This window comes from Oryctolagus cuniculus, chromosome 16, assembly GCF_051225735.1.
Source record: "Oryctolagus cuniculus isolate XC-2025 breed Fujian yellow rabbit chromosome 16, ASM5122573v1, whole genome shotgun sequence".
NCBI lineage: Eukaryota > Metazoa > Chordata > Mammalia > Lagomorpha > Leporidae > Oryctolagus > Oryctolagus cuniculus.
Window position 1 is genome coordinate 67,750,872 of NC_142882.1, and position 72,089 is coordinate 67,822,960.

The following is a 72,089-nucleotide window of genomic DNA, read 5'->3' on the forward strand; positions in this document are numbered from 1 at the left end:
TGTTTGCAGGTATTAAAATCTCTTGCATAAACCCAATTAACCAATTTTGAACAGGAAAGAGTCAATAAAAAAGAATGACACAGAATTTAGAATTCTCTAATGAGCTCTCAGAAGAAATACAAGTGCAATATGTACTAAAGGGCACATCAAAGTTTAATAGGAATACATTGAAAAATCTGAAAGAAGAAAAAAAACAAGCTATATCCCCCATAATATCATATATAAAAACAAATTACTAAAGATTTAATGTTTAAAAGTTAAACATTAGAATATAAATTTTGAACAAATCATAAGATAATATTTGAATGACTTCACAATGAGCAAGAGATTTCTGAAGTGAAAAATGAAGGAAGAATTTAAAAAGATCATGTTTCACAAAAAATTAAATATTTTGTGTCTATATTATATAAAATTATTATGAAGAATTATAACTCAGAAAATATGACAAAGACCATGAAAAATGTCAGAATATCTTAACAAAAGCTTTTTAAATGTGTGGTAAACTCCCCAGTAGATAAAGAAATAAATGTAAATCTTTGGTCTGCAAAATTATTGATTATTTTAAAAGTAGTTTCAGTCAATATTTATCAGAGTTCTATTTAATTTAAACTCTAAAATATTTTTGTATATTTAACATAATTATATCTGTGTAGTGGGATTATTTTAAATTTATTCCTGATACTTTTTGGTATTTTAATTTTATATTGTGTGCAAATATGTATATGAGGAGGAATTCGTATCATTTGGTGGATACATGCATGCATACACACATGGGGATCTCTTGTCATTTGGTAGATACCCAGAAACATTCATAAATAAAGATAATAGACTCATTCATAGATAGATGCATACATATGCATTTTATAAATCTATACATACAAGTTGTACAAATTCAGCTTGGTTTCCATGTGGTCCTGGAGCTCAGTTTGGTTTTGATACCTGTAAAATGATATTTGACATGATTACAGATATCTTCTTTGTTTAAACGAAAATCAAATCAACACATGTATATGTGTATATATATATATATAAAGTAATATTATTCATCCATAAACTGAAAGAAATTCTGCCATTTATAGCAATATAGATGACTTTTGAAGCCATTATGCTAAGTTAGGAAAAGACAAACACTACATTATCTTATTTATTTGTGGAATATGAGAAGGTAAGACTCAGAATCAGAGAATTAGAGTAGTGGTTGCAGAGGCTGGAGGGAGGGGAAAAGAGGGAGATATTAGTCAAAGGCTAAAAACTTTCAGTTATAAGATGTATAAGTTCTAGAGATCTAATGTATAATTGGTGAGTATTATAAATGAATGAATGAATCATGAGTTTACACCCAGATGTGTGTGTCCCTGGTAGGAAATTGATTCTGCCTGAGCAGATTGACAATGGTACTCAGACAAATTCTAGAATTACAATGTTCACACAGTGAATGGATGGCAAGAGATGAATTAAACTTTAGAAGTTAATGAACAAACCGCAAAATCCCTATTGTGATCATTAAAGAAAATAATCCAAGTGTTTTTCCCTAGGTTGATTCTCGGTCCCCATGACTGACACCTATGAAGTCTCAGAATACAAGGAGAGAGTGTTTTGGTGCCTCCTGTTTCGGTTAAATTAACTTTACCAAACTGAGTGAGAACATACAACATATAAATTACACACATCTGCCTTTACGAAATGGAGGATGTGTGTCTCCTGATTACAGTGCCCTTTCTTTCTTGGCCTTTGGTAAAGTATCTACATTGCTCAGGAAAATTTGTCACCATCCTGTTAGTTTAGTTCAGACCATGTTCTACCACCTGGACAGTTGTCAATGGCAGTGGTTACACATCGTGAACAAAAACATTCCATATTGAGTCATCTGCATGAAAAAAGCCTGGATTTCTGCCGATATGTGCCTCTTGCAATGATCAAGTGCCAACTGTACTTGGTTTTTGAGCATTCTCACTGCTGGGCTCTGCATAATGTTGCAATGCACATTCTATATTCTGTGTTCCAAATTGTTCATTCTGATTTGGAATTCCAAGTTGTGAATTCTGGATATGTTGCATGCACAATAAATGTTGTGAATTTTATTAACTTTGCTTTTTTGGGGTGAGCGTCAGCTAAAAGAGCTAGCTAATTTATATGAAAACAGATCAATTAGCATAGTACAATTAACTAAAGTTATTACATAAAAAGTCAGCTTCTTTCTCTCTCTTTCTCACTTGCTTTTGTTCGCAGCTCCTGGAGTGAATTTTCCAATGAGGTTCAAGCAAATTCTTTTTTTCTCCCCACTTTGGAACACTCAACTAATTAACAACTGAAAATAACTATGTCTTATTTCTTCTCAGTTGAAGAAGATTCTGACTTGATAAAAAATATTCTCTTTTTTTTTTTTTTTGTACCTCACTTACTAAGCTTCCTTACTGCACAGGATTTAAGTACTGGTTCTACTGGGACCAAACTCTCACCCACTTTATACACCCTCAAAATGTGATTATGCTGATAAGTCAAAGTTACTAGGTGGCAACACCAATAATTAGCCAGCAAAGTACTGACATTTATGGTTCAAGTGCCTGGATTAGGTCCCATATAATGAGGAAATCTGCCTCTAGAGGGTTGGCCCCTGCCTTGTTAGCAGAAATGGGCGTGAGCTGCCTGGTACTCTGTGAAGCACAGTATAGTTTCCTCCTTCTCTCCTCATCCCTATCTCATTGTCCAGCATCCTTTCCTCTTGGGAAAAAGGGATAGCTCCTCTAAGGTTCTTGATTATCCACATGGCAAACTGCTCTGGGATGAACTAGGAAGCTATTGAAGCCCTTGGCTGGTGCCGTGGCTCAATAGGCTAATCCTCCGCCTGTGGCGCAGGCACACAGGGTTCTAGTCCCAGTCAGAGCGCCAGATTCTGTCCCAGTTGCTCCTCTTCCAGGCCAGCTCTCTGCTGTGGCCCGAGAGTGCAGTGGAGGATGGCCCAAGTCCTTGGGCCCTGCACCCCATGGGAGACCAGGAGAAACACCTGGCTCCTGGCTTTGGATCAGCTCAGTGCACCGGCCGCAGCGGCCATTGGAGGGTGAACCAACGGAAAAGGAAGACCTTTCTCTCTGTCTCTCTCACTGTCTACTCTGCCTGTCAAAAAAATAAATAAATAAATAAATAAAAAGAAAGAAAGAAAAAAAGAAGCTATTGAATCCCCATTCTCAACCCATGAATGAATGCAATCACCCCTAGTGATCAGTCATAACCACTACTGGATGGCTGCCATGTCAAACTAGTTTCATTTCCAGCTCAAATGGGGGCTTATTTGAATCATCTTAGAAGGCCTGAAGCGTGTCAGCTCTCTAAACGGCAGAGTAGCCCTTTGTTTACCTACATTTTACAAAGGTGAGAAAAATATAGTGTACAATGAGAGGAATAGTTAATCATTTGAAAACTTCAGAGAACTTTCACATAGCAACTACGCAGACCTCCACCCATTTTGCTTTTGTATAGAATTAGCTTGTCTTTACAGACACACAATTGATGAACCCTTCTCATAACCTCTTTCCTCTTAGGGATAAATCCAGACTTGTCATGATGGCAAGTGCTTAGAAAGGAAGTACTCTAACTTGGAACTTCAGTGTGAAATAGAGTGAGCTTTGCAGTAAGGCACAGGAAAATGCTTTTTTTCACCAACAACTAAGCTAAAGTGGAAATCTAATTATTGTGACTTCCAGATCATTCTATATCTACTAAAATCTGCTTTTCTTACACGCTTCTTTTCTTACTTTATGATACGGCTAATGTTTTCAAGTCTCTTCTTGGATGTGTGAGATCTTTTTTAGAAGGAAGAGATTAAATTCAAGATATGCGCTAGGGATCAGAATAATATAATAAGGTGAAAGTACTGATTCCTCTTTAGACTGTCATTAATCCATGCGGCGTTTGTGGTAAGCACATTGAAAAAGCATATTCCTTCTATAATGTTTAAACTAATACAAATAAAGTAAAATAGTTAAAAGTTTTTGAGAAACATTGATTTATAATCAATTTTTCTTCCTTCCTTCCTTTCAAAGACAGAGTGACAGGGAGAAGAAAAAAAGAGAGAGATTGAAAGAGAGAGAAATATTCTATCTACTGGTTCACACTCCAAATGGTTGCAACAGGTAAGACTGTTCCAGGCCAAAGACCAGGAGCCAGGTCATCCTTCTGGGTCTCCCACATGGGTGGCAGGGCCCCAAGTACTTGAGTCAGAATCCACTGTCTTTTCAGACATGTTAGCAAGAAACTGGATTGGAAGTAGAGCATCTAGGACTCAAAATGGCACTCCTATATAGGATGTGGCATCGCAAGTGGAGGCTTAAACTGCTGCTCCCTGATATCACTTTTTAAAATACAACGAATTCCCTAGAAAATGGGTGAAATGATAGTTAATCAATATCCAAGCATGATGTACTTGCCTGTTTACTTAGCTGGACTATTTGGTAATCAACTGCAAGATACAAATGGGTTAAAGGTTCATTATATTGTATAGGCCAACCAGAGATTTAAAGTTACAGTTACACAAAATATATGATTTTCATTCAATTATTGAATTCCATATGTTTTTCCCTTCCCCAAAGGCTGTCTGCACATCATTAACAGAAAGGTGTTAACATTAACTTTCTGTAAAGAGTTAGAGATGAGCCAAAAGGCATCTGCACTCATGGGTTCCTGTCAATGCACATGCAGTCAGCCGAGTAGCATGACATGGGGAAAAGTCTTTTCACCAAGATGGCACTTAAGGTGAAAAAGGAAGCGCACGTGTTTTCCAAAGCTAAAGCCAAAGCAAGGGCTTTGAAGGCCAAGAAGGTAGTGCTGAAAGGCATCCACAGCCACGTAGAAACACAACATCTACTCTTCGTCCACTTTCTGGAAACCAAGGCACTGTGGCTCTGGAGTTATCCCACATATCCTGGAATGAGCACATCCAGAAGAAGTAAGTTTAACCACTATATATCATCAAGTTCCTCCTGACGACAAAGACAACACACTCGTGTTCATTGTAGGTGTCAAGATCAACAAGAACCAAATCAAACAGGCTGTGAAGGAATTCTATGATATTGGGACAGGCGCTTAGCCTCATTGTTAAGATTCCAGTTTGTACACCATGTAGACAGTACCTGCATTCGCTACTTGGCTCTGGATCCTGACTCCAACTGCCTCATAGTGCAGACTCTGGTGGTAACTGAAATAATCTGATTTGAGTTCCTGGCTTGCAGCCTCAACTGAGTCCAGTAATGGGTATTTTACATTTAGGGAGTGAGCCAACAGGTAAATGTGATTCTCTCTCTCTCTTTCTCTCTCTCACTCTCTCTCTCTCTCAAATGAACATATTTTTTAATTTAAAAAAGTGTTAATAGAAGAGTATATTTAAAAAAAAAATAACTCTAGCGTTGATGTGACCAAGGTGAGGTCAGAGCATCATGAGAAGAGGCTGGGTGTCATACGACAGGTAGACTTCCCTTTTGATAAAATAGTCTCTGGATGAACTTTTATCTTAGATCACTGGCTTTCCTGTTTCTACAACGTGAATTTGTCAGCATATAGTGAGTAGATGTGTGTTTTAAAACCAGTACGCATGTAATGACCAAATTCACAAACTGGTTTCCAACCCCAGCTGCCAATACGTTAACATACAATGACAATTATACCAGCACTGGGACCTACATACTCAGGCTGACATGACTAGCCCATTTTCTCCCTGCTGGTAGATAAATATTCAGGGGGTGCTGTAGCACCCTTGGGAGGCTGAAGAATGTTTGGTGAGCCTGGAACCAGAGAAAGGGTATTGGTATTATATTTCCATTACTGAATCATTCTGGGGTGTGATTTCTTTGTGTGTTCATCTCACAGAGACGTAGCCCCTATAGAAATTGAAGGCCATGAGGCGTGTCTCTCTGCTCTTAACTGTTGGGCAGAACTTGATAATTCATGCTTCTCTAAGTCGTTTTCTTGGAACTCTCACACTTAGACTTTTTTGATTTCCTTTCAAAATAAATTTCATTTGTCAAGTACAGGTCTGATCTGAAACCATTGTTTCCATCAAAATGCACATTTCTGCTCTAATTCAATCTGTGTTGATTTTAGAGTTGGAGCAGAAAATAAGCCAATTCCCCTTAATTATGTTTCCTTCATGGTGACTTAAAAGTTATTCAGATAAACCACCTCCAAACTTAGCAGCTTTGCCCGGCAAACCCTATTCTCACTTGTAGATGGCTGGGCTGGACATCTGTCTCTGTTTCAAGCTTCAGATCCATCTTGGATTGTCCCCTTGCTACAGGCTGGGCTCTGGTTATCTTCACACATTCTGGGGATCAAGCTACAAGGATGCCACTGCCAAGGAAGTTCTTCTTGTGGCAACAGTGGAAGCACGGGAGGACACGCCCAACCACAGAAGCACATTTTAGTTCTGTGCTGCTAACACATCTGCTGAGGTCTTGGTAGCTAAGCCAAGCCATGTGGCTAGACCCAAAGTCAAGGTTCAGTGAAGGACTCTGCACACACCCTAAGACCAAAGCACATCAAGTGGCTGGACATCGCTGGGAAGGAGAGTATACACCCATCGCACTAAAAATAATCATCTAATCTGCAAAAGTAACTTACTTCCACCTTCTGCAATTTGAGCAGTTTTAGCTACAATTGTAAATATTCACCTGTTTCATTTGTCTGACTAGAGTATAACATTTCTGAAAGTTCAGGTTTCCTAGAAGAAAGCAAAAAATAAAAGATAAAATATCTATCCCCAACACAGAGGCATTTGAACACATATCAGTTGATTATTAGACAGATTTTCAAGATCTGTTCTGATGATTATCCTGGTGCCAGTCAGGTGCAGGTTTACTTTAATATGGAACTCGACTGTTTGTAGCTGCCTCTTAAGTTTCTTTCTTAGTTGAGATGTGAGGTCTGCCATTCTAGTCATTTCCTTTTGGTTGAGTCCTGAAATTCTTAGGCAAATATTATTATTCACAAGACCAGTAGAATCTCACAAGATTAGTCACAAGATAAGTCACAAGACTAGCCCCAAGATGAATAGTTTTCAGTAGTTAAAAATGTGGAAAGAAGGGAAGGGAAGAAACATTTGTTGCAGTTACATGGGTTGCCATAAAGTTTACGAGAGACATTATCTGTAAGCCAAAGAAGGACTTGACTAACGTTACTTGCCTAACTAAAACATTAAGTATGCTTTGTACAACAGTAGATTCTCCCACATTTATCTTACCCCAGTTGAATATTTAATAGTGTCTTGAGTGAAGGAAAATATTCCACAAAATTGTATTGATTAAATTAATGAAAAACAAACAGGCATAGACAAAAAATTCACACACCAGAATCAACTGAACTATGTATGTGACATTTGAAAAATTAGTGACTATTAGTGAAGTTACATAAATGTATTGTTTTGAATGTCTGCTTGACACATATCAGGGCCTAATTAATGTTCTTTCATATTGCGCCATGTATATAACCCTAAGAAAATGTCTTGTTCCTAGTAACTGTCCAATGACTATCCACTCATTAGCTGTCCCTTCTCTCTTATGTATTGTCACTTCCTAGTCTGGAAGTTTCACGGCCATAGAACCTACTAGCTTTTAACTACACAAACCAAATGTTTTTCCTAATTTTAAATATCATATCATCGTCCCATCCATTTTTAATTATACAGAGCAATTGTTCTCAATTCTACTGTCTGCAGAAGACTTTGGTCTTGCAACATATCATGTGGATCACCTACTCTGTCTGCTTCTATTCACCACGGCAACAAAATCCAACCAGAATTAATGGGCAGCCAGGCCTATTCTCATTGCGAGCAGCTGTTTCTTATTAAAAATCATAAGCAATGTATTAATTCTTGCCAGAAACAAAAGTAAAGGCATTGTCATGCTAAAAGCATTACCAGTACTGAAGCCTCCTCAGCAGAGCACCTGGAGGACTCACTCAGACGGCCCCCAGGGTGTCATTAATCGGGACACAAGATGTCAGCCTTCTTCTTGCTTACGGAGGGAAGCAGAGTCAGAGTCTGCCTGATCTACAGAACCCACTCCTTGATTTGTGTGGTTGGGCTTTAACAATGATGGATGGATTAGTAGCTGGTGGGGTGACCACACAAACCCCATGGCAGACCATGCAGGGGGATGCTTAGAGGATATGTCAGAGGATTGGGGCCAACTCAACCATTTGCAGGCATAGACTGAGGTCTCATAAGGTGAGGTGATTACTTCAAGATTACCCAGCCAACTGGTGACCAAACCAGATCAATCCAGATCCCCTAGGGGAAGAGCAGTGTTCTGTGCATAATGTCACATGGAAGTGGGTCCTTTTCTTTGATAGCCAGTCTAGTATGACTGAACAATCAGTGATTAACATGTACCCTTGTAGAGACTTGGAGTTTTTTGCAAAATGTGTACTTTTTTGGAAGGATATTGCATGTCTTTCATATAATTATAATGATAAAATAATCATGGCTAGTGTCTTTTTGTCCTTGGTATGGGCAAGGAGTTCATGGGTGTGCATACATTTTCTCACCAACTCTCAACAACCACATTAAGAAAGCACTTTTAAAATCTGAATTTACCAATGAAGAAACTGATGCTTAGAGCAATTAAGTAATTTGACCAGATTGCATAGTAAGTGTTGGAGCTGGAGATATATCTATATATATATACACACACACACATATATACATACACACACACACATATTTGTAATGACATGAATGTCTGTGATTTGTTCTTAGAAATATTGAACTCTGTTTTTAACTTTTCTGTTAGTTCATTTGTCATTTTGTATCAGTGTACTTTGCCTTCTTTGCTGTAGGTGAAATCTTTTCATGTAGATAAATTACTTACATATGTTGATTTGTTTCCTAAGTCATACCCCAAACTGTTGTAATTGCTTTTTTTGTGCTTACTACTCACTTATTTATTCAAACTTGGGCATGATTAAAATCTAGGAGGAATCACAAAATTAATTCTGCTTTATGGATGGTTTGGATAACAATCACCAAGACACTTCCCTCTCTGATGCCCTCATTTGTCTATTGTCATTTTGAAAGCACATTGCTTTGACACTAGACCATCACATTTGTATCCATGGCAGAAGTTAAAACACTTAGGCCTTATGTACAAAGAAATCAGCTATAGTCTGCATCTGATGGAACAGCCTGAATTCAGGTATCCATATGTTAACTAACATGTAAAATATGGTGAGGTTTATTTTATGAGTGGTTTCCAAATTGCTGCTCATTTTCAGTAAGCACCACTACCACATCCAGTTGGATCCAAATGAATGAAGACTCCATGATATATCTGTTGCTATCCTTGGTGAAATGTCTGTTCAAATATTTTACCCATTTTTTAACCAAAAATATGATTCTCTTTTATCTTTTTTAAAAAACAAAATAACAGATGTAGAGAGACAGACAGAGATCTTCCATTTGCTGGTTTACTCCTTCAATGACCACAGTAGCCAGTGGTAGGCTAGGCCAAAACAGGAGCCTGGAACTCAATCCAGGTCTCCCATATGAGTGGCAGGGATCCAAATACATGAGTCATCACTTACTGCCTCAGAGGGTGCATGTTAGGAAGCTAGAGTCAGAAGTGGGACTGGGACTGAAATCCAGGCACTCTGTATAGGACAGGGGCACCCCAAGCACTGTCTTAACCACTGGGCAAAATTCCCACCCTTGTCCATTTTTTAATTACCTTCTTACCATTAAGTTTTGAAAGTTTTTAAATAGGTGTTAGATAAAAGTCTGTAAATATTATATTTACAAATGTTTTCTCCCAGTCTAACATTTCTGTCCTCTTATCAATGTCTTTCATAGAGCAAAAGTATTTAATGTCTTAAAATTTCAGTAATTTTTTTTTACTGGAACATGTTTTGGAGTTAACCTCAAGAATTCCTTGCCTAACTTTAAGTTCCAAAGATTTTCTACCTTACATTTGTTGAGTTAAAAATATATTTCAATTGCCCTTGAGACTTCTATCAGCAAGAGTCTTAAACTTTTTCTAGAAATAATTATGGGTTTGCCTACATCTTTTTAAAATTCTGTCAATTACTATATATACTTGTTTTGAAGCTCTCTTGGTGAGTGCAAACACATTTATGATTGATTTTTCTACTTCGTGTTTGAGCTTTTTTTATTTATTAATGTGTGACATTCTCTCTCTCCTTGACAATTTTCTTTCCACTGAATTAAACTCTGCCTGATGTAATATAGCTGATATGACTCCATTTAATTGGTGTTTGGTATAGTACATAGTATCCCTTTTCATTCTTTTTTTTTTTTCTTAAAAAAGTACTTACTTTATTTATTTGAATGGTGGAGTTGCATAGAGAGATAGAGAGAGGGAGAGACAGAGAGAAAGATAGGGAGAGAAAGATACAGACAGAGACCTTCTACCCATGGTTTCACTCTCAGTATCCACAATGGCTGGTATGGGGCCAGGCTGAAGCTAGGAACCATGAGCTTCATCCAGGTCTCCCATGTAGGTGTATGTGCTTGGGACATCCTCTGCTGCTTTCCTGGGGAACATTAGTAGGGAGCTGTATTGGAAATGGAGCAGCTGGGGTTTGAACCAGCACTCATATGGGATGCAGGTATTCCAGGTGGTGGTTTAACCCACTGTGCCACAACTCTGGCTCCTCATTTTTTTACTTTTAATCTATCAGTATCACTGTTTTTGAAATGTGTTTATTGTTTTTTTTTCCCAGAAACTTTTTGTTTAAGGTATACAAACCTCATGCATTTCATAAATACAACTTTAGGAACATAGTGATTCTTCCTACTCTATCCATGTTCCCACCCACACTCCCATCCTTCTTCCTCCTCTCTCTTCTATTCCTACTTTATTTTTTACCAAGATCTATTTTCAATTAACTTTATACACATAAGATTAACTCTATACTAAAGAGTTCAAGAAATAGTATTTAAAAAAAAAAAAAAAAAACCTGTTCCTCAACAGTTGAGACAAGGGTTGTTCAAAGTCATTGCATCTCAAAGTGTCAATTTTATATCTTTAGATAACCTTTTAGGTGTTCTATTGCTTACCACAGATCAGGGGGAACATATAGTATGTGTATTTTGGGACGGGCTCATTTCACCAAGTATAATGCTTTCCAATTGCTTCCATTTTGTTGCAAATGACAGGATTTCATTTTTTTTTTACCAATATATAGCATTCCATGGTGTATATATACCATAATTTCATTATGCAGTCTTCAGCTGATGGACATTAGGAGATTTTCTGCCTTCACCTTCTTTCATAGTGATGACCATGTTTCTGTATTTCTGGGTGTAGCACATCCTTAAGCATCTTTTGTGAGGCTGGAAGAGTGATGACAAATTCTTTGAATTTCTGTTTGTTATGGAAGGTCTTTATTTCACTTTCATTCATAAATGAGAGCTTTGCAGGGTACAGTATTCTGAGTTGACAGGTTTTTTTTTTCTCTTAAGAGTTGGAATATATCTCATCATTCTCTCCTAGCCTGTAGGATTTCTGAGAAGTCAGCTGAGTCTAATTGGAGATCCTCTGAAAGTAATCTGGCATTTCTCTTGTGCACATTTTACAATCTTTTCTTTATGTTTTACTGCGGAGAGTTTGACTACAAGGTGGAGATCTTTTCTTGTCATGTCTATTAGGAGTTCTATGTGCTTCCTGTGCTTGGATGTCCCTTTCTTTCTTCAAATTAGGGATGTTTTCTATAATTATTTCCCTAAACAGGTCTTCTAATCCATTCTCTCCTTTAACACCTTCAGGAACTCCTAAGACCTGTAAGTTGGGTCATTTGATAGTATACCATAAGTCTCCAACACTGTTTTGTTTTATTTTTCTAATTCTTCCAATCTTTTTTTGGCCTGATTGACTGTAAAATTTCCAGAGATTTGTCTTGTAACTTGGATATTCTTTCTTCTGCCTCACCGAGTCTGTTGTTAAGGCTTTCCACCACATTTTTTATTTGATCTATTGAATTCTTCATTTCCAGTGTTTTGTTTTTATTCCTCTTTAAAAATCTCTATTTCATGGGAAAATTTTTCATTCAGATCATGTATGGATTTCTATAATTTGTGGATTTGTTCTGATTCCCTCAAAGTAGTCCTACTATCAGTTTTTTGAATTCCATTTCTAGCCTCTTCATCTTCACACTTTTGTGTTGAAGTGTTGCTATGTCCCTTGGTGGTGTCCTGTTGTATTCCTATTTCTTTTTCCTTGAGTTTTTGCATTTATTTTTAGGCATTTATAGAAATACTTATTGGATTTTTTCCCCCGTGATGGTTTTCACCTCTGGACTATACCTCTGTGGTTTTAGTGGAGTGTCTGCTCTTTAAATGAATACCCAGAGCCTTGTGCTGGGTGTGGCCCCGGAGCTCTGTTCAGTGCTCCAGGGCAAGGGGAGTGTCCAAGGTGACACCCAAGTTGGGAGTGGTAAATCTCTCTTCTTTTATTTTAATCAGAGAGGAGGTTTAATCTGCTCTGCTGGCATAGTCTCATGCTCACCTCCTCTCCTCCAAGGAGACCAGTGCCCCAGTGGATACAGTATTCATCTGTGGTTTGACCACAGAACCAGACTGAGGATCCGTGCAGTCCTCAGTGTGCGCAGAGCTCCCACAACAATGACCCTCTCCAGGCAATCAGGGAGCCCTGAGCGTGTGGAGCCTCCCACAGGGACTGCTCAGAGTCCTAGCCAACACCCTGCACCCTCCCGTGGAGCCATGCTGTTTCCACAGTCCCCTCAAGCACACAAGACGTCCACTGTCGTGAACACCCAGCCCCCTGTCAATTCTCCCAGCCAGACTCAGGTGTTGGTTGCTGGTTTTTGTTGCTGGACGTGTAGCCACCAGCTGGCACAGATGTTACAAATGTCCAAAATGGTGCCTGCTCTTTCTCAGCTAGTCACAGAATGCAGTGTCGGGTGTTCAGACAAAGAAACGTGTCCCCACACCCCCTTATTTCCCTCTAGGTTGGCTCCCAATAGGCTCTAAGCTGGACTCACCCAGGCTCTTCTCGAGCTTTATCACCGGTGGCTTGGGCTGCAGTCTGGTCTCACCTCTCTCTCCAAAGCTGGTACTGAGGCTCTCGGCTGCTGGAGTCCTCCGTGTGGATCCAGTGTCCCTAATTGGCATGGAGTCTCCTCTGCAGTTTTCTCCCTAAGTCTTCCCTGATATCGTATTCTCTGCACTTTTTTGTAAATGATCTTCCCCTAGACTAGAGCAGTAAGTGTCGTCCCTATTCTGCCATCTTGGATTCCCCCATTGAAAACTTCTGTTCTTAAAAGATACAGTCCTGTAATCTCTAATCTATGCACTGGACATTTGCATTTAATGTAATTATTGCTTTATTTTATTAAGTTCTATCATTTTATTTTTTTCCACTTTCTGCCTCTTTTTTATTTCTGTGTTTCCCATTCCCTGCCTGTTTTGGGTTATTAGAATATTTTAAAGTATTTCTGTTTAACTTATCAATTGTAATTTTTTCCCTGATACTTTATGTGTTCATGCAAATGTAATATTAACACAAAGAGAACAGATTCAATGTAGCTCACAGAAACAATTCTATCATATTGTTTTTAATTATACTTAAATATTGTTACTTAAATTGTTACTTGAATAACAATATACATATTTAACATTCCACAACTTACTTAGAAACAATATTTTACCACTTCAACTGAAATGTAGAAAACTTGCCATGATAATGATCACTTTACTCTTCTTCCTTATGTTATTGTTGTCACATATCTGCATACATTGAAAGCCCCATCAGGCAGTATTATAATTTTTGGATGTTTTTGACAAACATTTTAAAAGGACTGAGGATGGGAAGAATAATCTGCTACAATTACCCAATATTTACCGTGTTTAGTGTGTTTATCCACTCTGGGATTCTAAGATTGCTTCTCACATTATTTCCTTCTGTCTAAAGAATTTTCTTTAGAAATTTTTAAGCAAATCTGTCAACAAAGAATTCTTTTAGTTTTCCTTCATCAGAAAATGGATTTATGTCAACCTTTATCTCTGAAGGATACTTTTACTGAATCCAGATCTGCAGTGACAAACCTGTTCTTGCAACAGTTGAAAATCACGCCACTTCTCTCTGCCATCCACGTGTTCCAAGGAGAAAGTGTGGTCAGAGTGCTGCTCTAGGTATTGTGCCCTTTGTTTCCCAGGGAGCTTTCAGAATTTCCATTTCGTTTTTTGTGTTTTTTTGTCTTTGATGTGCAGCAGCTTGATTGTAATGTGTCTCTAACCATAGAATTCACTGGTTTTCTCCTTTTTGGAATTCACACAGCTTCTGTGTCTAAAACATTATGAGTTTGCTAAATGTGGGATGTTTCCAGCTGTAATTTCTTCAAATTTTGTTCATCTTCTATGTTCCTTCTCCTTTCCTTGTGGAAGGAACAGATGTTAGATGCTTTGTTACTGACCAGTGTGGGTCCTGCAGGATCTGATATTTTTTGTTTCTTTTTTTCCACTTTGTGGTTCAGATTGAATAATTTATTTTAATGTATCTTCAAATTTATGGATTTTTTCTTTTTACACCTCCTCTCTGGTTGAGTCTGTCTAGTTATCTTTTTTTAAAGATTTATTTGTTTATTTGAAAGGTAGAGTTACAGAGAGGCAGAGGCAGAGAGAGAGAAGGAGGGAGGGGGAGAGAAAGAGGTCTCCCATCTGCTGGTTCATTCCCCAAAATGGCCACAACAGCAGGAGCTGGGCAGATCCGTTGTCAGGAGCCAGGAGCTTCTTCCAGGTCTCCCACACAGGTGCAGGGGCCCAAGGACTTGAGTCATCTACTGCTTTTCCAGGCCATAGCAGAGAGCAGAATCAGAAGTGGAACAGCCAGGACTCGAATAGGCACCCATATGGGATGCCGGCACTGCAGGTGGCGGCTTTTTCTGGTATGCCACAGCGCTGACCCCTCTAGTGGTTTTTTTAAGTTTCAGTTCTTGTGTTTTTCACCTCCAACATTTTCCAGTTTATTCTTTGTATCTCTTTGCTATTATTTTCATTTCCCCAGTGATTTTAAAAGGCTTGCAACTGCTTTATATTTGTGTGTCTGTATTTGTATAACAGCTTCTTTAAAGTGTACAATAGATAATTCCAATATCTGCCATTGTGACATTGCTATCTCTTTCCCATGAGAGTGGAGATTCCGCTGGTTCTCTGTATGCTGAGATATTTGCATTGTGTCTTGACACTTTGAATATTATGAACTTTGGCTATTCATTTCCTATAGAAAATGTTTTAAGCTCAGGCAGCAGCATCCAACTTACATTCTGTTATCTGTAGTTCCAATGTCAGTTCAGTTGTCAAAGCCTTTGCTATCTCATATCTGTCTTGTGTGTGTTCGCCCCACAGCCAGTTTGGGAAGCAGTCAATGGCATATCTGTCAGCTGAGTTCTCAAAGTCTTTGGTAATTGCTTCATATCAGATCTGTGTATGTGTAACTGCTGTTAGTCCACAGATGAATTTTTGCATAGTGTTGCTTTCCTGAGTTATTCCCTCTCTGCAAGCTTCCTATTCTTTCAGTTCTCTGGGATCTGCTTTTTTTGTGCTGTAACCAGAAAGTTAATGTTTAGTTACCATGTTCTGTCATGCATTTTGGCAATGATGCCCACATTTGGGGTCAAGTGGCAAGAGGACTCAAAGAGGAAAAAAGCTGTGAGAGTTTGCCCTCTTCTCTTGGAACCCCAGTGTCACTGAAAGAACAGGAAAGTGTCCTCCTTCAGAGTTTTGTCTCTTACAGGTTCACATTAGTAGATGCTGCTTTGGGCATAAGAAAAGAGACAAAAGAAAGGGGAAGAGAGAAAAAGAGACAGCGAAAGAGTGCAGACAGAGAACTGGGTAGATGGCTGAATGCTACAATTTCTCTTTTCCTCTCCTTTGGCCAAAGTTATAGGGTTCATCTGAACCCTGGTGCCCACTTCTGCTGTATTGAATGCAACCCAGGGGATACTGGCAGAAATAAAAATTGTCAGTGCATTATTGATGTAGTCCCCAATCTGCATGCTGCTATTTGCTTTTGAGTGTTTCAAACAGTTGCTTCATGCATTCTATCCATGGAGTGGACATGGTGGAAGATGGTAATTCCATCTTACCCCAAACCAGAAATCCCCTGGTTCTATTTTAATACATTTACCAATCATGCAAGTGTATTAAAATATTCCCTGCTCTTTCATGGTCTCTAATTTATGAATGACTCTTTAGTGGTTTAATGTGGACTTTAAAAAACACATTGCATGCCAGTCTATCCTAGACTCTTAGGATACAAAGATGAGCCACAGTCCTTGCCCCCAAAGACACCCACGGCATTCAGTTCACTTTCCCTGTCTCCCCCTGGAGAGCTAACATGTCCTCATTATGCAAATTTGGACTGAGATGGAAACTTTCATTCTCTGCCCCATCTAGTACAGCAGTGTGAACATGAAACACGTTTCATGTTCACAAATCAAGTCAATTAACCTGTGTTGTTTGTATCTTGAGGTTAAACATAAAAGAATGGGCAAGAACAATTGGAGACACTCATTTCCTATGGCAGTGTCTAGATGCCTACAGTAGCTCAAGTTCTAGTTCTGGTCTTGTCTTCCATCCATTCTAATGTTACTTGATATATCCCCAATAAATTCCCTATCTTTGCTGCCAGAGAACTTGAAAATAGTTTAGGAGAGAAGTACATACATTAAACCACCGCAATCAAATATTTAATCAGTGCTATAGCAGACAGATACCAGAAGTTGTAAGAATATGTATGTAATACTGATTTACTGGAAGAAGCTTTTGAAAAATCTTGCAGAAAAGATATCCTTTAACTGACAGTAGCATAACTGTTTCAAGGAAAGCCGTCTTATTTGGCTGGTTATAGTCTCTTTGACAAGCCATGCATGTTAATGTAGCAGCAAGAGAAAACATTTGAGAAAGTTGAAAGCCATTTGACTTTGGTGGGACCATAGTTGCAAATGAAGATTAAGTCTTCTGTGGTTGAAGTTCTATTCACTGCTGGCAAAATGCTACTCCATGGTTTGAAAACAGGAGAATAAAAACATACAAAATGCTCATACAGCATCTTAGACATCAAATAATTCTTACAAAATGGAATTTTGATGAGTTAAGTGTAAATGAATCAGAAACATACGGATTAAATTTCCCTTGAAATACACAGGGGCTTAAAAATTAAGGGAAAAAGTGCCTGGTGAAACATGTTTTGAGTTTTGCCAAGTCCTAAAGGTTTAAGAAGCAGTTCAAGATGTTTTGCCAGGCAAGCTACTCAAAACATGGCTGGGTTCTCCCATCCTTTCAAGAGCAGATCTAGGTATTTTGTTTCTTCTAGTTGCATGTTCGCCAATCCCAGGGGCAGGGCAACAGAGCATGGAGTTGCAGGACAAGTTCAGTCTGCCTTTGTTTTCTGAACCTGGGTCGAGAGCCATTTTCCTTTCCACACATTCTCTTACCCCTCTGCACACACGGTTTCTTTTGAGATCAAGGATAACCATTTGTTCCTTAAAGCTATTTAATACAACCCTGTGAAAAAGTATTCCTTCCATGTCCACTAACACTGTTAATCTTTCAAAATGTCTGCTAATAAGTGAGGGAACCCTGCTGGTGCTAAATAAGTAATCTGAGTTCAATTTCACTCAGAAATCCTATGACTGATTCTGTGGCAACATTAGAAATATTCAGCATATGGGGATAATTAATTGTTCAAAAATTAGGATGCATCAGAAATAATCTTTAGTGATCTTTTTCTTAAACATTTTATGAAGCAAATTTTCAAATATACACAAAAATATAGAGAACCCCAAGTGCCCATTATACAACTTCCAAAATCATCATCATTTTGACATAAAGATTTTTAACATTACTCTAAACATTTATTTATTTGAAAGACAAAGATAGAAACAGATAGATAAACAGAGACAGAGAGACAGAGGTTGATCTTCCATTTACTGGCTCACTCCTCAAATACTTGCAAATAGATAGAGTTGGGTCAGGACAAAACCAGGAGCTGGGAACTCAATCCAAGACTCCTACACAGATGCCAAGGACCTAACTACCTGCACCATCACTGCTGCCTCTGAAGGTGTTTGTTAACAGGAAGCTGGAGTTAGGAGTGGAGCTGGAACTTGAACCCAAACACTAAGCCAGGGCATGCTAGTGTCCCAAGAAGTGTTTTAACTGATATGCAAATGCATGCCCCAAGAATGTTTCTTTTTAAATTTTTAAATTTATTTTATTTATTTGGAAAGAAGAGAGAGTGAGAGAGAAATGGGAGGGGGGGAGAGCTCCTATTCTTTGATTAAACACCCCCAGCCCACCCCACCCTACAAATGCCTGCAACCTACAAAACACCCAGATCTGGATCAGGCAGAAGCCAGGAGCCAGGAACCAGGAACTCAGTCTGGTTGGTCTCCCATGTAGATGACAAGGACCAAGTTCTTGAGCCATGACCTACTACCTCACAGGGTACACATTAATAGGAAGCTGAGATAAAGGACAGAGCTGGCACTCAAATCCAAGTACTCCAATGTGGAAGGCAGGCATCACACGCAGTGGTTTTACCCACCGTACAAAATGCTTGCTACAGATTTTTAACACTTGGAATTTTCAACATGAATTTTTGGAGTCTGTGAGCAATATAAATTAATAACAGAATCCGCTGATGTTTCCAGACCCTGGATGAGGTGACAGGAAAACAGGGTCCATGTTTTTAATGCCTATATTCTATGTAAAGTGTATATAAAAAAGACAAGTTTTGGACCAGGCGTTGTGGAGTAGCAGGTAGAGCTGCTGTCTGCAGTGCGGCATTCCATATGGGCACCGGTTCAAGTCCTGGCTGCTCCACTTCTGATCCAGTTCTCTGCTGTGGCCTGGGAAAGCAATAGAAGATGGCTCAAATCCTTGGGCCCCTGCACCCACATGGGAATACCTGGAGGAATCTCCTGGCTCCTGGCTTCAGATTGGCATAGCTCTGGCTGTTGCGACCAATTGGGGAGTGAATCAGCGGATGGAAGACCTCTCTCTCTCTCTGCCTCTCCTTCTCTCTCTGTGCAACTCTGACTTTCAAATAAATATATCTTTAAGAAAAAAAAGACAAGTATTAGCAAAAGGAATGAGCTTGTTTGTTATGTGGGCATAGATCATAGGTCTAAGAAAAAGAAAACACTATTGAGGGTGAATTCAGTGGTAACATTAAAGAGGGTGAACTTGTATTTACTGAACTACAGACACTAAAGTGAGGCTAGAGAAAAAAAAAAAAAACACAATCTTCACCTCTCAGGAACTTGATATAGTGGGGAAAGCAGTTGGATAATTTGTTTTAGTGATGTTAGTGCCCTACAGACAAATTTCAGACTGACTTAGAAGTAGCCCCACTCTTCCTACTAGAGCTGAGTTTTGTTAATCATTATCCCTGTTGCTTGGCATTCATTTCTCATTTTAGCACCAAGACATCTTCCTAAAGACATTATAAGAAGCACAGGTTTGGCAAGAGACGGTCACCCTAAGATATCATTCCCATCAGCGGCACTGCTGGCCAAGTGGCCACCCTGTGGAGAGGGAAAGCCAGGTTTCTATTGACTGCTTCAAGAGCTTCTTCCCACTTGCCATAGGCACACAGGCAAATAAGCGACGCTAAACTCTTCCCTCGGAAAGACAACACTTTGGGAGATGTTGTGACTGGGCACAAAACCCCATACTTTAGTTCATAAGACACCAAATAGCCAATGTCAATATTAGATTTTACATCTCCTCAAACAAAATTGAATATAATTGGTGTCCTTTGGAGACAGTAATTAATAATCTGGGTGTTTAAAGATTGTGCAAACAATCTTGAATAAAAACCCTTCTCTGTGCACTTAAAGTACATTGTTATGGAATGAACTATGTTCTCAACAATTCATATGTTGAAGTCCTAACCCCTGGTACCTCAGAATGTGACAGGAGTTGAAAACAGAGTCTTTATAGAGTCCTTATTTTCCTCTATTAAAATGAGGTCATTAGCGTGGGCCCCAGTCCAACTGGACTAGCATGCTTTTAAGGAGAGAAAATATGGACACAGAGAGATACAGAAGAAAGAGCCAGAGTGAACTCCAAGCCCCACCAAGGAGAGAGGCTTCAGAAGGCACCCACCCTACCGGCATCTGGGCCTCAGGTTTCCTGTCCCAAGAAGTGTCACCGGCCGAGGTCACCCCATCTGTGACGCTTTGTTATGGCAGCCCCATCAGACTAACATGTCTGTGATTTTTAATATGTCATCTTTTTAATATGAAAATGTGCGACACACATTTGAGTATTAGTGAAGTGTGCAATTTAGCCAAACGAGAGACATCCGTGAGCTCCAGCTTGCTGTGCACAGACGGAAAGCAGTCAGGGGTAACAAGAGTAGTCCCAGATTCACAGTGTTATCTGGTTTCATCAACTCTGATAACATTCTGGACAAATAAACAGATGCAGTCAAAACCAATTAAGAATATTCAATATTTGGATTATAATATTTGGATTAAAAATTAATGTATAAAAAAACCTATCAGCCTATGAGACACTGTTGACATAAAAAATACCTTTTTGACAAACATGGCTGGTCTGCCAAAGCTCTGTAGTATATTTTAAAACATGAGCCTAAAACTGTCTTATATACAGTGAATTAATCCCAAGAAAGCTTTCATCACAAGCCTTTCCTGGAAAACAAATTTTTATTTTTACATCTCAACTAATATGTGTTGTAGTGACTCTACTTCCTTTATCACAAAAAGAGGACACGTTTAATCTTATAGAACTGATCGCAAGAAGTATATTATCACAACGTACGTGCCTGTGTGTACATAACTACTGTGTACAAAGAGCACTAACAGTTGTTTACCATAGTTAAAGTAAAATACTTGATGCATTTGGATAATTTCAAACCAACAGCGGAGTATTTGGATGGCACGAATCACTTGAGATGAAGTTGCCAGGTGGAAACCAAAACCAAAACGGCTTAGTAGCATTTCCGAAAACAACTTCTTGAAACCAGTCTTCATGATGGTTTCTAACATTATGAAAACATGCAATGATAGTCCGAGTGAAACATACAGGTTCATCATTTATATCTCTAGCTTTCACTCAATGCGGAGATCTCCCAGTTGCACAAAGGTATGTAAAACAAAAGCATACTGTGTAAAGTATAAGGTGCGATATAAGTATCTGATTATCGCTGCTTTAAATGTTGGGGATATACTAAGGGAAATTCCAAGGTCAAGTCCCCGAATGGAGAGTCAGATTATAAATTTCCATTAGTATTTAATAAGGAAAAAACTAGGGCATTTTTTCTGAGGCCTCAGAGTTGAGATCTGCGTCCATGTCCCTTTACTGCTGCTCTGAATCAGGAAACCACAAAACCTATAAAAGATTCAGAATTTGGGAGCCAGTCAAAATCCAAGTTGACAGAAAGCAGTGTCTTCTGAGCCTTGCTGTCAGTTTTGAGTCAGGAAAAGTGGACTCACCCCAGAACGACCACATCTTGCTCCGGCTGGTGAAAAGCTTCCAACAGGCACCCCTTGGGGTTGAACAGCCAGCCTCTGGGATTTGCTGGATTTCATGGGATGGCTCTGTGAACCCCAAGTCTTATTCCACTTTATGTATTTCTGTGTAGTTCTGTGGATAGGACATTGCCTCTAGAACAGGGAGAATTTTCCAGCCTCTTTAAACCCATTGCATGAATAAAGATATTTGCCTTCACTCTCTACTCTCTGAAGATCAAAAGGAAAAAAAAAACTGCTGGTATCCCCAGAATCCCAGGGATATCCTTTTCCCTGCCCCCACAAAGTGGCCTAGATTGGCAGGTGAAGAGGGAGCGCGTGATAGTCCCATTCTGTCACACATCAGCCTCCTCCTGCCTTTCCAGCTCTGGGGATCAGTGTGTGCAGCAGGCAAGGCGGGGGGCAGGAGCCCTAAAGCAAAGTCAGCAGCCAAATCTTCAGGGTGAATAGAATGACAGGAAAATTAACTATTCTCATGTGCAGAGCCCTTGTCCTGTATTTTGGTTAAAAGTAGAAAAACAAAATGCTATGGATCCATTGGTGAAGATGTAAAATTGAGCTTTGGAGATAGGTTCTTTTATAAAGAAGAAATGGAATAAAGCCAAGAATAATTTGACAGCTTTAACCCTGCTGGTAATCAACCCCCTAGAGTCATTAAGAAAGACAGGAGTGGGAGGTGAAACATCTGGAGAAATGTGAGCAGATAACGAATTGGGTGGGTTTTATGAAAGCTAAATGCTATCTGTAGGAAGTGAAGTTATAAAAAATGGTGAGGCAATAACCCTGAGGTCATATGGGGGTGAAGCGGGGGTCTCTGCCTCCCTCCTGGGCAATCCTTCCAAGGAGATCGGTGACTGCAGGTGCTGGTTCCTATGCCGTTACTCCTGGTCAGACAGAGACCCTGTCCAAGAAGGGTCTTCTTTTGTCCAGGTCATCCTGCAACATGGCCTTCCCCAGGCAGTCCTGGCACTCTCAATGTGGAGCCATTGGGGTGATCTGATACCCTGAAGGCAACAGTGGCTTTGTTTGAAACTACGTTGCTGTCACTTCCTAATTACAGGACCTAAAGAAAGGTGTTTCTTCTCCGTCAGCCTCGTTTTTCTCATCTGACAAGTTTGGATAGTTATGCCCGCTTTGCATGTTTTTGTGCCGCTAACACGCCATAATACTCCCAACTTGGTATCTTGCACGAGGCTGCATGTTAGTTCCTAAGCCCCCTTTTCCTCCTACCTCTGCAAGCGTTCATTCCATGCTACCTATATGCAAGGTCTCAAGAGACAAGAAATGTTGATGACAACCCCTTTCCTAAATGAAGTCATACTTTTGGAAAAGATAGGCATAAACTGGTAACCATAAAATAATAGGATAATTCAAGTTGATAGGTGTTACACTATCTAGGCACAAAGATGAAGAGTGTAATTCAGTGTAAAATGGGAGGGACGATCAGGAGAGCTTCCTGGAAGAGGCAGGAATGGTGTTTGTCTTACAGGATTAGGCAAAGAGGAGGCATGCTGAGCATTCCACGCAGGAAGCATGAACAAATGCAGTGTGTAGCTCATGTGGCTCCTCCCACTTTGGAATGTGGGAACCAGAGAGCAGTTAGAGAAGAGGGAGTGACGGTAGACCGTCCGATCTTGCAGCACATGGCATCGCATGGAGTGGACCTCACCCCTACCTACCTGCGGGGCCCTGAAACCTTGCTCCTTCCTTCCTTCAGTCTTGTGGGTTGCAGTGTGACTTTGCAACATCCTGTATTAGAATAGATGAGAAGATATAAAGGGGAAGCAGTGTGCCTGGATGATAAAGACCTGGATTGTATCTGATGGTGTTACCTGGAATGGCATTTGCAGTTAGTCTTAGCACACCTTTGTAGCTTCTGATGCCCTGCAGCTCAGTGAACTCCCAAGTGGTTTTGCACAAAGTGGCCAGGATCCGGAGCAGCACAAACGCAGCCAATCAGGCCTCATGCATGGGCCAATGTTTCAATGCAGAGCCTGTAATGGTCTTGGCGAGGCTGGCCTGTAATGAAGGCATAACACTCTGTGCCAGATCAAACAGCACCTCAAAGCCTCTTCCCATCACGGGAGTTACTGAAGGGATCCCCGGGTAGGAGCTGGGCCATCCCTGGGCCTCAGCCACTGCTTCTCTCAGACGGATGATTTTTGCAAACAGCCTGGCAGCACCTCGGACTGCTGTGGCGCAGATGAAGTCATTGATGCTGTGTCACAAGTCCTCAATATCTGGCCCATGAAACAACAGACCTATGCAGCTCAGCTCTCTGCTGTGCTTCCAAAGCTTTCTCGTGTGTTCGGAGTCAAGGACTGGGGGTCGAGGGGCAGCCCTAAATTCCTGCCTCGGTTCATGCAGCTACTTCTTAATAAGTCATGTCTCTTCTTTCCCACCTGAGGAGTATCTATTCTTGAAAATAAAAGAACAAGTGGGATCATGTTATAGGACCATTGTTTTTACCTACTCTCAGGAATCAGCCAAGGAGTTGGGCCACCCAAATCCTAATGGAGCCGGCAGAAATTTGAAATGTGTGCAAACGTATGCATTGGGGGCAGCTCCAGGACAATAGGGCATATCAGGGTAACTCTGCCCCTACAGAAGTAGTCTGCCTTTTTCACTAAAGCATACAAATCTGATCTGAAATCATACTATGATAGCCCAAAAGTATTGCTGTTTGTGTTGGCTCCCTTTTGTCCCCCCGTTTGCCAGCCCCTGATGGCACGTGCGTTATCCAGACGAATTTGATAGATCTTCCCATGCACCTTCTCGGCCGTCATATTTGCACACCATCTGTGTGCTTGACCTCGCACTGACAAGCTCTATTCATCACCTTGGTTCATGTTTTCCAAACTGGTCTCGTAAATAAATGATGCCGATGAGTCAGGCTTCTTCCACCATCCTGCCCTGGTCCTGTTGTAGAAATACTTCTCTCCATGAAGGTCCGAAAAGGCTTTTAGTGAGTTCTTGTGGAGCTCCCACTCGCCTTAAGAGTAACTGAGAAATGGATCATTAAGCAAGACTATTTTTTAAAATTATTTCATTTATTTGAAAGGTAGAGAGAGAGAGAGAGAGGGAGAGAGAGAGATTCAGTCTGCTGGTTCATTCCCAAATGTCTGCAACAGACCAGGACCCCAAGAACCCAATCGGGATCTCCCACATGGGCAGCACAACCCAATTACTTGAGCTATTACCATTGCCTCCCCAGAGTGTGCATTCGTAGGAAGCTGGAATTTGAAGCTGTGCCAGGACACCAGCACAGGCATTTTGATACAGGGGAGGTGAGTGCCCCAGGTGGTGTCTTAAGGTTATGCCAAATGCCTAACCTAAGCTGGAAAATTTTTTTTATTTATTTATTTTCTTTCTTTCTTTCTTTCTTTCTTTTTTTTTTTTTTTGACAGGCAGAGTGGACAGTGAGAGAGAGAGACAGAGAGAAAGGTCTTCCTTTGCCATTGGTTCACCCTCCAATGGCCACCGTGGCCGGCACACTGCGGCCGGCGCACCGCGCTGATCCGAAGGCAGGAGCCAGGTGCTTCTCCTGGTCTCCCATGGGGTGCAGGGCCCAAGCACTTGGGCCATCCTTCACTGCCTTCCCGGGCCACATCAGAGAGCTGGCCTGGAAGAGGGGCAACCGGGACAGAATCCAGTGCCCCGACTGGGACTAGAACCTTGTGTGCTGGCACCGCAAGGCGGAGGATTAGCCTATTGAGCTGTGGCGCCGGCCCTAAGCCGGAAATTTAAAAGTAACAATTTAAATAAGAGATGCTGTGAGTGGGCTGTGCAGAGGGAAATGGAGACGCCAAGTCATTGTGAGGAATGCATGTGCAAATTGGGCATCATGTTACATCCTAAAGCTTGACAGCTTTGATTCTCTTGCACGCCACATCTCAGGCACCCAGAGACTGGAGTGCTGCAGTGACTTCTAGCAGTCACATCATGAGTTCACAGGGGGCTACACCTGTTTCTTTTCCCTGGCCCCAAGGATGTCTTTTTTGGGCTAATTTACAGAAAGTTCTTGAGTCATCTCTCCCAACTACCAATCATTCTAACAACTGAAACCATTGGTCTGATGTAGGTTATCTCTAACATCAACATACACTAAATTCTTTCAGTTGCTAACCAATTACTCGGCATACCCTATTGACTAAAATACTTTCAGAGCTTTGGAAAACTGTGGTCTACATTTTTGCATTAAAAATAATGGAGTTTGATGACGATTTAAAAATTCTTATTATTTCAGAAAAGTATATTTGAAGCAAAATGGAAAATACTATCAAAACCACAAAATTCCAACTCTTTGTGTCATTTTAAATTGCATTCTGATAGTACAAAGCATTATTCATATCCATTTGGTTATAGTGACAAAGTGCCTATCATCTTGTATTTTTACTTGCTGCAAAGTAAGTGAAATAAGATTTGTTTTGAGAGTTTTTCTAGGATGTTCCAAAAGGGATTCCATTAAAGTGTGGTTCTTTTTCTAAATGGGGTAATATCAAATATGAAGTCTAAAGACAAATGAGAGCTGCCTGTCAAAAGCCACGTGTGCACCCCAAGCTGCCAGCAACCATGTGCCACATGGGTGCTTGTAGAATGTAGGGTGGGACTCATTTGTAACGTCAGTCTCTGGTGTTGTAGTCACCATCCCTGGATGACACCCAGTCGTGAGGTGAGATGGACAGACAGACCCAGCAGGGAACAAAAACAAGGTCACCCTCACAATGGGTCACACTTCCCCTCTGCCAGGTTTCACCTGGTACCAGAACTTCAATCATGATTTAGATAATCAGAACAAAACTGATGGCAGAAAGGATTCTGATGGATTGTGCCAGGGACTTCCTTAAATACGTCTCATCATTCCTTACAGCAGCTCTCTGATGTGGGTGTTCTTCACCCACGGTGTTGATGTGGAAGCCGGGGCTCGGGGAAGTTATGACAGTGGACTTTTCAGCTCTGTCATCTTGCTCTGAATTTTAAAAAGTCTGAATAAATGTCTTGTTTGGATGGTTTACAATAATATTCAAAAAAAGATGCAGAAGGCAGGGTTTGGTGAGGTGGTTAAGACAGCACTTGGACTGCAGGTATCCCTTATTCAAGTGCCTGGAATTTGAGTCTTAACTCTGCGTCTGATTCCAGCTTCCTACTAATGTGTACCCTGGGAGATAGCAGGTGAGGCTCGAGTGGTCGGGCTCCTGCTGCCCACATGAAAGATCTGGATTGCATTCCCAGCTCCTGGTTTCGACTTGGTCTTGACCTGGCTGCTGCAGGCATTTGGAGAATGAACCAGAAGATGGGAGATAGTCTGGCTGTCTCTGTCTCTTTCTCTCTCTATCTTGGTCTCTCTTTCTGTCACTCAAAATAAAAGCAAATGATTCCCATGACAGAGAGCAAAGACCTTAACATCACTGAAAAATAAAAACAAAAGCAAAACTATGATATGGTACAGATCTAGAAGCATGAACCTTGGTGAATTCAAAGATGCTTTCTCCTAAAAATCACACGGGACTCCTGCATTTTGAAGTAGACTCAGTGAGTGTACATTTTATGTTCCAACATTAGAACAAGAACAAAAAAAAAAGGCCCCTGACCTTTAGCAGATGAGGCTCTTTTACAGCCCTCATCCCATTTTTGGACCTTCGTGCATAGACTTTCAATCCCACCTGACAAGCCCCAGGAGAGAGAGTCTGCCGCACTAGTCCCCACTATTAGAACGGCACTGCGTGGATGCACCTGCCAGCTGTAGGCAGCTGTGCGGAGCCTCTTGCCAGAGCTGCTTTGCAGGTTCTGAATCAACAGTCTGGGGAAGGAGGAGAATGGTTTTACCAACACGCAGCCCATGCAAACTGCCTGCCTTATAGTTGGACATACTGTGATGTGTGGGGCCCAAGGTCCCTTGACATGGCATCCTACACCTAAAAGGTCATCTCTGGAGCTTGCACCATCATCCAAACCCTGCTCCTCACAAGCTCATACAAGTTATTTAAGCCTTCTGGGCTATTCTTTATTTGTCTGTAACATGGAACTAATAATAACAAGAGCAGTAATAGTAACAGCAATATATTTTTCCAAGGGCTGATGTGAGATACAAAGTTCTCCCTGACAAAGCATTGGTAAACAGTAGCTATTATTATTATTTTTTTTGGAAGAGACCGGTTTTCAAGGTTTTATTTAAACACAAATAAAATGCGCACCCGAGCCGCCTACTCATTTTCTTCACTGCGCAGCCTGGCCTTGGGGTTGGTGACCCTGATGGCCAGCTGGACCGCTCTCTCCACAATGGCTTTGCGGTTCTTGGAGGAGACGTTGTGAGCAATCTCTGCACAGTAGGATTTGTTGCACATCAGCAGCACCTCCAGCTCCTTGACGTTGTGGACCAGGAACTTCCGGAAGCCGCTGGGCAGCATGTGCTTGGTCTTCTTGTTGCTCCCGTAGCCAATGTTGGGCATCAAGATCTGGCCCTTGAATCTTCTCCGCACCCTGTTGTCAATACCTCTGGGTTTCCTCCAGTTACGCTTAATCTTGACATAGTGGTCTGACTGGTGGCGGATGAACTTCTTGGTCCTCTTTTTGACGATCTTGGGCTTCACCAGGGGTCTGAGGGCAGCCATGGTGCTGAGGAGAAGGCAGCCACCTCCGGAGGCAGCGCCGAGGAAGAGAAGCAACAGTAGCTATTCTTATAAAGATTCCAGGGCAACCTTTATAAAGGACTTCGCAGAGCTCCTGGCTCGCTGTAAGCATTATGTAAGTGTTAGCTTTGTCTCTCTGCTTGGCATTAGGATTATTCTCTCTGCCCTTACTGACCTCCTGCTTCAGTATTGTGAGAGAGGGTGGAGAAATGTAAACAGCATGGACTTTGAAGTCAGACCAACCTGAGTTCAAATTCCAGCTCGACCACTCATTACCTGTGTGAACTGGGGACCTTACGTAACCCTGCAGCTTCGGGATCCTGATCTGTAGCAGGAAGATTCCTCCCTCCTTCAAAGTGTTAAGGGAGAGCGACTCCCACAGCCTGGCGCCTCCAAAGTTCTCTTGAAAAGCCTGTTCCTGCTCGGACCCTGTACCCTCAGGACACATTGGGTCAAGAGACACAAGGCCTGGAGGATTCATGGGATACCCTTTGTTCTTCCTATACTGGCTCTTCCTATACTGGCTCTTCCTATATTGCTAATGTGCAAATGATAAAATTCCTGCCATTCAAGTGTGAGTTACAAGCTCCAGGCTCTGGCCTGACCAAGCCTTGGCTGTTGTAATTTCAGGAGTGAACCAGCAGGCATAGTATAGCTCTTGCTCTCTCTCTCTCTCTCTCTCTCTGGCTCTTTATTTCTGTCACTTTGCCTTTCAAATAAAAATGAATAAAAAAAAAGAAGGAAGGAAGGAGAAAAAAGAGAAAGAAAGCAAGAAAGAAAAAAAGAAAGAAAGAAAGAAAGAAAGAAAGAAAGAAAGAAAGAAAGAAAGAAGAATGAAGGAAAACAGAACAGGACATACTTTCTCTGGCACAAAATATTCTTTCTGTTCTATTATCTTTTGAGGGCACATTTGAATCTGAGTAACAAAAATCCAATTCAAATCAACATCAACAACAACAACAGCAACAACAAAACACCAAAAATATCCCCTGCCTCACAAACAGAACACCCTGTGATAAGGCTCAGTCGAGGCACTGTTTGAGCCAGGGCCCCAAGCTTGATGTCTCGGTACCCCAGCCCTACTTCCTCTGGGTTGGCTGCAGTTTCGCGGCAGGCCCTCACTTCATGGCATGTTGAATGGAAGCACCCGAAATACACACCACACCCACATCTCTGGAACCTGTGACTGGCACCTTATGTGAGAGTCTATGCTGATATAATTAAATGAAGGATCTTGAGAAGCGATCACCTTGGATTACCCAGGGGACCCTAAAGCCAATGAGAAATTGTCTCATAAGAGAAGACATTGTCCTCATGGAGAGGGCCAGGGCCAGCATTGCTGCATAGCAAGTTAAAGCCACAGCCCGCAGTGCCGGCATCCCATATGGGTGCTGGTTCTAGTCCTGGCTGCTCCACCTCCCATCCAGCTAACTGCTGACACACATGGGAAAGCAGCGGAGGATGGCCCTGCGCCCCTATGGGAGACCTGGATGAAGCTCTTAGCTCCTGGCTTCAGCCTGGCGCAGCCCTGGTCATTGTGGCCCTTTGGGGAGCGAACCAACGGATGGAAGATCTGTCTCTCCTTCTCTCTCTCTGTAACTCTGCCTTTCAAATAAATAAATAAATCTTTAAAAAAAGAAAAGGACAGGGACATGTGAAGATGGAGGTAGAGGTGGGGATGATGCAGCCGAGATGGAGCTGGGAGGGGCAAGGCGACATTCTCCGTTAGAGCCTCTGGAGAGAGCTTAGCCTTCCTGGCAACTGGACTCAGACTTCTGGCCTCCAGAGCTGGACTAGCTTTCTGTTGTGTCAAGTTTGTGGTTATCTGTTTTTACATACAGCAGTGTCAGGAGACTAAGACAGTGGCAAAGAGTTACAGCATCCCAGAGCACACAGTCTCACAATTTGAGCTAAAAAAGGAGAGAGAGAATCTTCTGGATGGTTCCACAAAGCTCAGAGACTCATTCTGAACGGGTCAGCTAGTTTTGTGCCCATCCCAGCAGTTTCTGTGGCCAGGGTAATCCTTGTTCTGAGTTCTACCTCTCAAACCAACAAGCCTTTCCCAGCCAACGTGGGCACAACGAGGAGGAGGAATCCCCAAACCAAGACCAGATTTGCCTGCTAGAGAGATGACAATGGGGATAAAAACAACAAATGTTCTCCACTCCCCTGCAACATCCACCCAGATGGAAGTCATGGGTGTCTGGTTTTACTTTCTGGATTGTCATGATTACTGTACATTTGCTGTAAGTATACTACAGGGTTTTGTGACTATTGCCCTTTTCCAAACTTAGATGTCACTTTGGGACTTCAGAAGCCTTTTTTCCTTGCTCAACCCTTCCTCTATCGCCCCTTTGTAACTCCTCATTCAGCAGTGGATAGGAAGGTAGGGGTTCCCTCGGGTCAATGCTGGGACTCCTTCTAGGGCCACTGAGTTGTTCCCAGTTTCTACTCAGAATTTCCATGATGAAGTGAAGCTCTGTTGTGCTTCTGCTGGGCATGATGGCTGAACAGCTCCTCCAAGAACCAAAGAGGGCCCCAGGACACTGCACCTGGTGGGTTGGTGGTGGGGATGGCGTAAAGACGTGGTGAATTTTCAGAGGTTTTCCATTATAGCTGGAACCAGACGAGGTTAAGATCGGATTAGAAATCCTAAGTGTGAATTATTTCATGACTATTAGCTTCCCAGCAATGCTCACTTCTCACTGCAACTTGAGAGGTGACATGAGAGCTGTGTTTTCCTCCAGCACATGTCCTTATGCATGAAGCGAGTGTCTGCCCATGTGTTTCTCTCTGTGTACATGGGATGCGGGAAGGGATAGGGATGCATCAGGGCACTCCGGTGTGTGAGTCTCTATGCTAAGTTTTTGACAGAGGATGTGGGCAAGAGTAAGCATTTTGGGTGTTAATATGACTACAACCACCTATAGTTAATTTAAGATTTACAGAAACCCAAGTTTGGCCTCATTTTACACATAAAACAATTAAGGTTCATCAAGGAGCTCACAGTCACATGTCAGACTGCTAAGGTAACTGATACAACTAAATCTAATACAATCCAAAGTGCCTATATGTGTTACAGGTGCCAGATGAGCCACGGAGATGTGGGATACCTGCATCAGCCCTCGACAAGCACACTTCAAAGGACTCTTAACAGCCTCTGGGACAATCCGCACTGAGACCGAGAAGGAAGGTGCATAAAGGTCATTCCAAGAGCCTCAGAATAGGGTGAAGCAAAGACAGAAGGCAGATAGAGCAGAGTGTTGGAAAATATGCAAGCACACTGCAGAAGAACCTGGTGACTCGAAGGATTTTGTTTTTCAATTAAAAACAAGTCTTATAAAAGACATCCTAAAATGAAAAAGAAAGGGAGACAGGAGCCGAGGCTCACATGGCCATACGTGTGTGTGTGTGTGTGTGTGTGTGTATAAAATCCTGGGCAGGACTAGCCATAATTTAAGTCTGGGTCTGTCTGATTATTATGTTTTGAGCCTTTTCCAGTCTTCTGGCTCACTCTACATTCTGCATTCTATAATTGCATTTTTTAAAAGATTTATTTATTTGAAAGTCAGGGTTACACAGAGAGAGAGAGGCAGAGAGAGAGGGAGAGAGGACTTCCATCCACTGGTTCACTCCCCAATTGGCCACATGGCAAGAGCTGTGCTGATCCAAAACCAGGAGCTTCTTCTGGGATTCCCATGCTGGTACAGGGGCCCAAGGACTTGGGATATCTTCTACCACTTTGCAGGCCATAGCAGAGAGCTGGATCGGAAGTGGAGCAACCGGGACTCAAACCGGTGCCCATATGGGATGCCAGCACTGCAGGCAGCAGCTTTACCCACTTTGCCACAGATCAGTCTCTATAATTGCATTTTAAATTACTTCACAAAGAAAATAATTGGGGATGCCAATTTTTTTAACCCAAAAATATACTATTAAACTAGTAAGAAACTTGAGTAAACTTTGGGGGTATACCATTAATATAAAAAAATCAACGGTTTTCACAGCTGCCAATAACAACCATTTAGAGGTAATTATAAAAATTTCTGTTTGCAGGGCCAGCTCTGTGGCATATGGGTAAAGCCGCTGTCTGCAGTGCTGACATCCCATATGGGCACTGGTTCTAGTCCTGTATGCTCCACTTCCAATCCAGTTCTCTGCTATGGCTTTGTGGGCCCCTGAACCTGCATGGAGACCCTAAAAAAGCTCCACGGTCCTGGTTTCAGATTAGCCGAGCTCCAGCCATTGTGGCCAATTGGGAAGTAAACCAGAAGATGGAAAATCTCTCTCTCTCTCTTTCTCTCTCTTTCTCTCCCTCCACCTTTCTGTAATTCTGCCTTTCAGATAAATAAATAAATCTTTTTTTAAAAAAATAGTTTCTATTTACAAATGACCACAACATGTGAAAGGTATGTAGGAATATTCAATTTAAGACTAACAGTGCTAATTTATGAATAGTAACAAAAGATATGCAAGACCACTCAGGAAAATATTTAAATATTTTGTTATGGAACAAACTAAATTGAGTAATATACCATATTCATGGATAGGAAGATTAAATTTATAAATTTTTCTCCAACTTATTGGACAATAGACTCAAGTATAAGTAAAGATCTAAAAGGGATTTAAAATAGATTTAACTAACTCCATCTAAAATTTATATTGAAGGATAAAGGGCCAAGAATAGCCATGAAAAGCTTACAGCAGCAGTAGCAGCAGTAGTAGTTGTAGTAACAGACTTGCAAAGCAGAAATTAAGAGTTTTATAAAACTTGTGTAGGAATAGACACATGAGACCAAGGAAAAGAATAGAAAGCCTGCAAATAGCCTTCCCTGTATGTGAAACCTGATTTTTGATAAGGTGGTAATGGGAATGATGACGGTTTAGTAAGTGATACCATACTGTAAAAATTAGTAATAAAGATGAAAAAATTAAATTACATTACTACCTCAACTTATACATGAGAATGAATTATAGTTTAAAGATTAAATTAAGAATGATTAATGTTTATCAATTTCAAAACAGAATGTTTTTATTACTTCTGTTTGGGAAATATTTATTAAACAAGAAAGGAAACAGACAGACCATAGCAGAAACATTGATACATTTGACCCCCTTTAAAAAATTAAAAAAGACTGCATTAGAAGAGACATGATTGAAATTAATATAAATGCTATATGCAGGAGAAGTAATTTATGATTGGTTCTAGATTAAAAAATAGGAAAAAATGGTAAACTATTTGAGCAAGCATTTCATTGAAGAGAAAAACCATGTATCTCCAGACTTAAAAAACTAATATAATTCACATTCAAATAACTGCAAAGTAAAAACAATAATAATATGTTAACTCTCACCCATCTGATGGGCAAACATCTAGGAGTCTGGAACTACCAAGGGTAGACGAGGACGTGAGGCAGAGAAGCTCACCTGAGCTCCAGGGGAAGTCTGAATTGCTTTTCACCTTTTCAGGTGGTCATTTGGCATCATCTGGTAAAGGTACAGATGTGCAGCTCATGCTACTCAGCAATTCTACTCCCCAGGAAGCTCTGGCACATATGCACAAAGTCGTGTCCAAGGACAACCTTATATGACATTACACACAACAGGAAAAATAAGAAATAATTCAATACTCATGCACAGATGCGTGAGAATAGAAATTGTGATGTATTCAAAGAGCTGATCCATCACATTTAAAATGAAAAATGAAACCTACGTATGCTAACCTGAATGAATCCTGAAAATTAGTTCCATGAACAAAAAGTTGGGATGGACTATTTTTAATATACAGTTTGTATAAAGTTTTTTTTTTTTTAAATCACATAATAGTTCAGCACCGACTGTGGAACAAAATTGTAACAGCCTAGAAGCAAAGATACATACTAACTTTAGAGTGATTGCTATTTCTAGAGTGGGAAGGAGAATGGATTGAGGTAAGACTATTGCAAAGAATTTTATTGCTTTTTAATAAAAATTTTTGGAGCAAAAATAAATAAAATGCATTTTGGGTAGTGGCCAGAGAATACATCTTAGAACACATTTACAAGAAAAGAGTTTGGTATCTAGCAGATTTTCCATCTTAAATGTGCTTTAGGGTAAAGTCAAGAGCCTGAGAACAACCTTACCTTTTAGTGCTCAAATAGGATCATGGACTTTAAATCAATGTATTGTTTGTTTTCCCCTTTCTGATTGATTTTCCTTTGGCATTTTTGTCCTTAGGTTTACTTCTTAAGAGTTCTCGAAGAGCAGTTTTTGTTGCCACTGTAGAAGAGGAACTTTGTGCCTTGTAATGTAGGTTTCAGGATATCGTCACTGTGTCAGCCTCTATGGCAGGTACCTAGCAAAAGATTAGTTAATTTGAGATTCACAAAAACCCTAGAGAGAGTAGATATTGTTCAGTGCCATTTTACACATAAGAAAATGAAGATTCGAGAAGTTAAACAATGTTATATCAAGGTTCAATGGTTAATGAGAGGCAGGACTAGCCAGAATTTGAATCCAGCATCAAATATTCTATCTGGCTATCACTTGAATTCTGTAATCTTGCCTGCTGCATGTGTCTTACCATTGAATTTATAAACCATGCTGTAGGCTAGCCAGGGGGCACTTATTATTTAAAGCATTTGCATGGCACTTCAAGTTTGCAATGTGTTTTACAATTGCTTTTATTGCTTATTCCTATTTTATAGCTAGTCTCAGTTTATTGCCTGCTTTGTGCAGCAACAGTTGTAAAGAAAAATAAACATGAAAACATATCTGCTTTGTTGCATTGGGGATATTCACACGTGCATCAGCCATATTGGAAGATGATTGTCAAGGGCAGCCTCTTCCCAGTAGGTAGAGCCTCCACACTGCTGCCCTTCAAAATCACCCTAGGCAAAGTTTTTCACTTTTTACCAAGTGGTAGGGCAGACTCAGTGACTTAAATCACTTTCACTCTTTAATAAGGGACTTGTTTTCATTATAAAAAGCTTTAACAATTACTCTGGCGTTGCCTGACGTAGTAGGGGGCAGAGAAGCAGGGCGCCATATCATTACTGAGAAGCCAGAGGTTCGTTCTTGATTGCTTTTTATTTCTCTCTTTAAGAGCCTTCTGGTCCTGTCTTTCCTCACAGAGGTGAAGAGGAAGGAGGAAGTGGAAATCTCCCTGCGGATGTCGTCTTTCAATGGGAGCAGGAAAAACAACAGAATGATGCTTTGTCCTTGTCGAAAGCTGATGTGCCCGCGCCACATTCGGGCTTGGCTCCCCTGGGGGACAAGGCTTCAAGGTTTCTCATTTTTCTCATGGGAGGAAGATGAAGCAGTAGAAGGAGAGTGTTGTGACCAACTTCTGCACCTCCTACATCGTCAGCTTCACCCACAGCCTTGTCATTAGTCACCGTGACTCTACTTGGAGCAATTAATTTGTCATGTCCTGAGCTAAACTGCAGGTAGTATTCTCATTTTACAGGTAAGGTTAGAAAACTGATTTCCCAATGCTCTCCATACTCACACACACACGCGCACACACACACACACACACGATTTTGTGCAGAGCAGTTTAGGAATACTTTCTCTCCTGAGGATGTTAATTTTACCAGTGTTAACAAAAGATTTAAAAACCCCAGAAGAATATGTGAGTTTTCCAGCGTCTGGCGGCTGCTCCCATTTCTTGCCTCATGGCCGCCCGCCAGCAGCCACCCCCCGACCTCTGCTTCTGTCATCACATCTCCTCTGATGGACTCTCTTGCCTCTCTCCTTCCCTTGTGATCGCACTGGGCGCACCTGCATAATCCAGAATAATCTCCTCATCTAAGATCCTTAACTCAATCACATCTGCAAAGTCTCTTTTCCCAGATAAGTTAACATATTCGCAGGTTCTGGGGATTAGGCTGTGGACATCTTTGGGGGGCCATTATTCTGCCTACCACACCTGATTCCTACATGGTAATAAAACTCTTTGGAACTCAATAGCACTTAAAAATAAAGAGAGTCGATAAGATAATTATTAAAACAGTATCTAGCCGTAGCGTTTTAGATCTGGAGGAGAATTCGTAGCCCACTTTATTGCATAGACAAGGCTCCTGTGGTCCAGCAGGGGAAATCCACTTTCTGAAATAACTTGATCAGGTGGTAGAATGTGGCCTTGGACCCTAGTGCACCAGGAAGATCTACACTCATTCCTAGAGTTCAACAAAGACCACTTATCTGTGATCTGGAAAAGGTCAAAAATCTGTGGAGAAATTTTTGTAGAGGGCTGGGCTTTTCAATGTATTGCTCTGAAATGGAAAAACTATCAATAACGTGTCAGCCAGGAAATCATTTAGTCACTTGTGTTATCAAAAAAGTTATGAAAACATCCACATCATAACCATATAATGCACCTTTAAATGTAATGTGAAGAAATGAACAGGTATCTCTGTTTAAATCTCAACTTTCCCCTGAGATTTGTTTATACCACTGCTTCTTTGAAGGCCACGGCCATGATGCTTGAGGATACATCCAGGTCTTCTGTTGGGAGGAGGTGGACTGGCCCTGTTTGCTGATACTCAGTGAGGTTAGCACAAGCTACTGGCCACTGTGCATCTCTTTGCATTTTTCTTATATTTTTATGATAATTAGTTCAATGTAATATTTGTGGCCCTTTATTGTTATACTTCTTAATGATCAAATTTATCCATTACCATTTCAACATTACTGTGTAATTTTTTAACATGACATGCACTGGACCATGCCTCAAAAGGCCATTTACTTGAACAAAATTCAGCTCCTGGGAAAGAGGCCCAGTCATGGATGCTGTTGTGCGGGTTCCTTCGAAGAGCAAAAGCAAGGTCAACAGTAATGGGGGGGAAGCTGACGCCAGGGGCGGGCATACATAAGCACAGTGAATTTTCTATGCTGAACGAGAGAACACTTGGAATGGGGGTGCAGTGGGCTTGAATAATTGTGAGGATATTATGATCTGAGACTTTTTTTCCCTTAACCTCTATTGGACACTAATGTGGCACAAACAGTAGCCGTTATACATGATCCGAAGGCCTACCTGGTACATCTAAAGATGTTTCTGTCTTTCTGCTATGCAGTCCCACCAGCAAAGGTCACCTCTTCAGTGAGAACAGCATCTCCTTCTGCTTTCCCAGGGCCCTCTGCGCCTTGTGCCAGCCATGCTCCTGCTGTCTGCCTTGTCCCAGGGAGCTCCCGGACAGGGGGAAAAGGAAGCTTTGATTTACCTCTTTTGTAACATCATTTTGAGGACTGGGATTGACGGCAGGTTGCATCACTATGACAAGGACTATTACGTTGGATGTTTTCTTGTATTTCTATGATTGAGGTTACTTCAACGGATCCTTGAGACCAGGCCAGAGCCCTTTACTTTGTGTTACTCACTGTGGCCACTCACTAAATTTATTTCCTTCATTCATTTGACTTTCTCTTCATTTTTTAAAGCAGTTTATGTAATAGAATAGAGTACTGGACAAAGTGCCAGGAGACTGGGCTTGCAGTTTTTATTCTGCTAAGCAACTGTGTTACAGTTGCAGGCACAATCACTTCCCTTCATTGGGCCTAGGTTTCCTATTTGACACATACATTAAGTGAGTAAATGCTTAATACGATCAGTGAGTCAGAGGGTTGACAGATAGTTCTTAATTTTTTGAAGTCACAGACTTTTATGAGAATCATATATGGACCTTCTGCGTAAAAATGCACCCTAAAGCTCTGGACTAGATGCTAGGTACCATTTTAATGACATCATATTTTATATCATTTAATGTTCGCAATCAACCTAGCAATTAAGTGTCATCAGATTTTTTTATTAATTCCATTTTTGGAGAAAATAAAATTGGGGCTCAAGGAAGTTTAGTAGCCAGAGTAGGACCAGGTATCTAGTTAGGTGAGCAGAGCTGCACCCAGGAGCCTATGTGTGAGAAAACACAGAAAACAAGAACATTGTATAAATGCTCCTTTATTTACCATTATTATTAATATTATTATTTTAGTAATAAGAGCAAAAATTAGACTGGTGGATGACTCCAGTCCTTGGCTCGTTTATTTTGCACTTGTGAGCATTTAGGCCACATCTGACAGCCAGATCACCCAGGACTTGCTGGATACCTCAAAGAGCATTTTTCAGAGATGTTTTCCCAAAATTATAATACAGATTGATGGATTTGCATGACGCATACAAGGAACAAAAAGAAAATGGGATAAATGCAATAAAATAGTCATCCTTCCTAATATATTTTTTTTTCCTGCAGAGATTCACTCCGCATTTATGTAATCACATATTTTAGAACAATTTAAAATAAAAAGAGTGATACACTTCCTGAGTAATCCCATCAAATGAGAGACGAGCAGGGTCATAAAAGGAAGGTTGTTACCCCTCTCATGAACCAAAAATCTTTGTTTGACTTTTCACTCAATTTTATGTTTCTCTTTGAAAAGTTACTAAAACTTGTGATAACTAAAACATTTCCAGATGTCTGAATTCTTTTCTGTTTGCATACTTCTCTACCAGGGGCGGAAGGATCAGAGACAGTGGCCAAAGGGAGAGGTAATTTTGGAAGCCTCCTTTTGGTGGAGTGGGGTGTGTAGAAAGGGGCAGATCCTTCTAGTGTTGCTTTCAATGATTCTCCCCAAGGAGGTGTTTTGTTACTTGTTGCTTTGTGTTTTGCTGTGGTTGTTTTGTGGGTCTTTTAAAGATTTTTTTTTTTTTTTTTTTTGCTGAATACCTCCGCCTTGCTTATTGTAAAGGATGATAATGACCTAAGAATTATGACAGCAGAGATGGTTTCTAGGAAACTTGATATTTGAAGGTAGGCCTTATTAAGTCAATGTGATGGATTCCTTGAGTTATGCTCTTTCCTTCCCCACTTTGTCCATTTTCCTTCCCCACTTAGTTCATTAGCCACTTCGCTTTGCAAATTCCCAATTAATTACACACAGATTCTGGACCTTCAGCAAATTTGAAGCCAGGGTATACAAAGCCAGGATGTAATAAGAACCACATGACTGGATGACAATGCAATTGGCAACATCTAAAGAATGGGTTCAAATCTACGAAATGAGTTTCAACCAATAGCTTCCTATAACCTGATAAGTTGAGTTTATGTGTGAGGCAATTGTTCCACTGGAATTTAGACAAATACGAGACTAAACTGGGGGGAGTCACAGAAGCAGAGAATATAGAGTATGGATTTTCATGTTATCATTTGCATTAAAATTGGGCCATTTCATCATGTCTAGGGCTTTCAGTTATCCACTATAAAGAAACTTGAGAATGTGTCTGTGTAATACCTCTCCATCCAGTAACTGGCATGAGGAAGAGAAAGAATGTGATTGGTTAATTTTCCTCAAATTAGTAGACAAAAATGATCCAGAAAATAGGGAGAACTGAACTGACAGGAAAGACAGATAGATGATAGATGATAGATGATAGATAGATGATAGATAATGTAAATAATCCACCCACTCACAGTCCCCAGCTCAGGGTCCTTCAGACAACATTTGTGTGTATTCTTCAGAAATACGGTGCTCTTTTTTATGAGCATATCATTAGTGTTTTGGAGTGCTATTGTGTGCGAATGTGATTAGGCTATAAACTTCTCACTGATTGCTATTTTCCAGTTTCTCCCATGGTGCTGTGTGTCTCTCCCATCCTGTCTTGCTGCTTCACCAGAACACAGCACATGAACTCATCTCCCTCCTTGGAAGGAGCACCCAGGCTGTGAGGAAGGACCTTCCACCCTCACCCGTGGACCACTGGCCTGTATGGGCTTTACTCTGAGTCATGTGTCCTGAGGCCTAGGTAGTCAGACTCGAGCTGGGTGGAAAAGGAAGAACAGCTGGTTTGGATGTCAAGTAGATATTCTAACTGAGAGATATCGTAATACATATAACCTCTTAATAGCTAAATGGTGACTGAAAATAACTGGAAAAGCAGGGATATTTTTGAAACATTATTAAGGGGCAAGGATGGGAGACAATAATCAAGTGAGTCTGAAGCCAGAGGTGGGAGAGAAATTCAGCTGCTTCCTGATGGTCTTCGACCAAGTACAGACTATCCGTTAACCTACTTGTAGCTCCTCCACCAAGTTCAGATCATCCGGTAATCCAACTGCAGGTCCAATGCTCTTCCACCAAGTTCAGACGACTCGTTAGTCTAATCAGAGGTCCAGTGGCCTATAGACATACACCAGAGCCAACTCCACAGCTTGCTTCTTTTTTAAATTTATTACCTCGAAACCATATGTTGTCTTAATTTCTGGAAGAAGATAGCATAGACCTTATTCTTCTGTGTAAAAATTAATTTGTCAAGACCACCCCCCTAATTCCTCCATTATCCTTCCAGACTGTGTTTGGTATCTCATTGAATTTATGGTTAATTTTGTGGTTTTTAATTGATTCTTTCCAATATTAAGGACTTCTATTGATAAATATTTGTCCAGGTTTACTTTTATAGCTGGTAATACATATATTGGATTTTCTCTAAAAAGTGCTTGAGTAAATCTTGGTCAGTTAATTCCTAGATATTATATAGATATTGATCTCATTTTAAATGACATCTTTTTTGTTCTTTGTTATAGTTAACTGTCCTGGCATCTCTATTCTTAGACTGTGTGAAGTCATGTATCTGTTCATGCTTTACCCAATATAAAACCACATAATAACAATGATCACAGGGTGCAGAACATGATTTTTTTTAATATTTTATTTATTTATTTGAGAAGTAAAGTTACAGAGAGTGAGAAGGAGAGACAGAGAGAAAGGTCTTCCTTCCGTTGGTTCACTCCTCAAATGGCTGCAATGGTCAGAACTGCGCCAATCTGAAGTTAGGAGCCAGGCGCTTCTTCCCAGTCTCCCACATGGGTGCAGGGGCCCAAGGACTTGGCGTCGTCTTCCACTGCTTTCCTAGGCCATAGCAGGAAGTGGAAGTGGAGCAGCCGGGACTCAAACCAGCACCCATATGGGACACTGGTGCCACAGGTGGAGGATTAACCTACTGAGCCACAGCACTGGTCCAAATTGTTGTTTAAATTGTCTATATACTCTACCACATTGTGAACTTTTAAGGGAAGGAATGGCTTAATATCCACTTTTTTTTCTCTAATAATAAGCATAGATATACTTGATTTTCAATGTTTTTTGAATGTACATAAAATGTATACAACCCGAAAGTTATGGAAATCAGACTAAAATTATCTGGATATGTGGTAAAGAAGGCACTGCTTTGACTGAAGGTGTGTATTGACAGGGAGTTAGCTGCTTGGTAGGCAGTTCTGAGGAAGGTGCTGGAATCCACGGCTCACTCTCACCCTCCTATCCCTGTAGTCTTCTTCCTTACTCTCTCCCTCCATTTTTCCTCCCTCTGCCCCTCTTTCTTACTTTTGCCTGGACTGTCGGAGACAGTGAATCAGGAAAAAAGAAACCTGCTGAATCTAGTTCAGAGGTAGTGCCTGAGCTGGGAATAAAACAGGAAAATGGGTACACACGGAGTAAAAGGGTACAGGAGCCAACGGGAGGGGGTGTACACTCGGAGGTCAATAGGGAATGGCAGGCACCTCACGAAGACACTCCAGACAGTATCTGCTGGCATGAGGGGGGAGGCAAACTGAAGAGTGTCTGCATCTGCATCTGACCTACTCTCTGTGCTGGTCACTGGCATCCCTTTGGTGGGCCGGACACCTCTGTGCTGAGGTTTCTGGCTACACATGAGTCCTGGCCAGTTCTCCATGCACATCTGCCTCAGGTATTATGCAAATACATCTGTGGGTCTCAAACTTACAAAGCAAACAAACATCTGAGAAGTGTATTCAGAATTCCAAAGTACCAGCCACAATCCCATAGATTCTGATGCAGAGCCTGCAGGGGTAGCTCCAGAAGTACTGCAGTACCTTGGTCACTTATGAGAAACACATACGTATGTGAGTACATGGGGATTTACTATTTAACATTAAGATTACAGAGGCTGGTGTTGTGGCATAGCAGGTGGAGCCTGCAATGCTGACATCCCTTGTGGGAGCCAGTTCAAGTCCTGGCTGTTCCACTTCTGATCCAACTCCCTGCTAATGCACCTGGGGAGGCAGCAGAGGATGGGATGGCCCAAGTCCTCAGACCCCTGCACACATGTGGGAGACCCAGATGAAGTTCCTGGATCCTGGCTTCAGCCTGGCCCAGCCCTGGCCATTGGGGCCATTTGAGGCGTGAACCAGCAGATGGAAGATTGTCTCTCTCTCTATCTTTCCCTCTCCCTCTCCTTCTCCCTTTCTCTGCCTCTCCCTTTCTGTCTCTCTCTGTAACTATGCCTTTCAAATAATGATTTAAAAAAAATCACAAGCAGTACTGACAAATATCTAATTGTTGCATCAGTTATTTAACCATTACAAAGCTATCTTTGTATATTCTCAATGATTTAAAATGAATGTTGTCATTAGAACTGCCAAAACTAGGGGAGCATCAGAGATGACCCTCACAGACTTCCTTGTGGAAATCTTGTTGTATTTGCTGTAAAAATAAAGTTTTCCAGAATTGCTTGATGTCAAACCTACTTTTTTCCCAAGATGTTTCCTGGGGTTATAGTTCCTTTTGGGAAATATTGAGTCTCATGAGGTCTCCTAAGCACTTCTTGAAAAACCACTTTCTTTTCCAACCCCGTAGCCCAATTGTCTTTGTGCCAGAGTGTTCCAGGTGCTGTAGATGCTCCGTTCCCGTGGCCTCGCTTCTTTTGCTTAGGGCCACCCTTTGTTTTTTTAGCTTCTATTTTACCTTCCCACTGTCACTCACTTTACCTACAAACCCTGGCCCTACCCTGGCGCTTGCCAGACCAATAGTTGGCACTTCTCTGAACTTGCACAACATCTGAGCCTTGTTTCATCACTGGTCACTGCTGTTTACATGACAACCAGCCCACTGGAGAAGTAATTCCTGTGATGGCAAAGCCATAGAACAAGATAGAGTCTATTTCAAAATAATTATCAGAGTATTTTACTTACGTTTATCTATGCAAATCTGCTAAAGATATAACATAATCACTACAAGGGATATGACTAATCTGAAAAGGTTTAATAGCAAATAAAGTATGAATGCTGTTAATGAAACTGCCTATAGGAGCTTTGCAGAGGGCAACCCAGGAGGGTGAGCCGTGCACTGGTTCAGATGTTAGTGATCTGGTACGTGCTTCACCTCCGTTCACTTCTGCTAGCCAACTGAGTGACCTTGCACAGGTCGTTTACTCTCTGGGATCGGTAATGGTCTCTAGCATTCCCTCTTCTTCTCTAACTCAGAAACTCTCCAGTGCTTTAAATCCTTACATTCCTTTTGATTTCAGGAATTGGCTTAAAATTTAGAGGAGTAAGTCCTGGATCCTGGCTATTTCCATCTGGGGTCTTAGTCATCTTTAAAAATGTCAGTTCAAAAGTCAATCGACTCAGGGTCTAGTACATTAAAAGTATTTGAAATAAATTTACATTCAAGAAAAAAAGAACAGGATATTAAGTGAAAAAGACTTTCAGAAAATATGAAGGAATATATTTGAAATTTCAAAATACACTTTCTTGCAAAGCTAAAAAAAAAAAAAACTGAAAGAAAAAGAAACCAGGAGTGGAGAGTTCTTCTTTATTGAAAATGACATCTAATAAAAGAAGATGGGATAACAGAATTACAAGGCCCCAGGGTAGGCATTTGGCACAAACATTAAGACGTCACTTGAGATGCTTGCATTCCACATCAGAGAGTCTGGATTCAAATACTGGCTCTGCTTCCGACTCCAGCTTCCTGCTAATGTAGCAAGTGGGCATTCACTCAAATGGCTGGATCCCTGCCACCCATGTTCGAGATGTGGATGGAATTCCTGGTGTTTGGCCTCAGCCTGGTCCAGTGTGAGTTGTTGTGAGCATTTGAGGAATAAACCAATGGACAGGAGATTTCTCTTGGTCTGTCTGTGTCTCTTTGCTTTTCAAATAAAGTAAAAAATAAATCAATAAAATAAATAAAGTATATGAGCATTGTTAAAACCAGACTATCCCTACTTCACAACACATAATACGGTTGTTGATTCAAGCATTCATATGATGATCATCAGTGGGCATCAGAATCATTTGGTGCCAGTTTACGTACCAGAACATTCACGTAGTTAATGCGTCATCCCGTAGACCATGTCCTAGCTGAAAGGAGGAAACATCCCCTGCAGTGAGAAGAGTTACATTAATTCCTTAATAAAGAGATCACACTTTCCATCTTGAATAATAAAGCGATCTGACATTATGGGCTTCCTGGCGTAACTGAACATGACGAACACAAGCTCATCTACCAATTCTTACCACCCAGAATGGTCAGCTTTGATCTAATCAAGACTTATTCTTGTGCTGGGCAATATGGTAGCTCCTGGATTTGTGGGACCATTGGCATGTACATTTTATATTGTCCAAATTAAGCTGTGTTGCATATGTAAAATACATGACATCAATATTTTATCAAATGAGGAACATTTTAATATTGTTCCCAATTAAGTAGGGAAACTTACCTTAGGTATTCTTTTAAAAAATTATTTATTTATTGAGAGGCAGGGCAACAGAGAGTGAAAAGGAGAGACAGAGAAAGAGAGAGAGAGAGAGATCCTCCACCCACTGGAATACTCCTAAATGGCCACAACAGTGAGGTCTGGACCAGGCCAAAGCCAGGAGCCAGGAACTCCATCCTGGTTTCCCACATGAGTAGCCCAAGTACTTGGGTCATTCTCTGATGCCTTCCCAGGCACATTAGCAGGATGCTGAATGAGAAGTGAAGTGGCCAGGACTTAACTAAGCTTGCTGAGGTGAGATGCTGATGTTGAAGGTGGCTGCTTAACCTGCCACAACACCAGCCCTCTGGGAAATTTTACTTTAAAACAAAAGGACAGTTAACATTTTATTTGATGTGTAAGTAAACACAGATAAAGCTCCTTATATATTGCCTGTATTTTTTCTAAGTTTGCTACAGAGCAAAGGAATATTGTTGTAGCTGAAGGGGTGTAGGTGCTTGGATGGTAAGAGTGGCGATGGGGCGACAGACAATCCCTAGGCACAAAGTAAGCAGCAAGGAAAGGGTGCAAATCATTATTTATAGACCACAGTAGGAAACAAGAGTCTTTTTCTCCTCGGGGCACTCATCAGGTGACTTGCAAGAATTTTCTAAACATGATGATGAAACAAGGGAAATGCTGTCCCACTCATTAAGCTTTCCCTATGAGTTTAATACATTTGTTTACAAAATCTTTAGGTAACACTTTATAGTAATTTACTCGGCATTCCAAAATACCCACTGTCCATGGCGACTCAGAAAGCAGTGATGATTTGTATCAATTTAATTGTCTCTTTTGAGACTTGATATCCATGACAAACATCTTGTTCTGCTTTGTTCTTGCTGGTTAGTGTTACTGTATACATCCCATATGGGAGTTAGGGAGATCGTGTGTGGATGAGTGCCGGGGAAGGCATGCAGACTAATCTCAGGGGACTGAAATAGTGAGGGAATGAATCACAAGAGATTTGAGATTTGAAAGGTTTCACTGGGCTTGGAGAAGAACCAAATCCAGAGGGAGGGGTCTTCAGATTCTTTGATTCCCACAAAATCTAAGGCACTTGGCTTTCCCTCAAGAGTTCTGATACCTTTGATGCAGATTAGAAAGATAGTTTTTTTTTTTTTTCATGTATACAAAACATCCGTGAATTGAGGATCTCAGGGGCTAACTTGAGTCTGGGCTTGTTTACTATCAGAAAATAATGGCTTCCTGGTTTTGACAAGGGAGTAACATCAAAAACAGTTTACAAATGAAAATTAAAAGGTTTCTTGGACGGCAAATGCAGCAGCAGTATTTTGGAAACTGATTCTAAGTGGATCTGAAAACAGAATAGCTGCTCCCTGAAAGGCTCACAGGCTTGGTGACTAATGTGAAAATTGTTTAATAAATGACAATTTGGTCTAAATACAGCCTCCTCATGAAGGAGAGGAGTGGCCTCTAATAGCCAGCTCTGTTCCCTCTGTTTTCAGCTGTCAGGGTAATGTGAAGTATTAAGACAGCCTGTTTCTCTGTGATAGTCGCAAACGCAACAAAATTCCATAGGCAAGGTCCAATTTAGAAGCTAAATGTTAACACGCACTTGAATTTCAGGTGTTTGATGCATCTTTGTAGTCACTGAATTACAAATTTAGGATCTGATCTGCACTAGCTTTTCAGGCCACAGAGATGAACAGGCCAGTCCCTCTCCTCATGATGTGCATACACTAGAGGCAGGGTCAGCACACTTGCTCTATAAAGGGCCAGATAGTAAATAGTTTAGAATTATAGGCTGTGAGGTCTTTGCTGCAATCACTCAACTCCTCACTGTACTGTACATTAACAACTATAGATGATGTGGGAGAAAAAGATAATGGATATGTTCCAATAAAACTTTACTTACAAAACAAGGGACAGGCAGGATTTTGCCTATGAGCTGTAGTTTGTCAATGCCAGATAAGTGATGGAAATAGGCAATTATAACACAGGGTAAAACATCTATAGCTAAGGTGTACTATGAACTCCGAAGTAAAATGTAAATTCTGCCCTTGAGAGATAGGAAAAGTGCCATCACCCCATTTGTAGGTGACTGTATGTCTCTGCCTTTCAAGTAAAATGAAAAAAAGCTATTTAAAACAAAAGCAAAAGTAGGTGACATACAATCGAGTCTTGAATGAGAAACAGAACTGAACTAGCAAGCAATTGACTATTTACTTCCCTTCCTAACTGAAAATGTTCTCAAGTCCGTTTCACAGCAAAGGAATTCTATCATAACATTTCATTGCAGAGTGTGTAATAAAGAAAAACATATTTAAACTAAATTCTTTCTTAATCAAATATCAATAAACATGATAAACAATATCCAAATTAAAATTGAAGGGTCATCTTTTATAAAAAATTTTTTATTTATTTATTTGAGAGGTAGTTACAGAGAGAGAGAGAGAGAGAGGTCAGTCTTTCTTCTGCTGATTGACTCCCCAAATGGCTGCAACAGCTGGAGCTGCACTGATCCGAAGCCAGGAGCTAGGAGCTTCTTCCCGGTCTTACACACAGATACAGGGGCCCAAAACACTTGGGCCATCTTCTACTGCTTTCCCAAGCCACAGCAGAGAGCTGGATTGGAAGAGGAGCAGCTTGGACTACAATCTGCACCCATATGGGATGCCAGAGCTGCAGGCGGAGGATTAACCTACTGTACCACAATGCCGGCCCTGGGTTATCTTCTTGTATGACTACATTACTGTTAATGAAAATTCTGAGGTGCTAAATATGTTGTTTGATTCAAGAATAAAGAGGAAAAAAGGGAGTTTAAGAGCTGATTATTTGCATACAACTCAAATGACCTTAGTTATACAAATAGCTTAATTTTCTAGTTCAGCATGTATATGAATATTAGTTTTCTGTTTCTATATAATAATTTCCCTCAAATTAAGGAGCTTAAAAAACAGTCTTTACACAGGTCAGTTGTGCATTCGGTCACAGCTTGGCTGGGTCCATGGCTCAGGTGTTGTCTATGTTGTCCTGTCATCTGGAACTTCCACTTTGGAAGAATCTACATCCAAGCTAACACAGGTTATTGGCAGAATTCATTTACCTGTGATGGTCAGCACAGGGCCTAGATATGTATGGGCTGCTGGCTAAAGGTTGCCCTCCATTCTCAGAGACTTCTTGCTGTCCTTGGAAACCAACAACAGGTCCTCGCCACATGGGTTTCTCCACCATGGCCACTCCCTTCATCAAGCTGGTAGGAAAGTGTCTTAACTCCAACCTGTTAACATTGCTTCTTTCAGAACATAAACTAATGGTGTGAGTGACCTCTGTTCAGCTTTGCCATCTTCTATTAGTTAGAAGCAAATTTCATTCTTACTTACACTCAAGGAGAAACATTAAAACAGATGAAAATCAGGAGGTAGGGGGCCAGTGCTATGGCAGGGTGGGCTGGCCTCCACCTGCAGACCGGCATCCCACATGGGTGCCAATTCTAGTCTCGGCTGCTCCACTTCAGATCCAGCTCTCAGCTATGGCCTGGGAGAGCAATGGAAGATGGCTAAAGTACTTGGGCCCCAGCACCCATGTGGGAGACCCAGAGGAATCTCCTGGCTCCTGGCCTTGGATTGGCTCAGCTCCGGCAGTTACAGCTGTTTGGGGAGTGAACCAGTGGATAGAAGATCTTTCTCTCTGTCTTTCCCTCTCTCTGTAACTCTGCCTCTCAAATAAATAAATCTTTTGAAAAAAAAAATCAGGAGGTGGACACGATGAAGAGCAGTCTTAGGGTCTTTCCATCACAGAATGCCCAATCTTCTGTGTGTGTGTGCTGTTTTTGGTTTCCCTTAGGAGCAGAAGTTTAGTCAAGAAGAAATATAGCCAGTGTGTTATAGAGTGGTCAACAGCAGCCTACATGATGTGCCAGACACTAAAATATGGTATTTTTCCTCATTACAATCAATGCAATTTGGGCTCATACATGTTAAATAAACTACAGGAGATAATGTAGTCATTAAGACTTCAATTTGAATAAGCTCTCTGGCTGACTTCTAAGCACCTCCTTTTAATCGCTATTTACAAAGTGTAAAGCTATCTGGCCTGATCTTGAATGTCACTATACTTTTGTTATCACAGCTACCTCATATCTAGGTGATATGATATATTCTTTTTTATTACAATGACTTTCAAACGTTTAATGGTTATACCCATTGCCTACACTGCTCTGGAAAATCAAATAGAGTTTGTTTTATTTTATTTTATTTTTATTAATATAAAATAGACATATTTCATGTATCTCATAGATACAATTCTAAGAAGATAACCTTACTTCCCTCCCTCCCCATTCTCTCAACCCTCCTTCCTTTCTTTCTTTTTTCCTTTAATTTTCATAACAACATAATTTCAATTTACTTTATAGTCACAGGCCTAATATACTGCTAGCTGTAATGTTCAGCACGCAAAAAGTAGAAAGAACACTGTTCCACAGGAGTATAGACAAGGGCTATAAACAATAATCAAATCATAAAGATGTCAGTTTCAGTCTTATACATTGTTTAGGTTTGTCAATTAGGGAGCCCAGAGAATGAGCTGAATGTCTTTAGGAACTGGCACACATGCAAATAGGTAAGCTGGGTTTGCCCCCGCCATGTGCCCAGGTATCCCCAGAGTGGCCTTGGCTCACAAAGGATCTAGGGGATGATGACAGGTGGTAGGCATTTGTAGCCATTATACTGTAAATGAAATTTGATTGTGTACAGGTCAAGAGATTAACATCATCCTAACTCATTAAAGCTGGTAGCCTATTACTGAGCCTCGCCTCAAGTTTTCTTTTTTCTTTGCCTTAAGTTTTCTACCTCCACATAGAACCATGATAATGTGGCTGTTGACACTCATCCAACTACCTTGACTTATACTTCTTTTAAAGAAAAAACAAATTTTCCCTGATGAAGCAAGATCTGAATGGATTATAAATTATATGCATCCGGGTAGACTCGCTCATTCTATGGTATCAAATAACTCCAAATGTTCAATGACTTGCAGCCAAAGAATTGATTCTTGCTCAAGCCTGCATGCTTCTTTGAGTTCCAAGGAGAGCTCAGATCCTCTATGCTGCTCTATGTTCTCTGTGCTGCTCCAGACTCACGAAAGAGCCACTTTCTGAAACACAACCAGCGCATCGAAGAGGGGAGTAGAGCGTGGAGGGCTTCGATATCAGAAAACTCTTAGAAAATAAGGGTGTGTGCTGTTTATGCTCAGGACTAGTTAGTCAAAGCCAGTCACTTGACTATACCCAGTTACATCGGGCTGGAGGTATTATGCTAGCATTGACATTGAAGGCAGAAACCTGGGAATGCTTAGTACACTAAGGACTGACACAGGTATCTATCTGAATTTCCCAGCTTCCAAATTAGAAATTTGGACAATCCATTCCTAACCTCCCGTTTTATTGATTTAAAAACAAATGGACCAATAAGTGAAAACAGGCAGAATTCACAGAACAGGCCACAGATGCGCACAGGCAATAATAAAAGAATGAAGTGTCGATTTTGGGGTTTCTACTACCTCTGTCAGAAATCCAGATTGAGTTATTGGCTCTGGACTTCAGCCCAACCCGTTGCAGGAATTTGAGGAGTAAACCAGTGAATGTGAGCTCTCTCTTTCCAACTCTCTCTTTGTCCTTCTTCTTATTAAACAAATAAGTAAATAGTGTTTTTATTATTAGATCAAATTTAAAAACTGCTATGGGTTCTGGAAATTTGTTCTGTTGATTTTTGTGGCAATAGTGTCTGTCATTTGAATTCAAATTTCAGAAGGAAACAAATATGGTTGATCAGAAACATTGGAGAAGAAACAAATGCATGGGATGACTTGCAATTCTACACGTCTGCTTTTAAAAGGAAGCCAAACATGTCCACAAAGAGCGAGAGTAAAGCATTCATGTTCAAATATGAGAAGTACTCCGGATATAGATGGTGTTCATTTTTTAAATGGATGTGATGTTGGTGTTAATCAACGTTAATGCTGCAATGGTTTTGTGAAGCTCTGGCTTTTGAAATTAAGCTTTTAAATCTCACTGGTTAATAATTACAGAGTAACCCTGAGACCTGTAACATATCCTCTTAATAAAACTTTATGTATGAGTATTTTAATGAATTGTTTCAGTATACAGAACTTTCAAAGAGAGCCAAGATAGTGGTTGAAAACAAAATAGGCTTCAGTTCTTACTAAGAAACTCAATCCTAACAGCTGGTACAAGAATTAAAATGAAGAAAGGGGCCTGTCTTACACACTAGCATTTTTGGAAGCCATTCTTTTTAGACACTATGTTTTAGAATTTCCAGGCATCTGTCTGTTGCTAGAATACCTACACACTTTGCGGAAGCTTTATTTGAAAATGCTGTGTACCTTGTCTAAAGGGCCAGCTGGGATGCCAGAAATAGTATCGGCTCTATTTATGTCTTTGGAGTAATTACAGTGGAATTTAAAGACTTAGTTTATAGATCCAAGAAGAAGATCTTCTGTGTACACTAAAAGGATGAATCCTTTCCAGACGACTTCTCGTTTGGCTGAAGAGCTTGAGGAAGCATTTCATAACGTCAGCCAAAGTCGTTTTTAGCAAGACCTGGGTGGGATTCTTGCTGTTGATATCCAAATTTAAAAAAGCCTTGATTTTAATCTATCCAAGGTTACTTTGTTGTAGTTATGAAACCATGAATCAATTTTAAAGCTTTCAGGGATGAAAGGAGATATTGAGACAAGTGCCTGCTATCTTTTGTTGAATGGGGAAAAATATGTTAACCAATTTCCTGATGGCTTTGCCTGGTGGACTTGACTTTGTTTAGCTAATGTCTTTTTGGAATGCATCTCTGTTTTTTCCTATTCATGCCCTGCCTCTTACCAAAGGCCAATGTGTGTATGCATTCAAGGAGAAAGACACAGTGTGTGTGTGGTCAGGGTGCTTGCTCTCCACTTATTGGATGTAAGCTGGATTCCGCTCTGAGATGAGACACAATGGAAATGACCTTCATGGATGGAGATTACAAGACTGTATGCTCTTTGGTCGAAAAATACTTACTTATAGAATCTGTTGTTCTGTCTTCTTTTTTTGTTATGAGAATAAAAACCAATGCATTCTAAATGAGCACAAAACAAACTTTTGAGGGACTTCATTTTTAGCAGCTTCCAACGAAGAAGAGGACAAACTTCAATGGTTATTCATCCCCATAGACCATCCATGCTCTGTAACTTTCATACTGCAGAGTATTAGCAATACTAATAGTGATTTAAGGATGACACTTGCTTATTGAGGTATTGGCACCTTTCTTAATCCGAAAAGCTGCAACAGTGAATAAGCCAAACACCATCTGTGTTCCTATGGACCATGCCACGCACTTTTGCAGCCTTGCATCTGATCCTGAGGACCACACATCAACAGTGGTGTTATGAGCCTAACGTTGTTGGTGAAGAAACTGTGAGTTAGGTGAATTACCTTTCCTAAAGCCAAGATACAATTAGCCAATCAAGACTCAAATCCAAGGATGTCTTTCTGCCTAACCACTCCCTCTGTTTTTGTTTTCTGGCAGACTTCCTCTATAACAAAAACATCAAAATGGTTTGGGGAGGGTGTTGAAGCTAAAATGATCATAGCCTATTTTACAGAAATCGCCATCTCTATCATCAGAGTGCTGGTTGGTTCTATGAGCCAGCTAATCTTGGCAATACAGTTCCCAGCTTCCCCTTGCCTTGACTGTTCCCAATTTGAGTTAGTCAAAACAGAAGTTTGTGTGAAACTTGGGAGGCAGGGGTAAGACAGAAGCTCCTACTCTCAGGAATTTCCATGCAGGGATGCAGGGTGCCCAGCAGTATTCAGATTGACCTTCTGCCCCCTCCCCTCCATGTTCAAGTCCTCTTGATTTCAGATCTGACCCCAACGGGCCAATACCCACCACCAGATGCTGCCTGCAGACCTGCAGATTCAATGGCCACACCTACCCAATAGCTTCCTGCACTTTCCCACAAGTCATCCCTGTGAGAACCAGTGCACTTGCTCCATTGGACGGTGGTTGATCTCGGTTCAGGCAAATCCTGGGGCCACTACAATCTTCACAAAAGGATGCCACATCTGTTGTCAGCTCAAGTCTTCTTGTATCTGTCCTTAATCAGCAACAGAAGCCGGGAGTCTCTACCAGAGAATATCACTCTCATCAATTCACTATGCAGCTTTAATTGAAAGCTCTATTAAGGGAATTCAACTCAGAGAAGTTCATCTGCCTCTAAAGAGAATTCCAAATTGGAGGTGTCACTTCACAGAGAATTGCATTGGCCAGAAGAGAGTTTTAAGTCTTCTTGAATATGTTACTGATGGCTAAAACTTGGGAGACTTTATTTAAAAGTCTGGATTTCCTATTTCTTTCTTTAAAACTACATTCTTCAAGCCTGTTTCATGCTTGGTCCCTCAGGCACTTGTACTGCGGACTCACAGGATAGCTTGGGTTTTATGGCTAGAACAACAGTCACTAACATATATACAGAGATAGGCTACAATAAAGAGCTTGGGAAATTTTCCGTTTTCCACTGATTTGTGCTAAAGGTGTTGAGAATGTTGTTGCCTTATCATTAGTGTCTTGGAAGTCAAACGGGGAACAGAAATGAGGACTGAGTTGCGTCTTGAAGACTTGTTCAGTCTTCTCCGAGTGTTGTTTCGTGTGTGATGACACAGCTCACATTCTCACTTTCTGCAGGCCTTACCCTACAGGTTACTGTACTCCTTGGCTGCTTGCATAACCAGGCCCCAATTCTGCTGGCACCTCCTCATGGAGGATTACACAGCATACTTCCCTGTTTCAAGTTCATGTTAGCATGGTCTGTCTTGCGGGCTTAAGCTCCAGGCTTGGCTGCAGAACTGGAGCTTTCGTCCCATAAATGTATGATTTGCAACACTGTTGACTTTTGTTTAGCTTTCCTGTTTGTCATATCTTGCAATGCTTCCTTTCGGTTGAGAATATTTGGCAACTTTTGTTGAAACAGGCTGGCTGCCTTAAACCAAAAATTTAAAAGTTTAATTTAGGTTTGATTATTCTCTAAAGAAAAGGGGGGGATGGTTTTCAGCATAAATTTTCACTTCCTCATTGTGGAAGATCTTTTTATCAGCTGATTCAGTTAATAGAGTTATCTATGAAACATGCCAGGGCTTCAAACATATGTAGAAATGATTATATGTAAAGAATGCGTATAAACAACATCTGGCACAAAGTTAGAGCACAATAAATATTAACTATTATTACTTTATATACAGTATAAATTAAGTAAGTGATTATATTCCCTCCTTTACTTTGGCCTCCAGGAAGCTCCAAAACAAATTTATGACTGGATTATAATTACCTTCTAAGAATTATGCTTACTTCTATTTAATATATCTTCTGCTCTCCATCTGACATTTATAATACTACTCCCTAATTCTGAATATTTTTCCCACATAACTATATTTATGTTGTTGTAGTTTATAATACATTGCAGAATGAGAATGATAAGGATAAATGGAAAAAATTCAAATTTTCATGACCTAACATCAGGATTGGAGCTACAGTCTCCAGATTGTTTTATTTATTTATTTATCCTTTAATTGCTGAAAAACTCTATTTCAATAGACAATCTAGAATCAAAGCATGTTTTTCTAAAATACAATTTTAAATACAATTCTAAAATAATTTTCAAAAATGATTTCCTAAACTGAAAAGTCCAAACACCTCAGCACCTCAGCCTGGTATTGTAACATTTCTTGAAATGACTTTGAATCATTTCTTCAGTCATATGACTCTTCACAGAGATCCTACATGGGGAATAAGTACACAGTGACTCCTGTTGTTGATTTAACAATTGACACTCTTACTTATGACATCAGTAATCACCCGAGGCTCTTGTTCTATGACACTTTCACTATGACCAGATCTGCATATCATGTAGCAAAGTGCAGGCCACGCAATGGGAGAAATGGTGATGGAGCCAAAAGTCCTACTGCCTGACTATGTGGACCACATCCGGAGATACACCAGAAAGAAAACCCTCCCCTAGTAGTATATGGAGGGCTTTAGTTCTTCTTGTCATGGGCTTTGATTTTGTTTTAGATACCATTTGGGAGGCACACATGTATAATGGGGACATTTTTCCAAATAAAAAGAGAAAGCTTGAAAATGTAAAAAAAAAAAAAAAAAGATTGGATTCATCTTGGCTCCATTTCTTGTAAACAACCTAAAGCCTTCTTAAGCTCTTTGCCGACCCAGGAGCACATCTGTGTGGAAGTGTTTTGTTTCTCTTTTTTACAGTAAGGTCAATTTCCAAGCCTTGTGACTTTATGATCTGTTTTCACTAGGCTTCATTTTTGCCCCTGGATAACCTTATTCCCATAGCAATTTTTCCTCCTTTCATTTAGTCATTAATTTTATTCACTCAATAACTCTTCAATGAGCCCTTATTATTACTTATACCACCTAATACAATATCAATGATGTATAAATAGTTTTCATGTTGCATTGGTTAGGGAATAATGACAAGAAAAGTGTACATGTTCAATACAGACAAAATCTCAAGTATTTTTCTATCTGAAGATGGTTGAACAGATTACAAATGTGTAATCCATGGATATGTAGGGTAGACTGTATATAGTTCAGACCGATAATGCTATCAAAAAGACAAATTTTAGGCCATTAGATTGATCCCATTCATATCTTCATATTCTATAATTGTAAAAAGGACATGTGATACAAATTCTTACCAATTACGGAAATAGACTGATATTTCCTCAAAGACACTGTTGAATATCCACTAGGTACAAAGCTCAGCACAATGTCCTATAAGGACACACAGGGTGCTGAGAACTGGGGTACCAGATCCATTTGTTTCCAGGTGTTATGGGGAAAATTAAGAGGCAAGTAAACCAATGGAACTGAGGGGCAGGAAGGGGCTACCGGCCACCTGGAGTTTCAGGAGATGCTTCCTGCAGTCAGAGATGCCTGATCCCAAGCTGAAGGATGCCGAAGAGCTGAACAGCATAGCGGTGGGCATTGTGGTCTGCGGGTTAAGTCACAGCCTGGAATGCCTGACTCCCACACTGGAGTGCTGGTTTGAATCTTGGCCACTCCACTTCTTATTCAGCTCTCTGCTAATGAGCCTAGGAAGCAGCAGATGATGAATCAAGTATCTGAGTCCCTCTCATCCAAATGGAAGAGCTGGCTCCTGACTTCCGCCAGCCCCAGCTGTTGGGGCTAATTGGGTAGTGAACCAACAGGTAGAAGATTTCTCTCTCTCTCTCTCTCTCTCTCTCTCTCTCTCTCTCTCCCTTTCAAATAAATATATATAATTTTTAAAAAATTGAACAAGAGCGAGAAAAGCATGAGAAGAGATAGAAAAGTGAGTCATAGCATGGATGTGAGAATAAACATTGAGATGGGCCTGTCAAGATGAAATGGGGTGTTGCCAGAAAACATGTAATAGTTAAAAGCCAAATGGGTGGAGGGTACAAGAAGCATACGAGGGGAATTCATGGAAAATGAAATGAAAAGAAGTCTATTTTGGTGCAAAATAATTTTGAAATCCGTGCATGTGGTTTTTGTTTTATGCATTTCCATGAGCTTTTTGAAGATGTCTCCTATGTAGGGAAAATAGCACTCAGCCATCTAGGTGACAAAGCAGGAGAGTCCCAGGGTGGCTGTGGTCAAAACAGTGATTCCAAGTAGATTGAATGCCTCAGAGCCAAGAGATACTGCAAGAAAACCATTTGTATTCACACAGAAGGTCTTGGCGCTCTCTCCAAAAATAGTAAGAGCTGAAACAGGTGGGGGGGTGTCAGGGTAAGAGGATGAGACTTCACGGAATCAAGAGCTGGCCACAGCTTTATAAGAAGCTTCATTCTGAAGGAAAAGGTGTCAGAAAGACTAGTCACAGAGGACACAAGATCCCAGGGAGGTTTTCTGCTACTTTTGATTTGTTTTTCAAGTGTGCAAAGATTCAGACATTCATTTAGGTCAAGGCAAAGAAGCCAAGGCAGAAGGGATTGTTGAAGATAAAACAGTAAATAATATATTTGAATGATCACAGTCTTGAAGGAAAAGAGATGGGACCAAGGGCAGCATGAGACGGGAGGCTGGGCATCTCACTCTCTGACCCTGGGCGCAGAGAGAGAGGCAAGGGCGAGATGAAGATTACCGTCAGTGCGCAAGGAGCGTCAGGAGGCTGGGGTACTTCACCCCTCATGCGGGAAAGCAGAAAGCAAGACCCTATGCTCAGAGTGAGGCCATGGGATCGAATAAAGGCCTCTGGGATGATGACAGCACAGAAGGAGAGCTCAGGACAAGGAAAATGGGAGCCGGTTCAGGCAGCTCGGAATCAAAGATTGGTGAACAAAGTGCACTGTGGCTGAGAGTGAGACCATTAATAGACGGAGCTGGCAGTCTTCCCTGTTCTGGTATTCTCTTCGGCAGAACTCAGTAATTTAGGAATACAAAGAAGATAAAACATGAGGGTCTGAGACTGTGTTTCTGGATCAAGCATTATGAAGCAGGAGCAGAATGAAAGAAACCACAGTGGGAAGGTGGGGAAAGCGGCTCGGGAGTTGATGTTGAGCACGTTGGTAAAATAGCGGTCCCAACTGTCACCATTTCATCTGGACTGAATCAGGAATGGAAGTGTTGGACAATCAAAATGAGCACTGCATTAGCTGACATTCTCTACGAGACACAGAGCAGTCTAGTGGGAGTAAAAGAACATCAAATATTTATGATGTGCCTGAGAATGAGAGCAGGCACTCCAGTGTCCACTTCTCATGTGTTGCCATAAATACTGCTAAAACTGAATCAACTGAGTTGGGAGCCTAGAAAGAACAAAAGAAGTTTCCTGAATTTATTATAATTATAATTACAATAATTATTATTCAGTTGTTTGGTTATTATGTCAATTATTCAGTTGTTCCACTGTCCAATCCTGGTGACAAATGCTGAATTCTCAGGTAACATAATGTACCAATTAAAGACTTTTCATAAAGTGGATTTTTTTTTACTTCTAATGTCCTCCTAATCAAGAAAATCCATGGCTAGTAAGTCCATAAGCTACTGCAACACTGCTCATGTTTCCTTCTAGTATGGACAAGAGGAGAAATGGTTTTATTTAATTTAAACTTAGGGGGGCATTGCTTTTTGAAAAACAATCAAAGTCCACAGATGAAATCTGCGATTATCAATAAAGACCACACATTGGAGGGATTCATTCTCCCATGGGACATGGCTTGGTACTGTGGCTTGAAGAAGGTGCCGTCTTGGTACTGTGGCTCAGATCCTTTGAGCAACAGCAGAAAAGATAGTACAGAGAGGATAGCAAAGCCCACTTGGCTTTCTTTCATGGCTTTCTGGTTTGTGGAATTCTAACTTTTCTTGAAGCGAGTAAATAAATGTTAATGTGTATTTTCCATGTATTAATTACTCAAAACTTAAATAGCACATTTTCCTCTGTTGTTATTTTTTGTGCACTGTAGAAAGTAAACAAAAAATTCCCTGAACAGAAAATAATATGTTTTTACATATTTTGGTATCTTATCATTGCACATAAGTTGCAAAGGCTTGCAAAGCAGAAAGAATATAGAAGATGGTGCTTATGTGAACAAGACCTCAGGTAAGCTCCATTCCTGTCCCATGTGGATTGCATCACTCTGCTTCTGTCTCCAGTAGTGGTTTGCAGTTGGATGTTGGACCTCCAAATAGTGGAGGATCGGAAAATGCAGCCCGTATCCGCTCAGTCACAATCTCCCTGACAGGCTCCACCAGATCCAATGCCAAAGCATGTCTTTTAGAAAGAGGCTCCGATTGTCACACCTCAGTGCATGCGGTTGGCTGGTCAGGGTTTCTGGATATAGGGACGTCTTTCATTGCACCACCCATCCTCCTGTGAGCTCCAGCAACCACAAATGTGACTGGGGTGTCTCAAACTCCTAAAGCTATTTTCTAAATTTTTCTTGTTCTGCAAAATCTAAAACATTCTCAGTCATTTACTTTTCCCTTTAATTTTTTAAACCCAGGGGTATTTTAAAAGAAAATGTTATCCATATGTTTTTGATTCATTTACACTTAAATCATTAAAAGCCTGTTTTGTAAGAGCTTTTTGATGTCCAAAAAGTTTTTTTCTGGATCCTTTTTATAAGTCATTTAAAACTAGTCTCCCTTCCCTTTTCCTCCTACTCGGTCCCTCACTTGGGAAAGAAAAACAAAACAAAACAGAAAGTTGAATTTTGCTGGGAGCAGATGATTTTCAAGCCCAAGGAATAGGGCCCTTAAACCCTCCACCCACACATGTCAATTTGTTTCTAAACTTGGCTGTATGCATTCTCACACTGCAAATTCAGACACAAGGTAGTTACATGTGATGTCCTTACATTGTCATATAAATTTGTGAAATCGTGAGTCTTTTTTGTTAACAATCTTTCTGCCAAAATAAATGTTACTCTTCCAAGTCTGTTGGCAATCTCCCCACAGTTCACAAGCACCTATCACACATCACATGACAGTCCCTGCCCTCCCTTCAACCCCAGAGCATCCCAAGGACACTCTGTCTTGTGTATTCTTCTTGTATAGTCAATGTTAGGATACGGGCTCTAACCTCAGGGAAACGTTCACGTGTCCCATTGCATTGTGCCTGTGTGATACTTGAAGAGGAGAGACAGATTTCATGAAGATTATGGGGTCTCTGAATTATTTCCTTAAAGGATGAGAAAATAATTCACTGGGGGGAATTAATAATGTGGAGAGTGTTATTTGTTGTAACCCTTGCCAATATGTAAAAGCAGTCAGGTACTCAATTTTATAAACCAATGTCACGCGAGACGTTCAGCCTGGATCTGCTCTTAAGTCTTCCCACTGCAATGTTAAGCATCATTTTTGAGTTCCTTTGCCCTTCAGTGGATCCCACACTGTGATGCTGAGAAACTAATGAGGAATTTGTTTCCTTTATGAATATTTAATACCAGCCAAAACATGTCAGCAAAACTAAGTTCCTAGATGGTGAACTATTTATAAATTAAATAATTGCAGATATAATACTACCTAGCAGGAGTCAAGGGAATCTTGATACCTTTTAACTTAGCAATTCAACTTGCATAAATTTATCCAAAGGGGATAATGATAGATGAGTACAAAGATTTAACTGAAAAGCTTGTTTCTAATAGTGAGATATTTGGGATAATATGAAGAATCCATCCAATATAATTAGAGGGTAGAATTAATGAAGCAAAATGTTTCATGAAAAGCAATAAAATGTATTTATTTACAGTGTTGTTCTAGGAGACCATGGTATCACAGAGAAAGTGGTATTCAGTATATTTAGTGTAAAATGTAATTTTTTAAGAAAATTACCAAATGATACTATGTTGAACCCAAGTAAGGGCTGAAATAGAAGTGAAAATTAAATAGAAGAAAACTGCAAATTAAAGATAATTTTAATTTTCTTTTTTAATGATTTATTTTAAAATTCCTTATAATGTGATTGCAATATACTTTTTTTTTTTTTGACAGACAGAGTGTACAGTGAGAGAGAGAGAGAGAGAGAGAGAAAGGTCTTCCTTCTGCCATTGGTTCACCCTCCAATGGCCGCCGCAGCCAGTACGCTGTGGCTGGCGCATCATGCTGATCTGAAGCCAGGAGCCAGGTGCTTTTCCTGGTCTCCCATGGGGTGCAGGGCCCAAGGACTTGGGCCATCCTCCACTGCACTCCTGGGCCATAGCAGAGAGCTGGCCTGGAAGAGGGGCAACCGGGACAGAATCCGGCGCTCTGACTGGGACTAGAACCCGGTGTGCCGGTGCCGCAAGGCGGAGGATTAGCCTATTGTGCCACGCCGCCGGCCCGTAATATACTTTTAATAGATTTTATACTAAAAAAGAATAGCAGTGTCTTCTTGATATTAAAAATAAATGGCAAAGATATTGTAAATGTTAAATTATTTTTAAGTTTAAAAACAATTTGTTTGAGATCAGGCAGAGAGACAAACAGGAGAAGGTCTCATACCCTCAGCAGTTAAGGGCCAAAGCAGGGAACCTGGAATTCAATTCAAGTCTCATAATGGTGGCAGAAAATCAACTACTTTATCCATCACTAATTGCCTCCCAGGGTCTGCATTAGCAGAGTCAGGTGCCATAGCTGGGTATAAAACCAAGTTACTCCAATATGACACACAAACTCCTTAATCAGCATCTTAACCATTAAGCCAAATGCTCTCCCTGGAGGACTAAATTCTTAATCAAGGGCACATATGCATTTTCTAAGAGAAGTCAATGTGCAAACACCTTTTGAGCATGTGGGTTCACCCAAATCTCTATACCAAATGTTAATCTTTCATCTTTCCTAACTTCTGCTGAGTCTTAGCTATATGTCACAATATAAGCCCTATCATCAGATACCAACATCTCTTTAGTAAATTATATTTCCATTTATTGGGACTATCTTAAAGTTGAGTCCTCTTCCAAATAATACAAAATTTCTCCAGTTATATGAATAGGCACTAATTCTTTCATTTTATTCAAGACAAGAGTCTTGTATGACCACTGACTTAGTGATCAGATTAAAAAAAATTCAAATAGTAAGCTGTAGCCAACTTGCATTTTTGGTACTGTTGATATTTTCCATAAATTTTACTATAATTTTTTTAAAAATTGTGTATTTGTAAAGTCAGAAAGAGAGAGAGAGAGAGTGAGAGAGAGCGAGATCTTCCATCCACTAGTTCACTCCCTAGATAGCCACAGTGGCCAGCACTGTGCCCGGCCAAAGCCAGGAGCCAGGGACTTCATACAGGTCTCCCACATGGGTGGCAGAAATCCAAACACTTTGACCATCTTTCGTTGCCTTTCTCAGGCCATTAGCAGGGAGCTGGACTAGAAGTGGAGCAGTGGGGATATGAACTGATGCCCATAAGTGATGCTGGTGTCATGGATGGTAGTTTTGCTTGCTATGCCACAAAGCTGGCACCAACCATCAAGCTTCTAACAGTTCTGGTCAATAACTTCTTTCTTCTATTGCCATTAATAAAAGCATTGTTTTTTTTTTTTTTTTTTTTTTCATAAAGAAAGCAACTTAGTGCTTCCTATTGCCACTCCCATTTTGTCCTACCTTCAAGTCACCATCCCTTTTCTTTCTCCTGGCCGCCCTGAACCTCAGAAACAGCACCCACTTCCACCAGAGGGTTGACTGCAACTAAACCTTCTGAAAATAATTTGATCTCATTCAGTTCTCTCCAAAACTCGATGAAGCAGACATTATTTTTATCTACTTCTTTCAAATGAGGAAACCAAGATTCCCACAACTCAGGTAATTCATGAGGCACAGAGCATAGTTAGCAAAGGCAGGATTCAACCACTTCAATCTCAGTGCTATTTGAATCCAAAGTCATGTCATTCGTTGATGTTCTGGCTTCCTTTCTATTTTAACAGTGACAATTCATATAAAACTAGTCACAGCACAGTATGCTTTTACTCACTTAGCCAAATGGAATACTCCAGGCCAAGGGGGGGGGGGGGGGAGAAAGGTAAAGGTCCTTCTTCTCTTGGTTTTTTTTTTTTTTTTTGGTCTTAAATACTTATACAAGCCAGAATATCAGTTCCATTTCATTTCCACATTCTATAAATTTGATATATGATTCCTGGAAATACAATTATTAGGATAAAATTTAACTGCTTTAAAGCCATTTTGAGATCCAATAGTCCATTAGAGTGGACGTTGGCCAACAGGAAGGAAAAATATCTGAACAACTAATCCCACTACTAAAATTGACTTTATATAATCTTGTTTGTGTGTTTAGATTATTTATTGATACCTAGAAAAGATAATTGTGATAATTGTTTTAGCATATTTTCCTCTGTGACATTTACATTAATATTGTATTAAATATAAAAATTTAATAGTCTATATACCTTCCCTGTAGGTTTCATATTTTGCAGCCCTTTTCTTTACTAAAATGTAGTATATCAAAGAATACAAAGTAGAGAACGACGTAAGTATCATGATTGCAACTTTTGGTCCTGAATCATATGTGATCTCTTCTGACCTCTAACTGCCTTAGGACTTATCAAGAATCCTTAAAAATTTCTTTTGGAACCTAGAGTGAGCATGGTAAATATTTTAGGTGATGGCTATTATTAAAAATGACAGCAGGGATGGGAATGTGGTGCAGTGCTTAAGACACATCTTGGAATACCTGCATTATTTGGTGAAGTGGCTGCTTGCAGCCCAGGCTGCTCTGCTTACAACCCAGCTTCCTACTAATGTGCACTCTGGGTGGCAACAGATAATGGCTCAAGAACTTATGTCCTTCTCACCCATTTGGGAAGCCATGACTGACTGCTGGTTCTTGGTTTGGGGCTGGCCCAGCCTTGGCTGATGGGAGAATTTGGGGAGTGAACCAGCAGATGGGAAATCTCTTTCTGTATTATCTCTCTCTCTCTCTCTCTCTCTAATAAATAATGAAAACAAATAAAAATGTTTAAAATGTAAAATAGAATTCTGGCCGGCGCCGTGGCTCAATAGGTTAATCCTCCACCTTGCGGCGCCGGCACACAGGGTTCTAGTCCCGGTCGGGGCGCCGGATTCTGTCCCGGTTGCCCCTCTTCTAGGCCAGCTCTCTGCTATGGCCAGGGAGTGCAGTGGAGGATGGCCCAGGTGCTTGGGCCCTGCACCCCATGGGAGACCAGGAAAAGCACCTGGATCCTGGCTCCTGCCATCGGATCAGCGCGGTGCGCCGGCTGCAGCGGCGGCCATTGGAGGGTGAACCAACGGCAAAAAAAGGAAGACCTTTCTCTCTCTGTCTCTCTCTCTCACTGTCCACTCTGCCTGTCAAAAATAAAAAAAAAAAAATAGAATTCTTTCTTATCAATATTATACAATAAACATTGAATATGAGGACAGACTCCATATATGAATAACGCTAGTACCTGAAGCTTACATGTTCAAGTCATTATATTTGCTATCAGATTTCAGAGTTGTCTTTTGTAGAATTCAGATGTTTAAAAGGACAGAGATCCAAATATGTTTCATGAATGATTTCATTTCTTCCGTCTCATGACATCCTTTAAACTTTATGGACACTACTGAGTCCCCTGGAGAGCAAGTCAAAGGCAAGGAGTAGTTGATCAACAATAAGCCCTCAGTAGCAATTAATTAAAACTGGTATATTAAAAAAGGAAAGAAAGAAAAAGAAGGAGAAAAAGCACAAAGCTATACTTCCTTCTATTGACAACCAAGTGTAGAATAGGCAGCCACATTTTGTTTTATAAGGTCGATAATAGCATGAAAATTTTAGATTTCCTTCTCTATCTTCTATTTGGCATCTCTCTGCATAAAGATTCAGTGGTTCTAGACTCGCCACTGCTCTACGACTCTCATGGAACAATTGCTATCTACAGATGTTGTACTTAGAAGCAATGGCACTTAGCTCCCTAAGGGTTAAAGAAGTCAAATCGCTCAAATATAGGAGAGGAAAAGGCACAAAGGAATCCTGTTAGGGTCTGTTGAAGATTAACAGACCACCACACAAAAGCCCCAAAGCATCCTTCAACCTTCTGAAAAAATGTACTAAAAATGTTGCCATGGGAACAGCCAATTAAATAAACCAATAAAAGAGGACAACTATCTACACCTCAACCAAACTACACAAACAAACAATAAAGAAAAGCACCATAAATCAATCAAGGTTTAAGTGTAACCAGAAAGAGAGTGGAGGAGGGTAGAGGAGAAGGAAGAAAATAAAATCCTTGGTCCATAATAATTAAAACAATAGTGAAGTAGTGAAGATAAAATCAACAATAGGGCTCAAGACTGAAAATAGTACCCATGTTGTTAAAACAAATACACATTCTATTTGATGATGTCAATGGGCTGCTTATGATTTTTATACTCAGTTCACATTAGCAACATTTCAAAGAGTCTAGAAATTGTTCATAGGCCCTACCAATGGACCATTTCTCTGGGAAATATTTATGAACACGCTACAGTCAACTTTGTGCTTTCAGATACTGACTGTTGGACTGCAAGATTTTGTTGTACCTCAGGGACAATTCTGGCCCTCTCTCAACTCAGAGAACGTAGGCTGAGGGCCTGACTTCCACCTAATTGTGAAACCAATTATCCACAAGTCAGCAAAGTAAATCCACCCATTCGCGGTTTTTTTGATGTCCAATACATTTCCACATCTTTGGTGAGATCTTGGGAACCAGTTCTTTGCCAACAGCCATCTCTTAGATTCCTGAAAGATAGAGTTCCCTGACATTGAGTCACTCAATAGCAACTGGCCATAGAACAAGATGCGGTTGTCCTCTGCATCCTGGGAACTTGCTGTAATCGGCCTGTGTGAGAGAAGCCAGCTGATGTTTTTCGTAGTTTGAGTGAGGACAAATTGCTGGATTTCCAGAACCAGTATTGACGAGTTTCAGTGACACAGGTTTCTGTACGTAAGTGGTAGACTGACCCCACTGTCACATCATCTGGATTTTGAGTGGGAAATATAATTTAGTCATTTTGGTCTCTCTCTTTCACACATACATACAACACCTCTCTCTCTCCTTTTCTCTCTGTATTTTTGTACTTAGAGATAGTACAAAATCATGGTATTTAATAACTGAAATATTCCCTTGTGTTTCAACTTCATTAAAAGATTTGAGAAAACAGAAATAGTTGTGACTGTGCTTGGAATGAAATCTTACATTTTTAGCGACATTGTTATTCACCATTTCTGAGCTCCCTGGATCTCCAGGGCAATGGAGATTTTCTGAGAATCTAGACTTGGCGTCATTTCAGGAAGAGGCACCTGATGCATGCATTACTGTTCCTGAAGAGATACCAAAGTCACTTAGTTTTAACTCTTCATTTGTTAGCAACCTGTGGTTCCTAAACAGATGTTCTTCTAAGTTCTTTAAGCCTGCAGCATTTGTGGTCTGAGGCAAAATCATTCTCTAAAAGGGTGGGGTCTGTTTCCTTTTCTTTGCTTACCCACTGTGGATTGGAAACATTACCAGAGTACTGCTCAATTAAAAGTAATGGAAAACCTCACTTGGTTAGAAGTTTAGTAAGAATTTGAACAAAGGGTGAGCTTTAGTTGTAGTTCAAATTTTGGAATCAAATCTGAATCGCCACTGACAAAAATGCAGCTTCCTTCTTTGTAAAGAAAAGATTTCAGAAACTATTTTGGTATAAAATGGCTATTAGTGATTATATTTGGATGACCAAATGGAAATTAATCAGAAACATAGAATATATTGTACACTTACAGTAGAGTTAAGCACTATTTAAAGAAATACACATTGTGTTTAACTGGACACTATGCATAATGACAATTTTTTGTATTCTAAAACTAATTTCCTGTAACTTGGCCTATTGAACATTAAAGAATTCATGGGGTGATTCAGAATGTGAATCCTTTGTTAAAGTGTGCAATAAGGTGATCCAATTGAATCTTAAGTAACCAGAAATGTACAGTTATACTGGGAGGCAATAAGATGGAACACAGTGACTCTAATCATCCCCTTTGATCTGATTACCAACCACCAAGGACCTAGGTAGTGGCTGGATTATTTGCTTCCATTCTGCCTCCACTAGCATACTTAGAAAAGTCTCTGTGCTACAATATTCTATTCATATACAAGGCAGCTACATACATGCATGCTAACTATGTAGAGGAAAAATAATAAACCAGAAATGCATGTTAATCCTCAAGTAATCTATAAAAGGAATTGAATAGCAAATATTTTCCAATCTCAATCCCATTCCCAAATCTGTTTTCACAGATTCATTATCTTTCATACTATAAATTGCATCTCAGACATGGTCACACTACCCATCCTTTTTTATTTCTTTTCCTTTATTCCTGGAGCCTCATTAGGTCCTGTAGATTGATGCAGTGTTAGGATGGTGAAGCAAGGTACATAGAAGCATAATATGTGTTCTTATAGATAACCACCATGCCTGCTCCAACGCCTGCTACTCAGGAAGTGCATACTTGATGAACTTGTCATCAGCAACAAGTTTAGAGATCCTGTTGAATAGGGGCCAGAAGGTGGTGCTTTATAATTTACTAATTTCTATCTGTCCAACTCATTCAGTATCAGTAGATTGTCTCTTAGTTGGTTCATTCATTCTGCATGTCTAGTAGTTTGGTTACTACTATGGGTTGAATAAGCCAGTGGCCCTGAGTAGTCAGTTTCTACCCTGTGCTACTCCAGCGTCCTCAGTTAGGCTTTTGAGGAAAAGTGCTTCCTCTTTACTATAAGACACACATTAATTTGTTGTTTTTTTTTTATCTAATCTTATTTTATAGCAACACTACTAGTTAATAAAAATGTAGAATAAGAGATTGCACTATGGTTTAAAGATTTATTTTATTTATTGTATTTGAAAGTTAAAGATATATATAGAGAGAGGAAGAAACAAAGAGATCTTCCATCAGCTGCTTCACTCCCCAGATGGCCACTACAACCAGGGCTGGGCCATGCTGAAACCAGGTGCTAGGAGCTTCTTCTGGGTCTCCCAGATGAGTTGCAAGGACCCAAATATTTAATCTGTCTTCTGCTTTCTTAGGCCATTAGCAGGGAGCTGGATCAGAAGTGGAGCAGCTGGGACATGAACCTGTGCCCATAAGGGATGCCAGCATTGCAGGTGCCAGCTTTATCCATTACTCACAAGGTTGGCCCCGAGACTACACTGTTTAAATTGGAACAAAGACTGAAAACAATCTACATTATTAAGAAAAAAGGACACACTTAATAAATTATGGTTCAGTTGTGGGATACCATACTTTATTTTCATTAAAAAGTACACATGCATATATTTCCATCGAAGTATCTTCACAAATATAAAATGAAAAAGTGCAGAATAATGTGTGTAATGTCACATTGTATTTTAAAAAGGCTAAACCCACAGTGTGTCTGCACACACATGTGCATGCTTGTAGACACATAAAATATCTCTGCATAGGGATTAAACAAACAGAAACCTGTACAATTGATAAAACATGAGTACATGGAGGAAATTGGGGTCTGCAAACAGGGGTAGAGGAAACTATTGTTAACCGTCTATCTCCCTTTCTTAATTATTTGATTTTACCAAATGTGTACTTTCATTTTAAAATAGTGTGTTTAATTCAAGTCACTTTGGAGATATACTGGAAGCAACAGTGTTCTAATATTTCCAAATTTGACATAAATATAGAAGAAAGCACATGCTATTTAAAAAACAAACAAACAAGCCACTAGGCCCAACGTGGGGCATTTGGCCCAGCAGTTAAGACACCACTTGGGATGCTTATATGCCATATTAAAGTACCTGGGTTAGAATCCTGGCTCTGCTCCCAATTCCAGATTCCTGCCTATGTGTACCCCTGGAGGCAGCTGATGGTAGCTCAAGTAGTTGGGTTCCTGCCACTCATGAGATAGCCCTGGGCTGAGTTTGGCTCTTGGCTTTGACCTGCTAATCCTTGGGTGTGGTGGGCTTTTGAGGGGTGACCCAGTGGAGAGGAGATCTCTTTGGGTCTCTGTTTCTCTTTCTCTGTGTCTCTCTGCTCTTCAAATAAATTTTAATTAATTAGTTAATTAATTAGCGTCAGGCCCTGACAGTTTTGCACAAGCTATATTAACTTCTGGAACTCATAATTCCCATATATATTTTTAATTGCAGAGCCGAGAAGCTGATAGGAAACCATCTTTCTCTATCTGATATGGCTTGCAAAGCTCTGAAAACAAACTGGACAAAAAGAATGTAAAAAAATAAATGAATTTACAGATTAGTCTTATGAGCATAGATGAAAACACCCTAAAAGATACATTACCCAAGCCTATATGCTGATGAATATTTTTTAAAATAATAGTAATGTACTATCATCAAAGAGGAATGTAAAGAAAATTACTTTAATAAACATTCAAAAGCATTTACTTCTAGGGTTCAATATGTGTTTAATACTGAAAAAAAAAAAGCTTTGTAAAAGGGTATGGATCTGAACTGCTAAAAAATGTAAAAAAAAAGTTTTGGATTATTTCATCACACAAATTTGGGACAAATTTGAGAATGCCCAAACATGGAGGCAAGGTGTTCGAGAGGTGCTACTACCAAGTGTCCAGAAATCAGCAGTGTCTGTGAGGTACGGGAGGAGAGAGAGGAAACAGAGAGGCTGGGCCCAGAGAAAGACCAAGGAAGCACTGCCACGGCCACGGCCACGGCCGGGGCGGGGACCAGAACGCTCCCTCCCCTGCCCTGCTCCGCCTGCCCTGCTCTGTCTTCTCTCCCAGAAGAGCATCATGGTAAGTGTCTTCTTCATCAACGTTCGTGAAACCCATTGGTATATGCAACACTCTGGGAAACACAGAGACCTTTCTCTAAGCCCCCTTTTCCCTAAGTGACTTGGCACAGTTTTTGTCATTGTTGTTCCTTAGTATTTCTTTCTTTTTTTTTTTTTTTTTTTTTTTGACAGGCAGAGTGGACAGTGAGAGAGAGAGACAGAGAGAAAGGTCTTCCTTTGCCGTTGGTTCACCCTCCAATGGCCGCCGCTGCCGGCGCGCTGCGGCCGGCACACCGCGCTGATCCGATGGCAGGAGCCAGGAGCCAGGTGCTTTTCCTGGTCTCCCATGGGGTGCAGGGCCCAAGCACCTGGGCCATCCTCCACTGCACTCCCTGGCCACAGCAGAGAGCTGGCCTGGAAGAGGGCAACCGGGACAGAATCCGGCGCCCCAACTGGGACTAGAACCCGGTGTGCCGGCGCCGCTAGGCGGAGGATTAGCCTAGTGAGCCGCGGCGCCGGCCCCTTAGTATTTCTTATTATTTCTGGTAAAAGCCTTGTTCCATAGAACGTGACTTTGGGAAGCGGTCTGAGCACACAGGAAATTTTTATTGACAAACTGCATTGCAGTCTTGGCCAAAGCGCAAACTGCAGTTTCCAAGTGTCCTGAGGTACTGCCTACTCCCACGAGGGGCTCCACTGGCTGTGGTCTGGATCTTGGACTGTCTGGGATCAGACGACCTCTGAGGCCCTCACCTTCAGTGCCTGAAGCTCTAAGCACGAGCTCTTATTCTGCTGCATTATCCCTTCTGTTCCTCCTCTCCAGCTACTTCTGCTTTTCTACTTCAAGTCTATAATAACTACCTGGACTGGACGTTAACTAAAGCATGACTCAAAGACTACCTGATTCATTTATTAAAATGCAATTTGCCAGAAACAATGGTGAATTTACCTTTCTAGGGATGGGGCTCATCAGTCTAGTTCCGCAGGCTTCCCTGGAGGTACTTGTGGGCCCTGCAGTCTGAGACCCCGCCTCCGATTTCCCCTCCCCCTCTCTCAACACCTTCTCTATGGTTTCACTTCCCATCCAGCTGGCCTAAACATGTGGGGTGTCCCTTTGCTCACTTCTCTGCCTGCACCTGATCCTGAACCTCTTTAGCATATCATCTTCCTCCTCACCTCAGGAGATACCTTCGAAGACCCATAACAGATGCCTGAAACCACTAACACTGAACCCCATATGTATTATGGTTTTCCTACACGTGCATACCTACAATAAAGATTAATGTATAAATTAGGCACAGCAAGAGATTAACAACAAGAACTAATAGTAGGGGCCAGCTCTGTGTCATAGCAGTTAAAACTGCCACCTGCAATGCCAGCATCCCTTATGGGTACCAGTTCGAGTCCTGGCTGCTCCACTTCTGATCCAGCTCTCTGCTATGGCCTGGGAAAGCAATGGAAATGGCCCTAAGTGTTTGGGCCTCTGCACCGGCGTGGGAGACCAGGAAGAGGCTACTGCTTCCTGGCCTCGGATCAGTGCAGCTTTGGCTGTTGCAACCATCTGGGGAGTGAACAAGCAGATGGAAGACCGACCTCTCTCTCTCTCTCTCTCTCTGCCTCTGCCTCTCTGTATCTCTGCCTTCAAGTAAATGAAAAATCTTAAAAAAAAAAAAAGAAGAGCTAATAGTAATAACATAAAACAACAGTATAAGAATATACTACAATGAAAGTTATGAGAATGTGATCTCTCTGCCAAGATATCCTATTGGGCTGTATTCACCCATCTTCTTGTGGTGACAGGAAATGACAAAATGTCAATGTGACGAGATGAAATGAGGTGAATGACATTGTGACACAGCCTTAGGCTACCTGTTCACCTTCTGACGTGAGAGCAGGAGAGGCTCATTGAGCTGAGATGACGCCAGGCGTGACACCACGGAAAGTGGAGCTGTGGACACGGAAGAACTGCTCCGCTGTCCTCCATTGCTCCACCAGCAAACCACCACTCCACCCTCAGGCTGAAAGCCTTCCCAGCTGTACAGCGGCGGTGCCGGCCAGTACCCAGCAACAAAGGCAGACGGAAACCTCTAATCGTAGCCTGCGCCCTTGCATTTCGCAGTCTCACACTAGCTCCATTCCCCATCTGGGCATTGGCTATTCCAGAATTTCACTTACCAACCTACAGGCCTATGCTTATCCCCCCATCTCCCTAGTATCTCTGATCTCATCTCCTGCTTTATTGAGGGCTACTGGACTTGTGCATCTCACATATTTTGTTCCCTCACTTAAATGTTGCTATGTCAAGGGCCAGCGCTGTGGCACAGCAGGTTAAAGCCCAGGCCTACAGCGCCAGCTTCCCATATGGACACCAGTTCAAGTCCCGGCTGCTCCATTTCTGATCCAGCTCACTGCTTATGTGCCTGGGAAAGCAGTGGAGGCTGGCTCAACTCCTTGAGCCGCTGCACCCATGTGAGGGACCCAGAGGAAGCTCCTGGCTCCTGGCTTCAGATCAACTTGGCTCCGACCATTGTGGTCACTTGGGGGCTGAGCCAGCAAATGGAGGATCTCTCTCTCTCTTTCTCTCTACTTCTCTCAGTAACTCTTTCAAATAAATAAAATATGTCTTAAAAAATGTTGCCATATCTTATGCAACTTAGCTTTGGCAATTCCTCTAGCATTGAGCCTAGTTTCATCTCCTTCCATTTGTATGATTTCAAGATTTCTTTTTATATTCAACCCATGCACTGTCTTAATTCTGACACTTGGTTTTCTAGTTAGCAAAAATTTGTCTTTTCTCACTCTAACACACACACACACACACACACACTATGCAAACAAGCATACCTTTAAAGAAAACAATGGAAACATTAAAGATATTTAAATTTAAGGAAAATTTAATGACTTGTAAAACAACCTGTCAAATGTGTATAATATATTTCATTGAACAATTCTTCCCTTATTGAAAATATAATTTCCCTCAATGTCTTACTAACATAAGTAATGCTGTAATTTACCTTAAACCTAAGTCTTTGCTTACCTCTACAATTGATTGTTCATGATAATTTCCTAGAAGTGAAATTCTGGGGCACAAATGATTTTATAAGAAGTTCCTGTGTGCTGCCCAATATGTTTTGTAATATATGTACTAATATACAATTTAATAT

General features: G+C 40.8%; 1 pseudogene across 1 annotated transcript; it reads right to left on the reverse strand.

The window, feature by feature from the left end:
- Positions 1-27,661: 27,661 nt before the first annotated feature.
- LOC138845739 (large ribosomal subunit protein eL32 pseudogene) lies at positions 27,662-28,176 on the reverse strand (annotated as a pseudogene). Its single transcript, XR_016223284.1, has one exon. The product of XR_016223284.1 is annotated as a large ribosomal subunit protein eL32 pseudogene (transcript).
- Positions 28,177-72,089: the final 43,913 nt, after the last annotated feature.